The 72,089-nt window shown below is 47.3% G+C and overlaps 1 protein-coding gene across 1 annotated transcript; it reads left to right on the top strand.

Moving 5' to 3' along the window:
* Positions 1–26,997: 26,997 nt before the first annotated feature.
* Positions 26,998–53,855, top strand: LOC134928979 (zinc finger MYM-type protein 1-like). The gene is made up of 2 exons (XM_063924870.1): positions 26,998–27,148; positions 51,109–53,855. The coding sequence occupies exon 2, from the start codon at positions 51,165–51,167 to the stop codon at positions 53,709–53,711; it is 2,547 nt and encodes an 848-aa protein (XP_063780940.1). The 5' UTR covers positions 26,998–27,148; positions 51,109–51,164; the 3' UTR covers positions 53,712–53,855.
* Positions 53,856–72,089: the final 18,234 nt, after the last annotated feature.

Below are 72,089 nucleotides of genomic sequence, written 5' to 3'. Positions count from 1 at the left end.
CTTGTGCAGCGTCCAGGTCGCTCCCTGTCACTGAAGAGGGACCAGCACTGCAGCCAGAGGCTCCTGCGTCAGCCTAGTATCTCCTCCGGGAATGCTGGTTACGCCTAGGGTTGCCACCTCATGCATCATGGATTCCTGAAGATCCACCCCCCCCAATCCCAAATCCTCGCGGCACCAAGCAATGTTCATGTAAATAAAATGATGTACCATATTTATAAAATATTTTACATACAAACAATCAAAATGAAACAGTGTATCTATATAAATAGGAATATAATAGTCGCCACTTGGATAAATTACATTTGGTGCCTTAAAACTAGATTGTGTGAAAAAGGGAAGAACCATGGAAGTGTAAAGTGGGGTACTCACGGAGAGATCCATGCTTAAAATCTAAGCAATCTGACTAGATTGCTTTGATTTTAAGCACAGGTCACTCGTGTGTGCCCCCCACAGCGATAGGGGCTGCGCATCGCTATCGCCGGTGCTAGACTGCATGCAGGCCAATCTAGCACGTCGCTCATTTCACCCGCTGGGTGAATGAGCGGCCCCCCGTCCTTCCCCGCATCGCTCAGCACACATCTCTCCCGTGTATACCAGCCTTAAGTGTTGCGCACACCCTAATCAACATCAAGCTTCAACAGGTTAAACAAACGGGTGTGGTATGGTATGCCGGCGGCCGGGCTCCCGACGACCAGCATACCGGCGCCGGAAGGCCGACCGCCAGCATACCGACAGCGTGGCGAGCGCAAATTAGCCCCTTGCGGGCTGGCTGCGCTCGCCATGCTGCGGGCACAGTGGCGCGCGATTCTCCCTCCAGGGGGGTCATGGACCCCCACGAGGGAGAAAAACTGTCGGTATGCCGGCTGTCGGGATTCCGGCGCCGTTATACTGTGCGCCGGGATCCCGACAGTCGGCAACCTGAAGACCACCCAAACAAACAAATGCTCTACTAAAAGGTGTCTGTTAGTGTTTAAAAAATATACATATATCTATATATAATTGAGCCTCTATTTGTTCCATGCATGCTCATTATATTATAAATATATGTGTGACATGCCTGTCAGCTCTCGTTGCTCTTCTTACATGAGCCGGGCCGGTGTTACTTCACCACCGCAGCCCGAGGAAACGCTGAGGAAGATCTGCCTATGGTAGCCTATGGTAGCTTCGGCTCAGTCTGGGCTGAACACAGTCTCATGAGATTTGATGTCATCTCGCGAGACAGTCACTGTAGTTCACTGAGTTCCTCGGCTGCCAAGGAGCGCTGCTGGTGCTCCCAGAGACCCCTTATTCCTGGAGAATCCAGGAATCTGGGTTAAGGGAAAAGCCTCCTGGAGGGTTGCAACCAAATCCTGGAGAGTCCAGGAAATCAGGGAGAGGTGGCAACCCTAGTTACGCCCCCGTAGTGATGTAATAGGGGCTTCCCATCTCCCCCTCTCAATTTAGGCCACGCCCCAGACTGAAGTAAATGTGCTTCCCACAAGGTCAAACCCCCTTTACGGGGTAATTGAGTCACAAGCCCCGGTGCCGCCACTGTTCAAATTGCCTCCAGCTCTCACTGCACAGCTGCTAGACAGACATTCAGGATAATTATATAATAGACACATACATTATAAAATAAGCAGAAGGGCGTTGAATGATTGGGAGAAGGGGACAATTTAAAGTATGAACTTGTGTTTATGTGGAGTGGGCTTAATGGTTGCCCCCAGTACCATACCTCCCAACTGTCCAGATTTTCACAGAACAGTCCCGTTTTTCTGGGAAAAGTTTTCTGATAACAATTTCTCTTCAAGTCTTAAAAGCATCTGATCTGTTTCAACATGTGCAATGAGTTTGTATTTAATCACAAATGCCCAGGTGTATACAAATAAGCTCTGAGCCGATTGGCTGTAATACATTTAAATATCTTTCCACCTGTGGACTAAGTATCCATTCCTCCTGAAGAAACCGCCGTTCGGTGTGGCGGAGAAACGCGTAGAGGTCTCTAGTAGTGCGGGTCCATTGCTGGCAAAACACGCTCCCTTTGTGACCAGGCTGGTAATATCTTAAAACTTCAACTCTTCTCCCCCCGGCTGATTGCTTCGCAAACTACACTGACTGCTTCAAATATAGCAATTGTCGCTGTGCTAAAGGTAGCCTCGTTAGCAGAACGCATCCACACGGACTCTCTGCCTCTCCTATGACATCTTCTTTCGGAAGGGGCATACTAGCAGCTGTCCGTATCATCTGTCTGCATTGCAACTGACGAGAATCAGCGTCACTTCAAATACAAGTGTCATTCACTTCAGCATAACGGGGGTGAGCATAACCATTTCACCACATCTAATTACCATATCCTTGGGACTTTTAAAGTATACTAGTATACCATCTGTGGACACCACCAGCATACCAACCTTTTAAATGGACCGCTACCTAGATTTTTGAGTCTATATATACATAATTGACTTACTCATTGCTACCTATTTTTTATTGAGTATTGGGATATTGTATTTTTTTGTGCAATAACTGTACTTTATGTGTTTAATAAATATAATACATTTTAAGCGCTCCTTAATTGTTGAATGATATGCACAATTTCCTATATACTGTATATGGTACAAATAGGTATCCAGATTACCATTAGTAGCGGCTAAATGTATTAATTTTAAATGTGTGGTTTTAGATATAGGTGCTAAATATATCTACATACCTATTTTAATACTAGTAGCACCCAATACTATCAGGGCATATTATTCCCTGTAGCTTCTGCATTATTGTTTAACTGTTTAGACAATGGTAGCTAACCTAAATGTGTCCTAACCCACAGTAACTTAAAAAATTAATGACTTTAAGTAAAAGTGAGTAGTGTAACTTCATAGACTATCATGATTACTTTATCACTATATTGACAACAAGTGTCCTAGCTGCATTTACCTTACAGTGAGTGGAGTGGATGGCAAAAAAGGAGGGTGTATCATCCAGGGGTGCTAAGAGGGATGGGGGGTGGGGGGTGCTGGTACAGATTTCCTGTGCCACTGCAGGGGCCTACAGTTGGGTACACACCTATACAATTCATGGTCCAATCAACTGGTGAACTGACCAACGATTGTATAGGTATGTATGCAGGTCTGTTGCAGGAACATAACACTCCCCACCACCTCCCGGGCCCCCACAAAGTCTTGGCAGCCCTGGTTACACCACCAGATTGTGATTAGTTGGTACTTTATATCTCTCCCCTTTATCTCACTCCAAGGTTTGATACATCTCCCCCTATGTCTTTCTCCTCTTCTTTGGTTCTTCGGCCTACTCTTCATCCTAGCTCTGTACCATATAAGATGAGCCAAATTAACTTTTTGGTTCTATTTTGCTTATAAATAACAATAACTACAGATGTGTGGCTCAGTTCTCTAGAAATCCAAACCCACCCGAAATTTATGGATCCGAACCGAGCCAAAACCCAGTCAGGATCTCCTGATGAGATCCCACCCAAATCAAGTCCCAGTTCGGATCTTCTCATGATTCAGAATTTATATCTGAATTTCAGGTTTTATATTGCAAACATTGCATGATTTTAGCTGTTTTTGGGGTACATTTACTAAGCAGTGATAAGAGCGGAGAAGTGAGCCAGTGGAGATGTGCCCATCAACCAATCAGCACTGAAGTAACATCTATAATTTGCATACTATAAAATGATACAGAGCTGCTGATTGGTTGATGGGGAAATATCTCCACTGGCTCACTTCTCCGCTCTTATCACTGCTTAGTAAATGTACCCCTTAATCTGTTTTCAAGAAATCCAAAACCCAAGATTCAGATTTTAAATCCGAATTCTGAACCAAAGCACTCAAGGGTGGTTTTGCAAAACCAAAACAAGACGATGAAATTAGAACCAAAATCAAAACACGGATTCTTTAGTTGTTTGGCTAATTTCCATATGCTGTAGAACAGGCGTGTCAAACTCGTGGCCCTCCGGCTGTTGTGAAACTACAAGTCCCAGTATGCTTTACAAGCATACTTTCCACCGATCAGCTGGTGAAACATGCTGGGACTTGTAGTTTCACAACAGCTGGAGTGCCGCAAGTTTGACATGCCTGCTATAGAATATACATTTCCTTCCTGGCAGGATAGAAGCCTCAAATATCTGGGGATCCACATCACCCAGAAGTTGGACGAACTAATTTCCGCTAATTACCCTCCCTACTGCGCAAAGTTACAGCTCTGGTCTCGGACTGGATGATGCATCATGTCTCATGGTTAGGGCGAATAGCTGCTCTTAAGATGACGGTCCTCCCCAGGCTCATGTATTTATTTCGAGCCAACCCTCTCCTCCTACCCAACTACCTTTTGTCCTAATTTAATGCTGTTTTCAACTCTTATGTTTGGAAAGGCAAGAAACCGAGGTTAGCCAGGAAAACAATGATCCGACCCAAGCGAGAGGGGTGTCTGGCGTATCCGGATTTGCATTCCTACCAACTAGCTTGCCGACTAGCACAGATAGGGGCATGGTATTTACAGTCTCCATATAAATCATGGGTTCGACTCGAACAAGGACTGATTTCCCCGTTACCCTTGACTGATGTTTTGTTACTCCCGAAGTCGGAGGGCAATCTATTAACCAATAGATCTCTTTCTGTTCAATCCACGCGGAAGGCTTGGTTGGAGGTAGCACGGGGTGGAGGCGCCATTACCCTCCCTACCCAGGCTCTGTCCTTGACGGGCATAGCCTCCCTTATCCCAGACTTACGATTCGATTCACGGTTATTAAAGGGAATCCTGTCTTTACAGGATATAATGGTGAATGATACTCTTCTCTCTTTTGCCCAGATTCAGGAAAAATTCCTGTTGCCGCATGGGGAATTTTATAAATACTTGCAACTCAGACACTGGTTACATGGGGCCTCAACGCCCCCCCCACACCCTATCCTCCTTACCTAAACTGGTTCAGAAGTTCCTGGATACCGGGGACGGCAGGGGAGGCATTACTAAATGGTATACCTACATTGTTAATCCACAACCCCAACAGAAAGCCCTCTTTCAAGTGAAATGGGAGGCGGATCTCAGGTGCTCAGTCTCAGAGGAGGAATGGGAGATGGTATTTAGGTCCTCCTACACAGTCTCTAAATGTATATCACATGTAGAACTATCATATAAACTCTAGGGATGTGCACTTGAAATTTTTCGGGTTTTGTGTTTTGGTTTTGGGTTCGGTTCCGCGGCCGTGTTTTGGGTTCGACCGCGTTTTGGCAAAACCTCACCGAATTTTTTTTGTCGGATTCGGGTGTGTTTTGGATTCGGGTGTTTTTTTCAAAAAACCCTAAAAAACAGCTTAAATCATAGAATGTGGGGGTCATTTTGATCCCAAAGTATTATTAACCTCAAAAACCATAATTTCCACTCATTTTCAGTCTATTCTGAATACCTCACACCTCACAATATTATTTTTAGTCCTAAAATTTGCACCGAGGTCGCTGAATGACTAAGCTAAGCGACCCTAGTGGCCGACACAAACACCTGGCCCATCTAGGAGTGGCACTGCCGTGTCACGCAGGATGGCCCTTCCAAAAAATACTCCCCAAACAGCACATGACGCAAAGAAGAAAAAAAGAGGCGCAATGAGGTAGCTGTGTGAGTAAGCTAAGCGACCCTAGTGGCCGACACAAACACCTGGCCCATCTAGGAGTGGCACTGCAGTGTCACGCAGGATGGCCCTTCCAAAAAACACTCCCCAAATAGCACATGACGCAAAGAAGAAAAACAGAGGCGCAATGAGGTAGCTGTGTGAGTAAGATAAGCGACCCTAGTGGCCGACACAAACACCTGGCCCATCTAGGAGTGGCACTGCAGTGTCACGCAGGATGGCCCTTCCAAAAAACACTCCCCAAACAGCACATGACGCAAAGAAGAAAAAAAGAGGCGCAATGAGGTAGCTGTGTGAGTAAGCTAAGCGACCCTAGTGGCCGACACAAACACCTGGCCCATCTAGGAGTGGCACTGCAGTGTCACGCAGGATGGCCCTTCCAAAAAACACTCCCCAAACAGCACATGACGCAAAGAAAAATGAAAGAAAAAAGAGGTGCAAGATGGAATTGTCCTTGGGCCCTCCCACCCACCCTTATGTTGTATAAACAGGACATGCACACTTTAACCAACCCATCATTTCAGTGACAGGGTCTGCCACACGACTGTGACTAAAATGACGGGTTGGTTTGGACCCCCACCGAAAAAGAAGCAATTAATCTCTCCTTGCACAAACTGGCTCTACAGAGGCAAGATGTCCACCTCATCATCATCCTCCGATATATCACCGTGTACATCCCGCTCCTCACAGATTATCAATTCGTCCCCACTGGAATCCACCATCTCAGCTCCCTGTGTACTTTGTGGAGGCAATTGCTGCTGGTCAATGTCTCCACGGAGGAATTGATTATAATTCATTTTAATGAACATCATCTTCTCCACATTTTCTGGAAGTAACCTCGTACGCAGATTGCTGACAAGGTGAGCGGCGGCACTAAACACTCTTTCGGAGTACACACTTGTGGGAGGGCAACTTAGGTAGAATAAAGCCAGTTTGTGCAAGGGCCTCCAAATTGCCTCTTTTTCCTGCCAGTATAAGTACGGACTGTCTGACGTGCCTACTTGGATGCGGTCACTCATATAATCCTCCACCATTCTTTCAATGGTGAGAGAATCATATGCAGTGACAGTAGACGACATGTCCGTAATCGTTGTCAGGTCCTTCAGTCCGGACCAGATGTCAGCATCAGCAGTCGCTCCAGACTGCCCTGCATCACCGCCAGCGGGTGGGCTCGGAATTCTGAGCCTTTTCCTCGCACCCCCAGTTGCGGGAGAATGTGAAGGAGGAGATGTTGACAGGTCGCGTTCCGCTTGACTTGACAATTTTGTCACCAGCAGGTCTTTGAACCCCAGCAGACTTGTGTCTGCCGGAAAGAGAGATCCAAGGTAGGTTTTAAATCTAGGATCGAGCACGGTGGCCAAAATGTAGTGCTCTGATTTCAACAGATTGACCACCCGTGAATCCTTGTTAAGCGAATTAAGGGCTCCATCCACAAGTCCCACATGCCTAGCGGAATCGCTCCCTTTTAGCTCCTCCTTCAATGCCTCCAGCTTCTTCTGCAAAAGCCTGATGAGGGGAATGACCTGACTCAGGCTGGCAGTGTCTGAACTGACTTCACGTGTGGCAAGTTCAAAAGGTTACAGAACCTTGCACAACGTTGAAATCATTCTCCACTGCGCTTGAGACAGGTACATTCCACCTCCTATATCGTGCTCAATTGTATAGGCTTGAATGGCCTTTTGCTGCTCCTCCAACCTCTGAAGCATATAGAGGGTTGAATTCCACCTCGTTACCACTTCTTGCTTCAGATGATGGCAGGGCAGGTTCAGGCGTTTTTGGTGGTGCTCCAGTCTTCTGTACGTGGTGCCTGTACGCCGAAAGTGTCCCGCAATTATTCTGGCCACCGACAGCATCTCTTGCACGCCCCTGTCGTTTTTAAAAAAATTCTGCACCACCAAATTCAAGGTATGTGCAAAACATGGGACGTGCTGGAATTTGCCCATATTTAATGCACACACAATATTGCTGGCGTTGTCCGATGCCACAAATCCACAGGAGAGTCCAATTGGGGTAAGCCATTCCGCGATGATCTTCCTCAGTTGCCGTAAGAGGTTTTCAGCTGTGTGCGTATTCTGGAAACCGGTGATACAAAGCGTAGCCTGCCTAGGAAAGAGTTGGCGTTTGCGAGATGCTGCTACTGGTGCCGCCGCTGCTGTTCTTGCGGCGGGAGTCCATACATCTACCCAGTGGGCTGTCACAGTCATATAGTCCTGACCCTGCCCTGCTCCACTTGTCCACATGTCCGTGGTTAAGTGGACATTGGGTACAACTGCATTTTTAAGGACACTGGTGAGTCTTTTTCTGACGTCCGTGTACATTCTCGGTATCGCCTGCCTAGAGAAGTGGAACCTAGATGGTATTTGGTAACGGGGGCACACTACCTCAAGAAATTGTCTAGTTCCCTGTGAACTAACGGCGGATACCGGACGCACGTCTAACACCAAAATAGTTGTCAAGGCCTCAGTTATCCGCTTTGCAACAGGATGACTGCTGTGATATTTCATCTTCCTCGCAAAGGACTGTTTGACAGTCAATTGCTTGGTGGAAGTAGTAAAAGTGGGCTTACGAATTCCCCTCTGGGATGACCATCGACTCCCAGCAGCAACAACAGCAGCGCCAGCAGCAGTAGGCGTTACACGCAAGGATGCATCGGAGGAATCCCAGGCAGGAGAGGACTCGTCAGAATTGCCAGTGACATGGCCTGCAGGACTATTGGCATTCCTGGGGAAGGAGGAAATTGACACTGAGGGAGTTGGTGGGGTGGTTTGCGTGAGCTTGGTTACAAGAGGAAGGGATTTACTGGTCAGTGGACTGCTTCCGCTGTCGCCCAAAGTTTTTGAACTTGTCACTGACTTATTATGAATGCGCTGCAGGTGACGTATAAGGGAGGATGTTCCGAGGTGGTTAACGTCCTTACCCCTACTTATTACAGCTTGACAAAGGCAACACACGGCTTGACAAATGTTGTCCGCATTTCTGGTGAAATACTTCCACACCGAAGAGCTGATTTTTTTGGTATTTTCACCAGGCATGTCAACGGCCCTATTCCTCCCACGGACAACAGGAGTCTCCCCGGGTGCCTGACTTAAACAAACCACCTCACCATCAGAATCCTCCTTGTCAATTTCCTCCCCAGCGCCAGCAACACCCATATCCTCCTCATCCTGGTGTACTTCAACACTGACATCTTCAATCTGACTATCAGGAACTGGACTGCGGGTGCTCCTTCCAGCACTTGCAGGGGGCTTGCAAATGGTGGAAGGCGCATGCTCTTCACGTCCAGTGTTGGGAAGGTCAGGCATCGCAACCGACACAATTGGACTCTCCTTGTGGATTTGGGATTTCGAAGAACGCACAGTTCTTTGCGGTGCTTTTGCCAGCTTGAGTCTTTTCATTTTTCTAGCGAGAGGCTGAGTGCTTCCATCCTCATGTGAAGCTGAACCACTAGCCATGAACATAGGCCAGGGCCTCAGCCGTTCCTTGCCACTCCGTGTGGTAAATGGCATATTGGCAAGTTTACGCTTCTCCTCCGACAATTTTATTTTAGATTTTGGAGTCCTTTTTTTACTGATATTTTGTGTTTTGGATTTTACATGCTCTGTACTATGACATTTGGCAATCGGCCTTGGCAGACGACGTTGCTGGCATTTCATCGTCTCGGCCATGACTAGTGGCAGCAGCTTCAGCACGAGGTGGAAGTGGATCTTGATCTTTCCCTAATTTTGGAACCTCAACATTTTTGTTCTCCATATTTTAATAGGCACAACTAAAAGACACAGAGGTAGCTACAGCCGTGGACTACCGTACTGTGTCTGCTGCTAATATAGACTGGATGATAATGAGATGAAATCAATATATATATATATATATAATATCACTAGTACTGCAGCCGGACAGGTATATATATTTATTATGTAATGACTGATGACGGACCTGCTGGACACTGTCAGCTCAGCAGCACCGCAGACTGCTACAGTAAGCTACTATAGTAGTATGTATAAAGAAGAAAGAAAAAAAAAACCACGGGTAGGTGGTATACAATTATGGATGGACGAGCGACTGCCGACACAGAGGTAGCTACAGCCGTGGACTACCGTACTGTGTCTGCTGCTAATATAGACTGGATGATAATGAGATGAAATCAATATATATATATATATATATAATATCACTAGTACTGCAGCCGGACAGGTATATATATTTATTATGTAATGACTGATGACGGATCTGCTGGACACTGTCAGCTCAGCAGCACCGCAGACTGCTACAGTAAGCTTCTATAGTAGTATGTATAAAGAAGAAAGAAAAAAAAAAAACCACGGGTAGGTGGTATACAATTATGGATGGACGAGCGACTGCCGACACAGAGGTAGCTACAGCCGTGGACTACCGTACTGTGTCTGCTGCTAATATAGACTGGATGATAATGAGATGAAATCAATATATATATATATATATAATATCACACTAGTACTGCAGCCGGACAGGTAGATATATTTATTATGTAATGACTGATGACGGACCTGCTGGACACTGTCAGCTCAGCAGCACCGCAGACTGCTACAGTAAGCTACTATAGTAGTATGTATAAAGAAGAAAGAAAAAAAAAAAAACACGGTTAGGTGGTATACAATTATGGATGGACGAGCGACTGCCGACACAGAGGTAGCTACAGCCGTGGACTACCGTACTGTGTCTGCTGCTAATATAGACTGGATGATAATGAGATGAAATCAATATATATATATATATATAATATCACTAGTACTGCAGCCGGACAGGTATATATATTTATTATGTAATGACTGATGACGGACCTGCTGGACACTGTCAGCTCAGCAGCACCGCAGACTGCTACAGTAAGCTACTATAGTAGTATGTATAAAGAAGAAAGAAAAAAAAAAAAAACACGGTTAGGTGGTATACAATTCTGGATGGACGAGCGACTGCCGACACAGAGGTAGCTACAGCCGTGGACTACCGTACTGTGTCTGCTGCTAATATAGACTGGATGATAATGAGATGAAATCAATATATATATATATATAATATCACTAGTACTGCAGCCGGACAGGTATATATATTTATTATGTAATGACTGATGACGGACCTGCTGGACACTGTCAGCTCAGCAGCACCGCAGACTGCTACAGTAAGCTACTATAGTAGTATGTATAAAGAAGAAAGAAAAAAAAAAACCACGGGTAGGTGGTATACAATATTAGATATATATTATATACAATTATATATATATATATATTAAACTCACTGGTGGTGATTATTAAACTGGTGGTCAGGTCACTGGTCAGTGGTCACACTATCAGCAACTTGCAAGTAGTACTCCTAAGCAGACAATCACAATATATATTATACTGGTGGTCAGTGTGGTCACAATGGCAGTGTGGCACTCTGGCAGCAAAAGTGTGCACTGTACGTTATATGTACTCCTGAGTCCTGCTCTCAGACTCTAACTGCTCCCCACTGTCAGTGTCTCCCCCACAAGTCAGATAATACAGTCACACTATCTATCACTTCAGCAAGTAACTACTAGTACTCCTCCTAATGCTCCCCAAAATTACTACTGTGTCTCTCTCTACTGTCTCACTCTCTTCTCTATAAACGGAGAGGACGCTAGCCACGTCCTCTCCCTATGAATCTCAATGCACGTGTGAAAATGGCGGCGACGCGCGGCTCCTTATATAGAATCCGAGTCTCGCGATAGAATCCGAGCCTCGCGAGAATCCGACAGCGGGATGATGACGTTCGGGGGCGCTCGGGTTAACCGAGCAAGGCAGGAAGATCCGAGTCGCTCGGCCCCGTGTGAAAAAAACTGAAGTTCGGGCGGGTTCGGATTCCGAGGAACCGAACCTGCTCATCCCTAATAAACTCCTCCATCGCTTATACTTCACCCCATCCCGCTTACATGCGATGCGGTCCTCCACATCTAATATGTGTTGGCGTAACTGTGGTAAGGTCAGCACCTTAATGCATATTTTCTGGGACTGCCCAGTGCTTACCCCGCTGTGGACCTCTGTCTTTCACCTCCTAGAACTTGTGTTGGGCCTCTTGGTAATCCCTCACCCGCGTCTGGCTCTCCTTCAAATATATTATGGTAGTTTATCGCCAGGCGATCGATACGTCTTAGGACATATACTTATTTCAACCAAACTACTACTTGCTCGCCAATGGCGCTCCACAAGAGTTCCCCATATTTTAGCGATAGAAATGGCAGTACAGTCGCACTGCGAATTTGAGACAGCGGGAGTGGCCTGTACCACTAACCCATCATGCCAACTGCTCCGCTGGTATTCGTGGTCTAACTATTGGCATAATCGCTCACCTGACCCCACATCCCCCCACGACACTTAGGAATATTTGTTATCATTCTCAGATGTATTTACTACTGGTTGGATTTAGCCTCACGTTGTGTTTTCCTGTACAATGTTCTCCTTATTATCCTCTATGTAATTCAGTTTGATGTTTGCTGAACAATCTGTGTAACCCCCATTAACCCTTCCCTTCCCCCTCTCTCTTTTCTGTACCCCTCTCCCTTTTGCTTTGTTTACCCGCAAAATAAATAAGAATTTACTTACCGATAATTCTATTTCTCGGAGTCCGTAGTGGATGCTGGGGTTCCTGAAAGGACCATGGGGAATAGCGGCTCCGCAGGAGACAGGGCACAAAAAAGTAAACCTTTTACCAGATCAGGTGGTGTGCACTGGCTCCTCCCCCTATGACCCTCCTCCAGACTCCAGTTAGGTACTGTGCCCGGACGAGCGTACACAATAAGGGAGGCAATTTGAATCCCGGGTAAGACTCATACCAGCCACACCAATCACACCGTACAACTTGTGATCTAAACCCAGTTAACAGTATGATAACAGAAAGAGCCTCTTAAAGATGGCTCCTTAACAATATAACCCGAATTTGTTAACAATAACTATGTACAGTATTGCAGATAATCCGCACTTGGGATGGGCGCCCAGCATCCACTACGGACTCCGAGAAATAGAATTATCGGTAAGTAAATTCTTATTTTCTCTATCGTCCTAAGTGGATGCTGGGGTTCCTGAAAGGACCATGGGGATTATACCAAAGCTCCCAAACGGGCGGGAGAGTGCGGATGACTCTGCAGCACCGAATGAGAGAATTCCAAGTCCTCTTTTGCCAGGGTATCAAATTTGTAGAATTTTACAAACGTGTTTTCCCCCGACCACGTAGCTGCTCGGCAGAATTGTAATGCCGAGACCCCTCGGGCAGCCGCCCAAGATGAGCCCACCTTCCTTGTGGAATGGGCCTTAACAGATTTAGGCTGTGGCAGGCCTGCCACAGAATGAGCAAGTTGAATTGTGTTACAAATCCAACGAGCAATCGTCTGCTTAGAAGCAGGGGCACCCAACTTGTTGGGTGCATATAGTATCAACAGCGAGTCAGATTTTCTGACTTCAGCCGTCCTTGAAATGTATATTTTTAAGGCTCTGACAACGTCCAACAACTTGGAGTCCTCCAAGTCGCCAGTGGCCGCAGGCACCACAATAGGTTGGTTCAGATGAAACGCTGATACCACCTTAGGGAGAAAATGCGGACGAGTCCTCAGTTCTGCCCTATCCGAATGGAAGATTAGATAAGGGCTTTTATAAGATAAAGCCGCCAATTCAGATACTCTCCTGGCGGAAGCCAGGGCCAGTAACATAGTCACTTTCCATGTGAGATATTTAAAATCCACCTTTTTCAATGGTTCAAACCAATGGGATTTGAGGAAATCTAAAACTACATTTAGATCCCACGGTGCCACCGGAGGCAACACAGGAGGCTGTATATTGCAGTACTCCTTTAACAAAAGTCTGTACCTCAGGAACTGAGGCCAATTCTTTTTGGAAGAATATTGACAGGGCCGAAATTTGAACCTTAATAGATCTCAATTTGAGACCCATAGACAATCCTGATTGTAGGAAATGTAGGAAACGACCCAGTTGAAATTCCTCCGTCGGAACACTCCGATCCTCGCACCACGCGACATATTTTCGCCAAATGCGGTGATAATGTTTCGCGGTGACTTCCTTCCTTGCCTTAATCAAGGTAGGAATGACTTCTTCTGGAATGCCTTTCCCTTTTAGGATCTGGCGTTCAACCGCCATGCCGTCAAACGCAGCCGCGGTAAGTCTTGAAAGAGACAGGGACCCTGTTGTAGCAGGTCCCTTCTCAAAGTAGAGGGCACGGGTCGTCCGTGACCAACTCTTGAAGTTCCGGGTACCAAGTCCTTCTTGGCCAATCCGGAGCCACTAGTATTGTTCTTACTCCTCTTCACCGTATAATCTTCAATACCTTTGGTATGAGAGGCAGAGGAGGAAACACATATACTGATTTGTACACCCAAGGTGTTACCAGTGCGTCCACAGCTATTGCCTGTGGATCTCTTGACCTGGCGCAATACTTGTCCAGTTTCTTGTTGAGGCGAGACGCCATCATGTCTACCATTGGTCTTTCCCAACAGTTTATTAGCATGTGGAAGACTTCTGGATGAAGACCCCACTCTCCCGGGTGAATATCGTGTCTGCTGAGGAAGTCTGCTTCCCAGTTGTCCACGCCCGGGAAGAACACTGCTGACAGTGCTATTACGTGATTTTCCGCCCAGCGAAGAATCTTGGCAGCTTCTGCCATTGCACTCCTGCTTCTTGTGCCGCCCTGTCTGTTTACATGGGCGACCGCCGTGATGTTGTCCGACTGAATCAACACCGGTTTTCCTTGCAGGAGTGGTTCCGCCTGGCTTAGAGCATTTTAGATTGCTCTTAGTACCAGAATGTTTATGTGAAGAGACTTTTCCAGGTTCGTCCATACCCCCTGGAAGTTTCTTCCTTGTGTGACTGCTCCCCAGCCTCTCAGGCTGGCGTCCGTGGTCACCAGGATCAAATCCTGTATGCCGAATCTGCGGCCCTCCAATAGATGAGCCTTTTGCAACCACCACAGAAGATATACCCTTGTCCTTGGCGACAGGGTTATTCGCAGGTGCATCTGAGGATGCGACCCTGACCATTTGTCCAACAGATCCCTTTGGAAAATTCTTGCATGGAATCTGCCGAATGGAATTGCTTCGTAAAAAGCCACCATTTTTCCCAGGACTCTTGTGCATTGATGTACAGACACCTTTCCTGGTTTTAGGAGGTTCCTGACAGGTCGGATAACTCCTTGGCTTTTTCCTCGGGAAGAAAAACCTTTTTCTGAACCGTGTCCAGAATCATCCCTAGGAACAGCAGACGTATCGTCGGAAAACAGCTGCGATTCTTGGAATATTTAGAATCCAGTCGTGCCGTCGAAGAACTACTTTAGATAGTGCTCTTCCGACCTCCAACTGTTCTCTGGAACTTGCCCTTTTTAGGTCGTGCAAGTAAGGGATAATTTAGATGCCTTTTTTCTTTGAAGAAACATCTTTTCGGCCATTACCTTGGTAAAAAGGCCCGGGGTGCCGTGGATAATTCAAACGGCATCGTCTGAAACTGATATTGACAGTTCTGTACCACGAACCAGAGGTACCCTTGATGAGAAGGACAAAATTTGGACATGGAGGTAATCCTTGATGTCCAGGGACACCATATAGTCCCCTTTTTTCCGGTTCGCTATCACTGCTCTGAGTGACTTTATCTCGATTTGAACCTTTTATGTAAGTGTTCAAAACATTTTAGATTTAGACTATGTGTCACCAAGCCGTCTGGCTTCAGTACCACCATATAGTGTGGAAAAATAATACCCTTTTCCTTGTCGTAGGAGGGGTACTTTGATTATCACCTGCTGGATATACAGCTTGTGAATTGTTTCCAATGCTGCCTCCCTGTCGGAGGGAGCCGTTGGTAAAGCAGACTTCAGGAACCTGCGAGGAGAAGATGTCTCGACTCTCCAATCTTTACCCCTGGGATAATACTCGTACGATCTAGGGGTCAACTTGCGAGTGATCCCACTGCGCCCTGAGACTCTTGAGACTACCCCCCCACCTTGAGTCCGCTTGCACGGCCCCAGCGTCATGCTGAGGACTTGGCAGACGCGGTGGAGGGCTTCTTTTCCTGGGAAAGGGCTGCCTGCTGCAGTCTACTTCCCTTACCTCTATGTCTGGGCAGATATGACTGGCCTTTTGCCTGCATGCCCTCATGGGAAAGGAAAGATTGAGGCTGAAAAGACGGTGTCTTTTTTAGCTGAGATGTAACTTGGGGTAAAAAAGGTTGGATTTCCCAGCTGTTGCTGTGGTCCCCAGGTCCGATGGACCGACCCCCAAATAACTCCTTCCCTTTATACAGCAATACTTCCATCTGCCGTATGGGATCTGTATCACCTGACCACTGTCGTGTCCCTGACATCTTCTGGGAGATATGGACAACGCACTTATCTTGATGCCAGAGAGCAAATATCCCTCTGTGCATCTCACATACATATATATAGAATGCATCCTATTAAATGCTCTACATGAATAAAATATTTTCAGTCAGGGAATCCGACCAAGCCAACCCAGCACTGCATCTCCAGGCTGATGGCGATCGCTGGTCGCAGTATAACCACCGTATGTGTGTATATACTTTTTAGGATATTTTTCCAGCTTCCTATCAGCTGGCTCCTTGAGGGCGGCCGTATCTGGAGACGGTAACGCCACTTGATAAGCGTGTGAGCGCCTTATCACCCTAAGGGGTGTTTCCCAACGTACCCTAATTTCTGGCGGGAAAGGGTATAACGCCAATATTTGCTATCGGGGTAACCCTACGCATCCTCACACACTTCATTTTATTTTATCTGATTCAGGAAAAACTACAGGTAGTTTTTTCACTCCCACATAATACCCTTTCTTGTGGTACTTGTAGTATCAGAAACACGTAACACCTCCTTCATTGCCCTTAACGTGTGGCCCTAATGAGAAATACGTTTGTTTATTCACCGTCGACACTGTATTCAGTGTCCGTGTCTGTGTCTGTGTCGACCGACTGAGGTAAATGGGCGTTTTTAAAACCCCTGACGGTGTTTCTGAGACGCCTGGACCGGTCCTAATAGATTGTCGGCCGTCTCATGTCGTCAACCGACCTTGCAGCGTGTTGACATTCTCACGTAATTCTCTAAATAAGCCATCCATTCCGGTGTCGACTCCCTAGAGAGTGACATCACCATTACAGGCAATTTCTCCGCCTCCTCACCAACATCGTCCTCATACATGTCGACACACACGTACCGACACATAGCACACACACCGGGAATGCTCTGACAGAGGACAGGACCCACTAGCCCTTTGGGGAGACAGAGGGAGAGTCTGCCAGCACACACCAAAAACGCTATAATTATATAGGGACAACCTTATATAAGTGTTTCTCCCTTATAGCATCTTTTATATATATACAATATCGCCAAAATCAGTGCCCCCCCTCTCTGTTTTAACCCTGTTTCTGTAGTGCAGTGCAGGGGAGAGCCTGGGAGCCTTCTCTCCAGCTTTTCTGTGAGAGAAAATGGCGCTGTGTGCTGAGGAGATAGGCCCCGCCCCTTTTTCGGCGGGCTCGTCTCCCGCTATTTTTGAAGTTAGGCAGGGGTTAAATATCTCCATATAGCCTCTGTGGGCTATATGTGAGGTATTTTTTGCCTCTAATAAGGTTTTTATTTGCCTCTCAGAGCGCCCCCCCCAGCGCTCTGCACCCTCAGTGACTGTTGTGTGAAGTGTGCTGAGAGGAAAATGGCGCACAGCTGCAGTGCTGTGCGCTACCTTTATGAAGACTCAGGAGTCTTCAGCCGCCGATTTTGGACCTCTTCTCTCTTCAGCGTCTGCAAGGGGGCCGGCGGCGCGGCTCCGGTGACCATCCAGGCTGTACCTGTGATCGTCCCTCTGGAGCTAGTGTCCAGTAGCCAAGCAGCAAATCCACTCTGCACGCAGGTGAGTTCACTACTTCTCCCCTAAGTCCCTCGTTGCAGTGATCCTGTTGCCAGCAGGACTCACTGTAAAGTAAAAAACCTAAGCTAAACTTTCTCTAAGCAGCTCTTTAGGAGAGCCACCTAGATTGCACCCTTCTCGTTCGGGCACAAAATCTAACTGGAGTCTGGAGGAGGGTCATAGGGGGAGGAGCCAGTGCACACCACCTGATCTGGTAAAAGCTTTACTTTTTTGTGCCCTGTCTCCTGCGGAGCCGCTATTCCCCATGGTCCTTTCAGGAACCCCAGCATCCACTTAGGACGATAGAGAAATAAAAATTAATATTGAAAAGAATATACATTTCCTCTTCAAAATATAGCCATAGAACCTCGGTACACACAGCAGTGACTGCGGCGGGAGGAGGTCTGGAGAAATCATTACACAGTAGAACAGGCAGCAGATTGCCTGAGATTATCACAGCATCCTGGAACAGGCCTGCTGCAGTAATACCTTCATGTTGGCTGTCAAGGCTTGTCACCTCTGCTGACCAAGAGGGACTCCAAAGGCAACTCACGTTACTCAATCAACTTTAAGTGTTATAAATACTAAGGTCCATAAACATTCCCCATATAATGATAGCTTAAGCAAAGTCAATTTATCATCGCCTCAGCTCGCATATCATTCTCCCTCAGGGTGACCAACCAACCATCATTGAACTTAACCTGGGTCAGTTACAGATTTAATTTATTTTTCATCACTCCGACTTCTGTGTTCCCCTTTCTGAAACCAGGAAGAGCATCTTGTTATACAACAGAAGTAAAGCATTGCAAATCAATTTGTTCTAGATTTTTGCACAGCAACAGCCGTCGTTTTAGTTTTTATGTTAATATTTTTATATCTGAATCCAAATGTCAAATTATTTTGCGTTAAAAACCAGGGGACATAAGGGTCACTCATGAATTAGAGGGAATGCAAATGCACAGCAGGGAAACCAGTCATTCCCCTGTTGTGATGTCATGCATAGATATACTGTATGTATCTGAGAATGGGCCTGTATGGAACAGCACCCATATCAGAGCATTATGGTGCACAGTATATAGATAGTGGAGATCCTTGCTGAGTGTAAGCTAGATGCTGTACTGTACCCATGCCTTCCAAATTGTCCCGATTTCAGCAGGACAGTCCCGTTTTTCTGTGACTTTCCCCTTGTCCCAACCCCGGGCTGCAGTGGTGCAGAGGTTGGGGAGGACACTCTAATACCACTGCTTTGCATTTCAGAGAATGGATGACGGTTGCTTCAACATACTGTACACTGAGCCAGCTCTGGGAGAGGCTGGGGGCTGAGAGCTAGGTGAATGATGAAAATAGGGGTGTGGCTTGTGGGGTCGGCAACTCCCCACAAGGCCAAGCCTCCTTACCACTAAGCCACGCCCCCTAATTTGTCCCAGCTGCCGCTTCACAAAAGTTATGAGGTATGACTGTACCCATATGACAGATACTTATGTTGCTGGACAACACGGCGTATGGCATAATGCAAAATGGGTATTACGGTGTGTGGCATAATTCGAAATGGGCATTACAGTGTGTAGAATAATGTGAAATGGGCATTACAGTGTGTAGAATAATGTGAAATGGGCATTACAGTGTGCGGAAAAATGTGTAATGGGCATTACGGTGTGTGTCATATTGTGTAAGGGGTATTACTGTAAGGAGGAAAAATGGCAAATAATGTAAGGGCATGAATCAGGATTTTTTTTTTAACCCTGTGGGGACCAATGTCTGCGCATGCAGGCAGGGGCGGATCCAGGAAAAAATGACAGTGGGGGCACCACTTGCACGCCTTCGGCGTGCGGTCCCATGAAGGTGCGCATGGCCTCACAACAAGGGCATGACCTAGCAACAAGGGTCATGGCCTCAAAGGGAATGTCATATTCGTAAGACGGGAAGAGGGTGACACTTTGGAGAGGCAGAGAGTGACAGAAGAGAGAGGGTGATGGGTTTATAGTGACGCAGGGGAGAGGAAGAGGGTGAGGCAGTGGGTGAAGGAGACATAGTGGGAGACGGAGAGGCAGAGAGAGTGTGACAGTGAGAGGCAGTGTGGGTAACACCGGGGAAAGGGTGACGAGGAAAAAGTGGGTGATGCCAGGGGGAGGTGGCAGTGGGTAACAAGGAGAGGCGGACAAGGAGAGGCAGTGGGTACCTAAGGTCTCTGTAGGAGGGAGTAGTGAGACATTTGTAGTGAGGTTTACAGAGACATGAAGGGAAAGTATCGCTGGGGAAACAGACAGAAGAAAACATGGAAGCTTAACACAATAACTGAGAGGAGAGAGAACAAGAAAAGAGAGAGAGAGTGTGGGGGGTGGGGGAGTGTGGGGGGGAGGCAGGGGCTCCTGAACCCAGCAAACAGCCTAATATACCCTATCTAAAGGTGGGTACACACTGGCCGATATATTGGGCGTTCTCTTGAACGGCCGCTATATCGCGGGTCTGTCGGCCAGTGTGTACGGCCGATACGTCTGTGAACTCCGCCGTTCACAGACGTATAGCGTCGGCCCCGGAGCACAGCCGGCGGCCAATATATCTACCGATATATTGGCGCGTCGCTGTGTGTGTACGGGCGGTCGAACACATGCTGCGGCGGCCGGCGGTAATTGACAGCTGAAATGGGCGGGCATGTGTACACCCCCGCCCAACTCATGACGTCAGTCCCCGACGGATCGGGCAGTGTGTATGCACAGCACACTGCCCGATCCGTCCATAGATATATCTGCCGATCAATCGATCGACAGATATGTCTTCCAGTATGTAGTGTACCCACCTTTAGAATTAATAAAGCACAAGTGCATCCCAGCGCTGCAACTGAGTGCCCAGGTAAATATATATTTCTCTGACGTCCTAGTGGATGCTGGGGACTCCGTCAGGACCATGGGGATTAGCGGCTCCGCAGGAGACAGGGCACAAAAATAAAGCTTTAGGATCAGGTGGTGTGCACTGGCTCCTCCCCCCATGACCCTCCTCCAAGCCTCAGTTAGGTTTTTGTGCCCGTCCGAGCAGGGTGCAATCTAGGTGGCTCTCCTAAAGAGCTGCTTAGAAAAAGTTTTTAGGTTTTTTATTTTACAGTGAGTCCTGCTGGCAACAGGCTCACTGCAACGAGGGACTTAGGGGAGAAGAAGTGAACTCACCTGCGTGCAGGATGGATTGGCTTCTTAGGCTACTGGACACCATTAGCTCCAGAGGGATCGAACACAGGCCCAGCCATGGAGTCCGGTCCCGGAGCCGCGCCGCCGACCCCCTTGCAGATGCCGAAAAGTGAAGAGGTCCAGAAACCGGCGGCAGAAGACTTTTCAGTCTTCATGAGGTAGCGCACAGCACTGCAGCTGTGCGCCATTGTTGTCACACACTTCACACCGGCGGTCACTGAGGGTGCAGGGCGCTGTGGGGGGCGCCCTGGGCAGCAATGAAATACCTATACTGGCTAAAAGATACATCACATATAGCCCCTGGGGCTATATGGATGTATTTAACCCCTGCCAGGTCTCAGAAAAACGGGAGAAGAAGCCCGCCGAAAAGGGGGTGGGGCCTATTCTCCTCAGCACACAGCGCCATTTTCCCTCACAGAAATGCTGGTGGGAAGGCTCCCAGGCTCTCCCCTGCACTGCACTACAGAAACAGGGTTAAAACAGAGAGGGGGGGCACTTATTTGGCGATATGATTATATATATTAAGATGCTATAAGGGAAAAACACTTATATAAAGGTTGTCCTTGTATAATTATAGCGTTTTGGTGTGTGCTGGCAAACTCTCCCTCTGTCTCCAAAGGGCTAGTGGGGTCCTGTCCTCTATCAGAGCATTCCCTGTGTGTGTGCTGTGTGTCGGTACGTGTGTGTCGACATGTATGAGGACGATGTTGGTGAGGAGGCGGAGCAATTGCCTGTAATGGTGATGTCACTCTCTAGGGAGTCGACACCGGAATGGATGGCTTATTTAAGGAATTACGTGATAATGTCAACACGCTGCAAGGTCAGTTGACGACATGAGACGGCCGGCAAACCAATTAGTACCTGTCCAGGCGTCTCAAACACCGTCAGGGGCGTTAAAACGTCTTTTTACCTCAGTCGGTAGACACAGACACGGACACTGACTCCAGTGTCGACGGTGAAGAAACAAACGTATTTTTCTTTTAGGGCCACACGTTACTTGTTAAGGGCAATGAAGGAGGTGTTACATATTTCTGATACTACAAGTACCACAAAAAAGGGTATTTTGTGGAGTGTGAAAAAACTACTGTACCTGTAGTTTTTCCTGAATCAGATAAATTAAATGAAGTGTGTGATGATGCGTGGGTTTCCCCCGATAGAAAATTATTGGCGGTATACCTTTTCCCGCCAGAAGTTAGGGCGCGTTGGGAAACACCCCTTAGGGTGGATAAGGCGCTCACACGCTTATCAAAACAAGTGGCGGTACCGTCTCCAGATAGGGCCGCCCTCAAGGAGCCAGTTGATAGGAGGCTGGAAAATATCCTAAAAAGTATATACACACATACTGGTGTTATACTGCGACCAGCGATCGCCTCAGCCTGGATGTGCAGCGCTGGGGTGGCTTGGTCGGATTCCCTGACTGAAAATATTGATACCCTTGACAGGGACAGTATTTTATTGACTATAGAGCATTTAAAGGATGCATTTCTATATATGCGAGATGCACAGAGGGATATTTGCACTCTGGCATCAAGAGTAAGTGCGATGTCCATATCTGCCAGAAGCTGTTTATGGACACGACAGTGGTCAGGTGATGCAGATTCCAAACGGCACATGGAAGTATTGCCGTATAAAGGAGAAAAAGACAACGTCTTTTCAGCCTCAGTCCTTTCGTCCCCATAAGGGCAAGCGGGCAAAAGGCCAGTCATATCTGCCATGGGATAGATGAAAGGGAAGTAGACTGCAGCAGGCAGCCCATTCCCAGGAACAGAAGCCCTCCACCGCTTCTGCCAAGTCCTCAGCATGACGCTGGGCCATACAAGTGGACTCAGGTGCGGTGGGGGGTCGTCTCAAGAGTTTCAGCACGCAGTGGGCTCACTCGCAAGTGGACCCCTGGATCCTACAAGTAGTATCCCAGGGGTACAGATTGGAGATTCGAGACGTCTCCCCCTCGCAGGTTCCTGAAGTCTGCTTTACCAACGTCTCCCTCCGACAGGGAGGCAGTAGTGGAAACAATTCACAAGCTGTATTCCCAGCAGGTGATAATCAAAGTACCCCTCCTACAACAAGGAAAGGGGTATTATTCCACACTATATTGTGGTACTGAAGCCAGACGGCTCGGTGAGACCTATTCTAAATCTGAAATATTTGAACACTTACATACAAAGGTTCAAATCAAGATGGAGTCACTCAGAGCAGTGATAGCGAACCAGGAAAAAGGGGACTATATGGTGTCCCGGGACAGATGCTTACCTCCATGTCCCAATTTGCCCTTCTCACCAAGGGTACCTCAGGTTCGTGGTACAGAACTGTCACTATCAGTTTCAGACGCTGCCGGTTGGATTGTCCACGGCACCCCGGGTCCTTACCAAGGTAATGGCCGAAATGATGATTCTTCTTCAAAGAAAATGGACGATCTCCTGATAAGGGCAAGGTCCAGAGAACAGTTGGAGGTCGGAGTAGCACTATCTCAAGTAGTTCTACGACAGCACGGGTGGATTCTAAATATTCCAAAACCGCAGCTGTTTCCGACGACACGTCTGCTGTTCCTAGGGATGATTCTGGACACAGTCCAGAAAAAGGTGTTTCTCCCGGAGAAGAAAGCCAGGGAGTTATCCGAGCTAGTCAGGATCCTCCTAAAACCAGGAAAAGTGTCAGTGCATCATTGCACAAGGGTCCTGGGAAAAATGGTGGCTTCTTACGAAGCGATTCCATTCGGCAGATTTCACGCAAGAACTTTTCAGTGGGATCTGCTGGACAAATGGTCCGGATCGCATCTGCAGATGCATCAGCGGATAACCTTATCGCCACGGACAAGGGTGTCTCTTCTGTGGTGGTTGCAGAGTGCTCATCTGTTAGAGGGCCGCAGATTCGGCATACAGGACTGGGTCCTGGTGACCACGGATGCCAGTCTGAGAGGCTGGGGAGCGGTCACACAGGGAAGAAACTTCCAGGGAGTATGGTCAAGCCTGGAGATGTCTCTTCACATAAATATACTGGAGCTAAGAGCGATTTACAATGCTCTAAGCCTGGCAAAACCCCTGCTTCAGGGTCAGCCGGTGTTGATCCAGTCGGACAACATCACGGCAGTCGCCCACGTAAACAGACAGGGCGGCACAAGAAGCAGGAGAGCAATGGCAGAAGCTGCAAGGATTCTTCGCTGGGCGGAAGATCATGTGATAGCACTGTCAGCAGTGTTTCATTCCGGGAGTGGACAACTGGGAAGCAGACTTCCTCAGCAGACACGATCTACACCCGGGAGAGTGGGGACTTCATCCAGAAGTCTTCCACATGATTGTGAACCGTTGGGAAAAACCAAAGGTGGATATGATGGCGTCTCGCCTCAACAAAAAACTGGACAGGTATTGCGCCAGGTCAAGAGACCCTCAGGCAATAGCTGTGGACGCTCTGGTAACACCGTGGGTGTTCCAGTCAGTGTATGTGTTTCCTCCTCTGCCTCTCATACCAAAAGTACTGAGAATTATACGGCAAAGGGGAGTAAGAACGATACTCGTGGCTCCGGATTGGCCAAGAAGAACTTGGTACCCGGAACTTCAGGAGATGCTCACGGAAGATCCGTGGCCTCTACCTCTAAGACGGGACCTGCTTCAGCAGGGACCGTGTCTATTCCAAGACTTACCGCGGCTGCGTTTGACGGCATGGCGGTTGAACGCCAAATTCTAAGGGAAAAAGGCATTCCGGAAGAGGTCATTCCTACACTGGTAAAAGCCAGGAGGGAGGTGACTGCACAACATTATCACCGCATTTGGAGAAAATATGTTGCGTGGTGTGAGGCCAGGAAGGCCCCCATGGAGGAATATCAATTGGGTCGATTCCTACATTTCCTGCAAACAGGATTGTCTATGGGCCTCAAATTGGGGTCCATTAAGGTTCAAATTTCGGCCCTGTCGATTTTCTTCCAGAAAGAATTGGCTTCAGTTCCTGAAGTCCAGACTTTTGTAAAAGGAGTACTACATATACAGCCCCGGTTGTGCCCCAGTGGCTCCGTGGGACCTTAATGTAGTTTTGGATTTTCTCAAATCCCATTGGTTTGAGCCACTCAAATCGGTGGATTTGAAATATCTTACATGGAAAGTAACCATGCTACTGGCCCTGGCTTCAGCCAGGAGAGTGTCAGAATTGGCGGCTTTATCGTATAAAAGCCCATATCTGATTTTCCATTCGGACAGGGCAGAACTGCGGACGCGTCCTCAGTTTCTGCCTAAGGTGGTGTCAGCGTTTCACCTGAACCAGCCTATTGTGGTGCCTGCGGCTACTAGCGATTTGGAGGATTCCAAGTTGCTGGACGTTGTCAGGGCATTGAAAATATATATTTCAAGGACGGCTGGAGTCAGAAAATCTGACTCGCTGTTTATACTGTATGCACCCAACAAGCTGGGTGCTCCTGCTTCTAAGCAGACGATTGCTCGTTGGATTTGTAGCACAATTCAACTTGCACATTCTGTGGCAGGCCTGCCACAGCCTAAATCTGTCAAGGCCCATTCCACAAGGAAGGTGGGCTCATCCTGGGCGGCTGCCCGAGGGGTCTCGGCATTACAACTCTGCCGAGCAGCTACGTGGTCGGGGGAGAACACGTTTGTAAAATTCTACAAATTTGATACCCTGGCTAAAGAGGACCTGGAGTTCTCTCATTCGGTGCTGCAGAGTCATCCGCACTCTCCCGCCCGTTTGGGAGCTTTGGTATAATCCCCATGGTCCTGACGGAGTCCCCAGCATCCACTAAGACGTCAGAGAAAATAAGATTTTACTTACCGATAAATCTATTTCTCGTAGTCCGTAGTGGATGCTGGGCGCCCATCCCAAGTGCGGATTGTCTGCAATACTTGTACATAGTTATTGTTACAAAAAAATCGGGTTATTATTGTTGTGAGCCGTCTGTTCAGAGGCTCCTACGTTTGTTATACTGTTAACTGGGTTCAGATCACAAGTTGTACGGTGTGATTGGTGTGGCTGGTATGAGTCTTACCCGGGATTCAAAATCCTTCCTTATTGTGTACGCTCGTCCGGGCACAGTATCCTAACTGAGGCTTGGAGGAGGGTCATGGGGGGAGGAGCCAGTGCACACCACCTGATCCTAAAGCTTTATTTTTGTGCCCTGTCTCCTGCGGAGCCGCTAATCCCCATGGTCCTGACGGAGTCCCCAGCATCCACTACGGACTACGAGAAATAGATTTATCGGTAAGTAAAATCTTATTATATATATATATATATATATATATATATACACAAACAGTATGTGTGTAAATACAGTATATATATATATATATATATATATATATACACACATACATACATACATATATATACATATACAAACAGTATGTGTGTAAATACAGTGTATATATATATCTATATATATATATACACACACAAACAGCATGTGTATATATATATATATATATATATATATATACACACACATATACACAAATCTATATGGCTGCACCAGATTCCCTCTCATTAAATGCCCACTCACTGACCTTATGCCCATGGGGCATGCTGCTGCCCCACCAAGTCCAGGTGCTGGCGAGTTGCCTGCTTAATTCATGTGCAGGCCGAGCCAAGCACCAGCGGCTGCTGATCGTGGAGGAGGGGAGGAGAGAGAAGGGGAAAGCCTCCCCTCTCCTCCGAGTCTTCCGGCTTTGCTACAGCCGGCTGCAGCGTATTGTAATGAGTCTCTCTGACTCATTAATACTGCTGCCGCTGGGTCCTTCATCGCGGCGGGCGCCAGTGAACAGCGCCGCCGCTTCTTTTTTAAAGGGAAGGGACTGTTCGTTTTTTTTTTTTTGTAAGTGCCAAACATGACAGGGGGGGCACGGGCACGGGCACGGGCCCGCGTGCCCCCCCCCCCCCCCCCCCCTGGATCCGCCACTGCATGCAGGTTGCAAAACTGGGGTGTAAGTTAGTATTTTTCTGCAAGACTACACACCTCGAGTTAGGCCACGCCCCTTTGTGCACAAATCTGTATTCATGAAAAATTCTTCTTACAAAGGTACCCTGCCTACTGTAGCTCCGCCTACATTACCCACAGTGCCGCCAACCCCCAGGAGTTCCTGAACCTATTTTTTTACCACATATAGCACTGGGGAGTCGGGACACTTATGAATCACATAGGTTCTGGGGCTGGCTGACTGCAAGTCTCCATTTCACCTGGTTTTAATCAGCCACAGAACCTATGTAATTCATGAGTGTCCCGGTTTAAAGGAATAATATGGTAAGCCTACTTATGAGCAGAGCTTGCTGCTGGGACACACAATTAGGATGGGGGAGGAGGAGGAGGAACAGTTACAGAGGAGTGAAAGAGGTCAGGAAGTGCTAGGAACAGGAAGTGACTCTCTCTGTGTGTTACTTTGTTATGAGTTGGAGGAGTGAGCATGTGCTCCTGGGGCTGCTGCTGCTGCAAGGATTAGATCAGACTCTGCTGCTGCTGATCTTACTAACATCTAGGTAAGACATATTCACATAATAACACATTTATTGGATGGCCAGCTGCTTGTTATTAGACAGGCATGTCTCTGCAACTTCCAGCCACACGTCAGGGAGACAGTAGCATCTACCGGGAGACAGTGGAGCTTTTAGGTGGGTAAATGCTGCCTGGCTGCAGGAGGAGTGACCTGTGTAGTAGCTCAGCTATGAGTGCTGGTGTCAGCTGAGTTACAGACTGGTGGCCATGCTTAGGAAGCCCCCCTCCCCCTCTCTGCAAAAAAAAAAAAAAAAAAGTGCCCCCCCCTCCCCTATGTGTTCTGCACAAAAGACTGCAGCAACATATTTGAGGAGGAATGCTACCTACATATGTACAGTATACTGTATTTAAATATTTATATTGATGCTGTTGGAGAGAATAGTTTTCTTTTAGGTTTTCTGTTACAAAATAGATAAGATGTAACCACAACACTTTGCCAGGTATTGTACACATACCCTCCAACTGTACCATTTTGGCAGGTACAGTACTTTTTTTTTATGGTCTGTACCGATTTTTTACTCCACTGAAAGTATAGGAAAGGGGGTGTGACCACGCCCACTTTCCCTGTGGTCATGCCCACTTTCCCTGTGGGCACGCCCACTTCCCTGATTTGTACCTGTTTTTATGTGTAAAATGTTGGAGGGTATGTTGTACATTATGCAGACAGATCATCAAATCCCAATACATACCTCCCAACTGTCCCGATTTCAGCGGGACAGTTCCGCTATTCGGTCACTGTCCCGCTGTCCCACCCACGGTTTGCAGTGTCCCGGGGGCAGCTGGTGGAGGCTTTGATCACCCGCTGCTCTGCAAAGCAGTGAGTGATCTCTGAATACATGCTGCGCGCACGGTATGTATTCAGTGCTAGGAGGGGAGAAGGGGGCTGCCCAGCTGCTCGGGGAGCGCTGGGCACCCCCCCAAAGTGAAGAAAAGCAGGTCGGCGCCGGGTGACCACGCCCACCAATCGGAAACCATGCGCGCGCGGCTCTTGATTTCCAACCCCGAAAAGTTGGGAGGTATGCTAATATGGGTATCCGGACTCCAGGTCGACAACAAAAAGGTCGACACACCTTAGGTCGCCGCCAATTGGTCGACACACCTTAGGTCGACATGGACAAAAGGTCGACATGGACAAAAGGTCGACATGAACAAGGTCGACATGGAAAAAGGTCGACATGAGTTTTTCACATTTTTTTCTCTTTTTTGGAACCTTTTCATACTTAACGATCCACGTGGACTACGATTGGAACGGTAATCTGTGCCGAGCGGAGCGAAGGCACCATGCCCGAAGCATGGCGAGCGAAGCGGTGCACTAATTGGGGTTCCCGGTCACTCTACGAAAAAAACGACACCAAAAAAACATAAAAAACTCATGTCGACCTTTTGTCCATGTCGACCTGTTGTCCATGTCGACCTAAGGTGTGTCGACCAATTGGCGTCGACCTTTTTGTTGTCGACCTGGAGTCCCAGACCCGCTAATATGTGAGCCAGGCTCTGGTTGATAAGGCTTCCAGTTGTACTGTTACTAATAATAACCTAGCAGTCAGTATTTACTACTGCTAAAATAGAGGCTGCTTTAGTTGTCCATTCTTCTGGCAGGGCATTCAGAGGAGGGTATCTAGCCGGTTTCACATTAAATTATTGCATTTGCGATAACTCTGTATCCAATTAGCTGCGAAAAGTTATCGGCAATAAGTCTCTGAGCTGGCGATAAGTAGTGCAAAATCCTTATTTTAAGTAAAAAATGTTGGGATTTGGTTGTGATCCCCTGGGCCACCCCCTGAATGACTAAACGCATACCCTACAAATGTACCTTTTTTTTAAAGTCTTTACCGATTTTTGGCTCTCCAAACTTCCATTGAAAGTATAAGAAAAGGGGCGTGGTCTTTTACCCGTAACCACGCCCCCTTTTCGGATTTGTACCGATTTTTATGTGAAAAATGTTGGAGGGTATGTAATTAGGCATTTAGATGTTTTTCATCATTTTTAATTGGGCACTAAAGACGTCATTTTTGGGGTCAAAAAATGCAAAGTGATGGAAATTGGGGGACAGGTATATTGGGGTGGGACAAGTGTTTTTTTTTTTCACGTGCAGGTTGTAATAATTGGGCAGTTTCCACTTTTTTTTTTTTTTTATGTACCCCAAATTTAATGAGCACACATTCTGCTTAGAAAAATGCATATAACAGCCATTTCACTACATTTAATTATGCCAAATATCTTTTTTTTATTGCCATTAATATACTTCTATAATGTTTTCCTATATTATTTTGGCTTGTTGGGGGGTACAGGCAGATTTCCCCATTTTCTCCTATACTTATCTATGCTTTTGCTGGCTAGAATTATTGCACGACTCCTGTTTTCCCCACTTTGGAAAAGGATGGGTACGAAAAACGGAAGTGTGCAGGCTGCGATAAGCTGAGTTTTCAGGAGATAGGTACGATAAGTTTTGTCGCAATCATGGATCGCGTTATCGCGGCTAATTGGATACCCCGGTGAGAGTTATACTGCCATAAGAGATAATGGCATTCTAATTGGGCGCTGCAGAACCCTTGTGGCGCCATATACAGGATAATAATAATAATAAGGCCCAAATGTATTCAGCCTTAAAATGTGATAAAGTGGAGACTGATAAAGTACCAACAATTCAGCTTCTGACATTTTTCAAACACATCCTGGAACATAACAGTTAGGCAGCTGATTGGCTGGAACTTTATCACTTTTTAAGGCTTAATACATTTGGGCATAGGTGCTGCTGGGGTGTTGGTGGTAAAAGCACATGGGAAAGAGAGAGAGGGGGCATGGTCATCTGTCTTGCCTCCAGGTGCCTTGTATGAACTTATTCCCCTGCCCTTTACAGCACGCTAACTTATTCCTCTAGAACCCCCGATAGCACAGTCACTGACCCATCCACAGTCACTGCAAGCTTGGTGGACAGAGAATAGCTCATTTGTAGGATTCTCAGCAGAGGTCAGTAATGGTGTATCTGCTAGGTCAGGGGTGGCCAACCAGTCATAGGCAAAGAGCCAGAAAAGATCTTTAGTCAAGGGCAAGAGCCAGTATGTGCAAAAATGGGTCGTGGCCTACTTTTCACAAAGCCACACCCCATTTTTGTGCGCACACCTTTCGGTATGACGTTTGTAGGAGTATGACCTTGTGTCATAACTCCATTTTCTCTAACGTCCTAGTGGATGCTGGGACTCCGTCAGGACCATGGGGAATAGCGGGCTCCGCAGGAGACAGGGCACATCTAAAAAAGCTTTTAGGTCACATGGTGCGTACTGGCTCCTCCCCCTATGACCCTCCTCCAAGCCTCAGTTAGGTTTTTGTGCCCGTCCGAGAGGGTGCAATCTAGGTGGCTCTCCTAAAGAGCTGTTTAGAAGCTGGTGAGGAAGGCTCCCAGGTCTCTCCCCTGCACTGCACTACAGAAACAGGGTAACAAAGAGAAGGGGGGCATAAATTGGCGATATTTATATATTAAGAGCGCATATATAGTAAACAACACCTTCTAGGGTTGTTTATATACATTTATAGCGCTTTTGGTGTGTGCTGGCAAACTCTCCCTCTGTCTCCCCAAAGGGCTAGGGGGTCCTGTCTTCGATTAGAGCATTCCCTGTGTGGCTGCTGTGTGTCGGTACGTGTGTGTCGACATGTATGAGGACGATGTTGGTGTGGAGGCAGAGCAATTGCCGATGATGGTAATGTCACCCCCTAGGGAGTCGGAATGGATGGCTTTAGTTATGGAATTACGTGATAATGTCAACACATTTCAAAAGTCAGTTGACGAAATAAGACGCCCGGCAAACCAGTTAGTACCGGTTCAGGCGTCTCAGACACCGTCAGGGGCTGTAAAACGTCCTTTACCTCAGTCAGTCGACACGGGTACCGTCACAGATGAATCTAGTGTCGACGGTGAAGAAACAAACGTATTTTCCAATAGGGCCACACGTTATATGATCACGGCAATGAAGGAGGCTTTGCAGATCTCTGATACTGCTGGTACCTCAAAAAGGGGTATTATGTGGGGGGTGAAAAAACTACCTGTATTTTTTCCAGAATCAGAGGAATTGAATGACGTGTGTGATGAAGCGTGGGTTAACCCCGATAGAAAACTGCTAATTTCCAAGAAGTTATTGGCATTATACCCTTTCCCACCAGAGGTTAGGGCGCGCTGGGAAACACCCCCTAGGGTGGATAAGGCGCTCACACGTTTATCAAAGCAAGTGGCGTTGCCGTCTCCTGATACGGCCGCCCTCAAGGATCCAGCAGATAGGAGGCTGGAAACTACACTGAAGAGTATATACACACATACTGGTGTTATACTGCGACCGGCAATAGCCTCAGCCTGGATGTGCAGTGCTGGGGTAGTGTGGTTGGATTCTCTGACTGAAAATATTGATACCCTGGATAGGGACAGTATTTTATTGACTCTAGAGCAATTAAAGGATGCTTTCCTTTATATGCGAGATGCTCAGAGGGATGTTTGTACTCTAGCATCAAGAGTAAGCGCGATGTCCATATCTGCCAGAAGAAGTTTATGGACGCGACAGTGGTCAGGTGATGCGGATTCCAAGAGGCATATGGAAGTATTGCCATATAAAGGAGAGGAATTGTTTGGGGTCGGTCTTTCGGACCTGGTGGCCACGGCAACTGCCGGCAAATCCACTTTTTTACCTCAGACCCCCTCCCAACAGAAAAAGACACCGTCTTTTCAGCCGCAGTCCTTTCGCTCCTATAAAAAGCGACCAAAAGGACAGTCTTATCTGCCGCGAGGCAGAGGAAAGGGTAAGAAAGGGCAGCAAGCAGCCCCTGCCCAGGAACAGAAGCCCGCCCCGGCTTCTACAAAGCCATCAGCATGACGCTGGGGCTTTACAAGCGGACTCAGGAACGGTGGGGGGTCGACTCAAGATTTTCAGCAATCAATGGGTTCACTCACAAGTGGACCCGTGGGTCCTGCAGATAGTATCTCAGGGTTACATGCTGGAGTTCGAAAGGTCTCCCCCTCGCCGGTTCCTAAAGTCTGCTTTACCAACGTCTCCCTCAGAAAGGACGTCGGTTTTGGAAGCCATTCACAAGCTGTATTCTCAGCAGGTGATAGTCAAAGTACCCCTCCTACAACAGGGAAAGGGGTATTATTCCACACTATTTGTGGTACCGAAACCGGACGGTTCGGTAAGGCCTATTCTAAATCTGAAATCCTTGAACCTGTACATAAAGAAATTCAAGTTCAAGATGGAGTCACTCAGAGCAGTGATAGCGAATCTGGAAGAAGGAGACTTCATGGTGTCCTTGGACATAAAAGATGCTTATCTACATGTCCCGATTTACCCCTCACACCAAGGGTATCTCAGGTTCGTGATACAAGACTGTCATTATCAGTTTCAAACGCTGCCGTTTGGGTTGTCCACGGCCCCTCGGGTCTTTACCAAGGTAATGACCGAAATGATGGTTCTTCTACGAAGAAAAGGCGTATTAATTATCCCTTACTTGGACGATCTCCTGATAAGGGCAAAGTCCAGAGAACAGCTGGAAGTCGGTGTAGCGCTAACACAAGTAGTGCTTCAGCAACACGGGTGGATTCTAAATCTTCCAAAATCTCAATTGACCCCGACAACACATCTGCTGTTCCTGGGCATGATTCTGGACACGGTTCAGAAAAAGGTATTTCTCCCGGAAGAGAAAGCAAGGGAGTTATCCGAACTTGTCAAGAACCTCCTAAAACCAGGAACTGTGTCAGTACATCAATGCACAAGAGTCCTGGGAAAGATGGTGGCTTCGTACGAAGCGATTCCATTCGGCAGATTCCATGCACGAACATTTCAGTGGGATCTGCTGGACAAATGGTCCGGATCGCATCTGCACATGCATCAGCGGATAACACTGTCACCGAGAACAAGGTTGTCTCTCCTGTGGTGGTTGCAGACTGCCCATCTGTTAGTGGGCCGCAGATTCGGCATACAGGACTGGGTCCTGGTGACTACGGATGCCAGCCTACGAGGTTGGGGAGCAGTCACAAAGGGAAGAAACTTCCAGGGCGTGTGGTCAAACCTGGAGACGTCTCTTCACATAAATATACTGGAGCTAAGAGCGATCTACAATGCTCTAAGCCTGGCAAAATCGCTGCTTCAGGGTCAGCCGGTGTTGATCCAGTCCGACAACATCACGGCAGTCGCCCACGTAAACCGACAAGGCGGCACGAGAAGCAGGAGTGCAATGGCAGAAGCTGCAAGGATTCTGCGCTGGGCGGAGAATCATGTCGTAGCACTGTCAGCAGTGTTCATCCCGGGAGTGGACAACTGGGAAGCAGATTTCCTCAGCAGACACGACCTTCACCCGGGAGAGTGGGGACTTCATCCAGAAGTTTTCCACATGATTGTGAACCGTTGGGAAAAACCAAAGGTGGACATGATGGCGTCTCGCCTCAACAAAAAATTGGACAGGTATTGCGCCAGGTCAAGAGACCCTCAGGCAATAGCTGTGGACGCTCTGGTAACACCGTGGGTGTACCAGTCAGTGTATGTGTTCCCTCCTCTGCCTCTCATACCAAAGGTACTGAGAATTATACGGAAAAGAGGAGTAAGAACAATACTGGTAGCTCCGGACTGGCCAAGAAGAACTTGGTATCCGGAACTTCAAGAGATGCTCACGGAGGATCCGTGGCCTCTACCTCTAAGAAGGGATCTGCTTCAGCAGGGACCTTGTATGTTCCAAGACTTACCGCGGCTGCGTTTGACGGCATGGCGGTTGAACGCCGGATTCTAAAAGAGAAGGGCATTCCTGAGGAAGTTATTCCTACTTTAATTAAAGCCAGGAAAGAAGTGACCGCACAACATTATCACCGCATTTGGAGAAAATATGTTGCGTGGTGTGAGGCCAAGAAGGCTCCAACGGAAGAATTTCAATTGGGTCGATTCTTACATTTCCTGCAAGCAGGATTGTCTATGGGCCTCAAATCGGGGTCCATTAAAGTTCAAATTTCGGCCTTATCAATTTTCTTCCAGAAGGAATTGGCGTCAGTGCCTGAAGTACAAACTTTTGTCAAAGGTGTACTACATATACAACCCCCAATAGTGCCTCCAGTGGCACCGTGGGATTTGAAAGTGGTTCTAAATTTTCTCAAATCTCATTGGTTTGAGCCTTTAAATTCGGTAGATTTAAAATACCTTACATGGAAGGTAACCATGCTGTTGGCCCTGGCTTCAGCCAGGAGAGTTTCGGAGTTGGCAGCTTTGTCATACAAAAGCCCATATCTGATATTCCATTCGGACAGGGCAGAATTGAGGACACGTCCTCAATTTCTCCCTAAGGTGGTTTCGGCATTTCACTTGAACCAGCCTATTGTGGTGCCTGCGGCTACTAGCGACTTGGAGGACTCCAAGTTACTGGACGTTGTCAGAGCATTAAAAATATATATTTCAAGGACAGCTGGAGTCAGAAAATCTGACTCGTTGTTTACATTGTATGCACCCAACAAGTTGGGTGCTCCTGCGTCTAAACAGACGATTGCACGTTGGATATGTAGTACAATCCAACTTGCACATTCTGTGGCAGGCCTGCCACAGCCTAAATCTGTAAAGGCCCATTCCACAAGGAAAGTGGGATCATCCTGGGCGGCTGCCCGAGGAGTCTCGGCATTACAACTTTGCCGAGCAGCTACGTGGTCAGGGGAGAACACGTTTGTAAAATTTTACAAATTTGATACTCTGGCTAAAGAGGACCTGGAGTTCTCTCATTCGGTGCTGCAGAGTCATCCGCACTCTCCCGCCCGTTTGGGAGCTTTGGTATAATCCCCATGGTCCTGACGGAGTCCCAGCATCCACTAGGACGTTAGAGAAAATAAGAATTTACTTACCGATAATTCTATTTCTCATAGTCCGTAGTGGATGCTGGGCGCCCATCCCAAGTGCGGATTGTCTGCAATGCTTGTACATAGTTATTGTTACAAAAATCGGGTTATTACTGTTGTTGTGAGCCATCTGTTCAGAGGCTACTTCGTTTGTGTTATCATACTGTTAACTGGGTTCAGATCACAAGTTGTACGGTGTGATTGGTGTGGCTGGTATGAGTCTTACCCGGGATTCAAGATCCTTCCTTATTGTGTACGCTCGTCCGGGCACAGTACCTAACTGAGGCTTGGAGGAGGGTCATAGGGGGAGGAGCCAGTACGCACCATGTGACCTAAAAGCTTTTTTAGATGTGCCCTGTCTCCTGCGAAGCCCGCTATTCCCCATGGTCCTGACGGAGTCCCAGCATCCACTACGGACTATGAGAAATAGAATTATCGGTAAGTAAATTCTTATTTTTAGTCATGTTGTACAGTGCCACATACATATAATGCCCCAGTACAGTGCCACGTACATATAAAAATGCCAATAAATGGGTGCCTCCACAGTGCCAGGTACACATATGTCCCCACAGTGCCAGGTACACATATGTCCCCACAGTGCCAAGTACACATATGTCCCCACAGTGCCAGGTACACACATGTCCCCACAGTGCCAGGTACACATATGTCCCCACAGTGCCAGCTATGCCCCCAGTGCCAGATATATATGTCCCCACAGTGCCAGCTATGCCTCCCAGTGCCAGATATATATGTCCTAACAGTGCCAGATATACATGTCCCCACAGTGCCAGCTATACCCCCGGTGCTAGCTATGCCCCCAATGCCAGGTATACATGTCCCCACAGTGCCAGCAATGTCCCCAGTGCCAGATATACATGCCCCCCCCCCCCCTTCCCCCGTGCTGCTCACCGCGCTGCTGCTGTCTGTGAGGGGAGGAGAGCGCAGCGTACGCCTCTCCTGCCCCTCACTCTCCGGCGGTGGTGTCTCTCTTCAATTAGGCGCCGGTCCGTGGGCCAATCAAACCTCGCGGTGGCTGCTGGTCCGCGAGCTCTGATTGGCTCACGGACCGGCGCTGAATTGAAGAGTGACACCGCGGCCCTAGTCAAGTGTATGTGCCGGGCAGCAGTGGCCAGGAGCCGGCCAAACCAAATGCGGCGGATGAAAGAGCCGCGAGTTGGCCACCGTTGTGCTAGGTGATGGTCTGCAGTGGACAGTCACTCACCAATGTTGCCTACATTGCAGATAAAGGTTGAATTTATCCCTGGCAGGCTGAGATCCGGATGGAATTCAGCATTGAATATACAAAGTACCGACTTCCCCACTTTCCTATGATGCAATAGAACAATCTAGTACTGTATATCTATTACTGGACCTAAAGTATAATAACTTTTGTCACATATCTGTACACTATTGAGACATAGACCCTGCTGGAACTGTGCACTGTGTGTCACGGTTTATAGTTTGTTGATGCATAAATGCACTGAGCAAGTGAGAACCCGCATCCTGAAGCAACCTTGGGGGACACTTTTTAACCACTTGCCTGGTATGGTCGCATCAGATGTGACCATGCCTGCAAGTGCTTTATCTGACCTGGTCACACAGGATGCGACCTGTCAGATAAGCAGCGTTAGCAGTGGCAGGGAAGGGAAACTTTCCTCCGCTGCTACTCTCAGAGCCTTCCTCACCCAGCCCCCAGTGTTGCCGTGCTGCCGATCATTGCTGATCGGTCAGTACGGCAGGATCCCCCACAAGAACATCAGCATGGTTAGCCTCCCTGCTCAGTGGTGTAACTACCATTTTGTGCAAGGGATGCGGCTTCCATGGGGCCCGGACTGCCACAGGGGCCCGCCACTCCCCTGGGTAAATCAAGGTGGGGCTAATTTTGTACTTATTTTGCACATCTAAATATTAGTAGGTTGTAGAAGATTTTTTATAAAAAGAGTATATTAGGTTTCCAGGAGCAGTTGCTGAAAATATGAAAATGTTTACATGGACTTATCACCTACACATAGTATAGGATGTTGTTTTGTAGGCTGAACCAAAATTAGATCCATTCACTGAGAACAAATGATCTTAATGAATCTATTATGAAATTATGTACCTCATGTATCGCAAGTACAACAGGCACTCCGTAAAATAAGATTTTACTCACCGGTAAATCTATTTCTCGTAGTCCGTAGTGGATGCTGGGAACTCCGAAAGGACCATGGGGAATAGTGGCTCCGCAGGAGACTGGGCACAACTAAAGAAAGCTTTTAGGTCACCTGGTGTGCACTGGCTCCTCCCACTATGACCCTCCTCCAAGCCTCAGTTAGGACACTGTGCCCGGACGAGCTGACATAATAAGGAAGGATTTTGAATCCCGGGTAAGACTCCTACCAGCCACACCAATCACACCGTATAACTCGTGATACTATACCCAGTTTAACAGTATGAAAACAACTGAGCCTCTCAACAGATGGCTCAACAATAACCCTTTAGTTAACAATAACTATGTACAAGTATTGCAGACAATCTGCACTTGGGATGGGCGCCCAGCATCCACTACGGACTACGAGAAATAGATTTACCGGTGAGTAAAATCTTATTTTCTCTGACGTCCTAGTGGATGCTGGGAACTCCGAAAGGACCATGGGGATTATACCAAAGCTCCCAAACGGGCGGGAGAGTGCGGATGACTCTGCAGCACCGAATGAGAGAACTCAAGGTCCTCCTCAGCCAGGGTATCAAATTTGTAGAATTTTGCAAACGTATTTGCCCCTGACCAAGTAGCAGCTCGGCAAAGTTGTAAAGCCGAGACCCCTCGGGCAGCCGCCCAAGATGAGCCCACCTTCCTTGTGGAATGGGCTTTTACTGATTTAGGATGCGGCAGTCCAGCTACAAATCCAGCGAGCAATAGTCTGCTTAGAAGCAGGAGCACCCAGTTTGTTGGGTGCATACAGGATAAATAGCGAGTCAGTTTTCCTGACTCTAGCCGTCCTGGAAACATAAATTTTCAAGGCCCTGACTACGTCCAGTAACTTGGAATCCTCCAAGTCCCTAGTAGCCGCAGGCACCACAATAGGTTGGTTCAAGTGAAAAGCTGATACCACCTTAGGGAGAAACTGGGGACGAGTCCTCAATTCCGCCCTATCCATATGGAAAATCAGATAAGGGCTTTTACATGACAAAGCTGCCAATTCTGACACACGCCTGGCTGAAGCCAAGGCCAATAACATGACCACTTTCCACGTGAGATATTTTAGATCCACGGTTTTAAGTGGCTCAAACCAATGTGATTTTAAGAAACTCAACACCACGTTGAGATCCCAAGGTGCCACTGGAGGCACAAACGGGGGCTGAATATGCAGCACTCCTTTCACAAACGTCTGAACTTCAGGTAGTGAAGCTAGTTCTTTCTGGAAGAAAATCGACAGAGCCGAGATCTGTACCTTAATGGAGCCTAATTTCAGGCCCATAGTCACTCCTGCTTGTAGGAAATGCAGAAATCGACCTAGTTGAAATTCCTCTGTTGGGGCCTTTTTGGCCTCACACCAAGCAACATATTTCCGCCATATGCGGTGATAATCCTTTGCAGTTACATCTTTCCTGGCTTTAATCAGCGTAGAAATGATTTCCTCCGGAATGCCCTTTTCCTTCAGGATCCGGCGTTCAACCGCCATGCCGTCAAACGCAGCCACGGTAAGTCTTGGAACAGACAGGGCCCCTGCTGCAGCAGGTCCTGTCTGAGCGGCAGAGGCCATGGGTCCTCTGAGATCATCTCTTGAAGTTCCGGGTACCACACTCGTCTTGGCCAATCCGGAACCACGAGTATTGTTCTTACTCCTCGTTTTCTTATTATTCTCAGTACCCTTGGTATGAGAGGCAGAGGAGGGAACACATAAACTGACTGGTACACCCACGGTGTCACTAGAGCGTCCACAGCTATCGCCTGAGGGTCCCTTGACCTGGCGCAATATCTCCCTAGTTTTTTGTTTAGGCGGGATGCCATCATGTCCACCTGTGGCCGTTCCCATCGATTTACAATCAGCGTGAAGACTTCTGGATGAAGTCCCCACTTTCCCGGGTGGAGGTCGTGCCTGCTGAGAAAGTCTGCTTCCCAGTTGTCCACTCCCGGAATGAACACTGCTGACAGTGCTAGTACGTGATTTTCCGCCCATCGGAGAATCCTTGTGGCTTCTGCCATTGCCATCCTGCTTCTTGTGCCGCCCTGTCGATTTACATGGGCGACTGCCGTGATGTTGTCTGACTGGATCAGTACCGGCTGGTGTAGAAGCAGGGATTTTGCCTGACTTAGGGCATTGTAAATGGCCCTTAGTTCCCGAATATTTGTGTAGGGAAGTCTCCTGACTCGACCATAGTCCTTGGAAGTTTCTTCCCTGTGTGACTGCCCCCCAGCCTCGAAGGCTGGCATCCGTGGTCACCAGGACCCAGTCCTGTATGCCGAATCTGCGGCCCTCTAGAAGATAAGCACTATGCAGCCACCACAGCAGAGACACCCTGGTTCTTGGAGACAGGGTTATTAGGCGATGCATCTGAAGATGCGATCCGGACCATTGGTCCAACAGGTCCCACTGAAAGATTCTGGCATGGAACCTGCCGAAAGGAATTGCTTCGTAAGAAGCCACCATCTTTCCCAAGACCCGCGTGCAGTGATGCACCGATACCTGTTTTGGTTTCAGGAGGTCTCTGACTAGAGATGACAGCTCCTTGGCTTTCTCCTCCAGGAGAAACACTTTTTTCTGGACTGTATCCAGAATCATACCCAGGAACAGTAGACGTGTCGTCGGAACCAGCTGTGATTTTGGAATATTCAGAATCCAACCGTGCTGGTGTAGCACCTCCTGAGATAGTGCTACTCCCACCAACAACTGCTCCTTGGACCTCGCCTTTATTAGGAGATCGTCAAAGTACGGGATAATTAAAACTCCCTTTCTTCGAAGGAGTATCGTCATTTCCGCCATTACCTTGGTATACACCCTCGGTGCCGTGGAGAGTCCAAACGGCAGCGTCTGGAATTGGTAATGGCAATCCTGTACCACAAATCTGAGGTACTCCTGGTGAGGATAGTAAATGGGGACATGCAGGTAAGCATCCTTGATGTCCAGGGATACCATGTAATCCCCCTCGTCCAGGCTTGCAATAACCGCCCTGAGCGATTCCATCTTGAACTTTAATTTTTTTATGTATGTGTTCAAGGATTTCAAATTTAAAATGGGTCTCACCGAACCGTCCGGTTTCGGTACCACAAACAGTGTGGAATAGTAACCCCGTCCTTGTTGAAGTAGGGGCACCTTGATTATCACCTGCTGGGAATACAGCTTGTGAATTGCCGCTAGCACAGCCTCCCTGTCTGAAGGAGTAATCGGCAAGGCAGATTTTAGGAACCGGTGGGGTGGAGACGCCTCGAATTCCAGTTTGTACCCTTGAGATACTATTTGCAGGATCCAGGGATCCACCTGTGAGCGAGCCCACTGATCGCTGAAATTTTTGAGGCGGCCCCCCACCGTACCTGGCTCCGCCTGTGGAGCCCCACCGTCATGCGGCGGACTTGGAAGAAGCGGGGGAGGACTTTTGCTCCTGGGAACCTGCTGTTTGTTGCAGCCTTTTTCCTCTGCCTCTGGACAGAAAGGACCCGCCTTTTCCACGCCTGTTTTTCTGAGTCCGAAAGGACTGTACCTGATAAAACGGCGCCTTTTTAGGCTGTGAGGGAACATGGGGTAAAAATGCTGACTTCCCAGCAGTTGCTGTGGAAACTAGGTCCGAGAGACCATCCCCAAATAACTCCTCACCCTTATAAGGCAAAACTTCCATGTGCCTTTTTGAATCTGCATCCCCTGTCCACTGGCGAGTCCATAAGCCTCTCCTAGCAGAAATGGACAATGCACTTATTTTAGATGCCAGCCGGCAGATCTCCCTCTGTGCATCTCTCATGTATAAAGACTGAGTCTTTTATATGCTCTATGGTTAGCAGAATAGTGTCCCTGTCTAGGGTGTCAATATTTTCTGACAGGGAATCTGACCACGCAGCGGCAGCACTGCACATCCATGCTGACGCAATAGCTGGACTAAGTATAATGCCTGAGTGTGTATATACAGACTTCAGGATCGCCTCCTGCTTTCTATCAGCAGGTTCCTTGAGGGCGGCCGTATCCGGAGACGGTAGTGCCACCTTTTTAGACAAACGTGTGAGCGCTTTATCCACCCTAGGGGGTGTCTCCCAACGTGACCTATCCTCTGGCGGGAAAGGGAACGCCATTAGTAACTTCTTAGAGATTACCAATCTTTTATCAGGGAAAGCCCACGCTTCTTCACACACTTCATTTAATTCTTCTGATGGGGGAAAAACTACGGGTAGTTTTTTCTCCCCAAACATAATACCCTTTTTAGTGGTACCTGGGTTTATATCAGAAATTTGTAACACCTCTTTCATTGCTTCAATCATGCAACGAATGGCCTTAGTGGACATTAGACTAGACTCATCGTCGTCGACACTGGTGTCAGTATCCGTGTCGACATCCGCGTCTGCCATCTGGGGTAGCGGGCGTTTTAGAGCCCCCGATGGCCTTTGAGACGCCTGGACAGGCACGAGCTGAGAAGCCGGCTGTCCCGCATTTGGCATGTCGTCAAATTTTTTGTGTAAGGAGTCGACACGTGCACGCAATTCCTTCCATAAGTCCATCCACTCAGGTGTCTGCCCCGCAGGGGGTGACATCCCTTCTATAGGCATCTGCTCCGCCTCCACATCATTATCCTCATCAAACATGTCGACACAGCCGTACCGACACACCGCACACACACAGGGAATGCTCTAACAGAGGACAGGACCCACAAAAGCCCTTTGGGGAGACAGAGTGAGAGTATGCCAGCACACACCAGAGCGCTATATAATGCAGGGACTAACTGAATTATGTCCCCTATAGCTGCTGTTATATATACTGCGCCTAAATTTAGTGCCCCCCCTCTCTTTTTTACCCTTTTCTGTAGTGTAGACTGCAAGGGAGAGCCAGGGAGCTTCCTTCCAGCGGAGCTGTGAGGGAGAAATGGCGCCAGTGTGCTGAAGGAGATAGCTCCGCCCCTTTTTCGCGGACTTTTCTCCCGCTTTTTTATGGATTCTGGCAGGGGTAATTATCACATATATAGCCTCTGGGGCTATATATTGTGGTATTTTTGCCAGCCAAGGTGTTTTTATTGCTGCTCAGGGCGCCCCCCTTAGCGCCCTGCACCCTCAGTGACCGGAGTGTGAAGTGTGTATGAGGAGCAATGGCGCACAGCTGCAGTGCTGTGCGCTACCTTGGTGAAGACTGATGTCTTCTGCCGCCGATTTTCCGGACCTCTTCTTGCTTCTGGCTCTGTAAGGGGGACGGCGGCGCGGCTCCGGGACCGAACACCAAGGCCAGTTCCATGCGGTCGATCCCTCTGGCGCTAATGGTGTCCAGTAGCCTAAGAAGCCCAAGCTAGCTGCAAGCAGGTAGGTTCGCTTCTTCTCCCCTTAGTCCCTCGCTGCAGTGAGCCTGTTGCCAGCAGGTCTCACTGTAAAATAAAAAACCTAATTATATACTTTCTTTTTAGAAGCTCAGGAGAGCCCCTAGTGTGCATCCAACCTCGGCCGGGCACAAAATCTAACTGGAGGAGGGTCATAGTGGGAGGAGCCAGTGCACACCAGGTGACCTAAAAGCTTTCTTTAGTTGTGCCCAGTCTCCTGCGGAGCCGCTATTCCCCATGGTCCTTTCGGAGTTCCCAGCATCCACTAGGACGTCAGAGAAAGTTAATTTATGAAATAAAAAAATCTGCATGAGTATAATACATTTCTATTTACACTAATGCATTAATTGCCAATATGGCACATCCACATCTCACCGGGATACTGTCATTAGGTCGATCACTATTGGTTGACATGGTCACTAGGTCGACATGGGAAATGGTAAACATGCATTTCTCTTACGTCCTAGAGGATGCTGGGCTCCACATTAGTACCATGGGGTATAGACGGGTCCACCAGGAGCCATTGGCACTTTAAGAGTTTGAGAGTGTGGGCTGGCTCCTCCCTCTATGCCCCTCCTACCAGACTCTGTTTAGAAAATGTGCCCGGAGGAGCCGGTCACAGCTAGGGGAGCTCCATGGGAATTTCTCTGGTTTTATTATTTTATTAGAGCAGGGGTGGGGAACCTTTTTTTCTACCGAGGGCCATTTGGATATTTATAAAATCCTTCGGGGGCCATACAAAAGTTTTCAACTTAAAAAATGACCCTGCCCCCCAGTAGGTCTGCCCCTTAGAGGTACTGTGTGTGCGCGCCGGAGGCGCGCAGGCGCCCAAAAAAATGGGTGTGGCCAGTTAAAATGGGACGTGATACACATATGCCCCCAATAGTGCGGTGCCAGATCCACAATTGCCCCCACAGTGCCAGGTATACAGATGCCCCCACAGTGCCAGGTATACAAATGCCCCTCACAGTGCTAGGTATACAGATGTCCCCACAGTGCCAGGTATACTGATGCCCCCACAGTGCCAGGTATACAGATGCCCCCACAGTGCCAGGTATACAGATGCCCCCACAGTGCCAGGTATACAAATGCCCCTCACAGTGCCAGGTATACAAATGCCCCTCACAGTGCCAGGTATACAGATGCCCCCACAGTGCCAGGTATACAGATGCCCCCGCAGTGCCAGGTATACAGATGCCCCTCACAGTGCCAGGTATACAGATGCCCCTCATAGTGCCAGGTATACAGATGCCCCCCACAGTGCCAGGTATACAGATGCCCCCCACAGTGCCAGGTATACAGATGCCCCCCACAGTGCCAGGTATACAGATGCCCCCCACAGTGCCAGGTATACAGATGCCCCCCACAGTGCCAGGTATACAGATGCCCCTCACAGTGCCAGGTATACAGATGCCCCTCATAGTGCCAGGTATACAGATGCCCCTCACAGTGCCAGGTATACAGATGCCCCTCACAGTGCCAGGTATACAGATGCCCCTCACAGTGACAGGTATACAGATGCCCCTCACAGTGCCAGGTATACAAATGCCCCTCACAGTGCCAGTTATACAGATGCCCCCACAGTGCCAGGTATACCGATGCCCTCCCCCCTCCCCTCTCCCCTCCGTGCTGCTTACCGTGCTCCTTTCGGCGGGACACGGAGGAGAGCGCGGCTGTCTGGTGGGAGCGGCGGCGTGTAGTACTTCAAACCAGCCGCCGGTTCGAGAGCCAATCAGAGCTCACGGACCGGCAGCCGCGGCTCCTGATTGGCTGCCGGTCAGCGAGCTCTGATTGGCTCATGGACCGGCGGCTGGTTTGAAGTACTACACGCCGCCGCTCCCACCCGCCAGCCGCGCTCTCCTCCCTGTTCTGACAGCTGAGACACGCTGCCGCCGGACTGAACGGCAGCGTGTCTCACTGACACAAGCTGGTGACCCGGACCAAACGGCTTCGCGGGCCGTATATGGCCCGCGGGCCGGAGGTTCCCCACCCCTGTATTAGAGTATAGGCACAGGAAGTCTGCTGGCAACAGGGGGGGGGGGGGGGGAAAGAGTGTCCACCCTGAGGGGTCTGAGCCACTATCTCCGCTGACAGGACACTGAGCTCCTGAGTGGAATGATCGTTCACCGCCACAAGTAATCGCTCACCCCCACAGCATGCCGCCACCCTCTTACAGAGCCAGAAGATTCAAGTGGCGAGTGAGTCACCGGCCCCCCTAGCAAGCGGGGAGCCAGGGTGAAGATGGCGGCAACAGGGTGGGGGTGCAGTACTAACTGCGCTCCGGAGGCTCAGCGGTACTTAGTGCGGCGCCGTGAGAGGCGTCCTGAGCCAGCGCCGTACCCTACACTGGTATTGAAGTCTGTCAGGGGCCCCGGTTCTTATGCCAGCAAAATCCTCAGGGCAGTATAAACGAACAGTGGAGTGGGAAGCAGCGCCATGAAAGGGGGCAGAGCTTCTCGTCAGAGCGGACCCAGCAGCGTTCAGCGCCGTTTTTCCTGCCTGCAGATCAATGTGGAGATGCTGACAGGGAGAGCTATCCCTCCAAATCAACTCCAGCTATCCTGTATGGTACCAGGGGGTTGTATTAAGGTGCTCAGTAATCGCTGGGTAGTGGCTTCCCTCAATCTAAAAAAGCGCTGTGTGTGGGTTGGCTCCAATCTCTGTGGCTCTCTTGGCATTCTTAGGGGAAACTGTATCTGTCTTTTCCGTGTGTGTGTGTGGATTGTTTTCTGTCTCCAAAAGCCATGTCTAGGGACTCTGTGTCATATGCTGCAGAGGATAATTCCTCTCAGGATGATCCCATTCCATGTAATCAGGATTGTACTGTTTTATCACAGATCCCTGCAAGGGAGCCTGAGTGGTTAGCCTCTCTTAAGGGTATGATTTCTCAGATTTCTACTAGGGTAGCACAGACTGAGACTGCAACTCAGGTTTTACAGAATTCTATGGCGCTTTGGTCCGGTTCTGTTCCTTCTCGGTTCCCTAGCGTACACCCTCAAAAACGTGCTCTTGCCCAGATTATGCAAGATGACACGGATACCAATTCTGACACGGCAGACGGTGATGGGGATGTGCTGCGGGGGGCGACATCTCTTGCAAAAGGAGTGCAGTTGATGATTGAGGCCATTAGAGATGTGTTGAATAGTGCTGACACAACACCCGAGCAGGTTGAGGAGGCTTACTTCACGGATAATAAGACAGCCTCGCTAACCTTCCCAGCGTCTAAAGAATTAAACACTATATTTGAAAAATCCTGGGAAAACTCAGAGAAAAAATTCCAGATTCCAAGAAAGGTTCTGATTGCCTTTCCCTTCCCTGAGGAGGATAGAAAGAAATGGGAAAACCCACCCATAGTTGACGCATCTGTTTCCAGACTGTCAAAGAAGGTGGTTTTACCTGTCCAGGGATCTACCGCGTTAAAAGAACCGGCAGATCGCAAAATTGACACTATGCTCAAATCCGTATACGCGGCTTCAGGGGCAATACTGCGACCTACTATTGTCTGTGCATGGATTTCTAAAGCTATTGTAAAGTGGTCAGGCGCGTTGCTTGAGGACTTGGATACAATGGATAAAAGTGACGTTTAATTATTTTTACGTAACATACAGGATTCTGCAGGATTTATGGTGGAATCCATGAAAGACCTGGGTCCGATGGCTGCAGGGATATCTTCCATGTCTGTCTCGGCTCGCAGGGGACTCTGGCTATGCCAGTGGTCTGCCGACGTGGAATCCAGGAGAGGTGTGGAGAACCTACCCTACACAGGTCAGGCTCTATTTGGGGAGGCGTTGGATGCATGGATTTCCACGGCAACCGCGGGTAAGTCACCTTTTTTTTCCCCAGCTACGAAGAAACCTTTTTATTCATCTATATCGCAGTACTTTCGGACAGCTAAAACAAAGAGGACCAAGCCTTCTAACACCTTCTTTAGAGGAGGTCGGCTAAAATCTAAAAAACCTGCAGGTTCCCAAGAACAGAAGCCTGCTTCTGGTACATCAAAAGCCTCAGCATGACGGTGGACCACACAGCCTGGAGGAGGGGCCGGTGGGGGGGGGGGGGGGAAGTTACAGACGTTTCAGTCACGTCTGGGTGTCGTCCGGTCTGGATCCCTGGGTACAGGATATTGTGTCCCAGGGGTACAGACTGGAGTCTCAAGAACTCCCGCCTCACCGTTTCTTCAAGTCAGGCTTGCCAGCTTTATTGGCAGACAGGGCTGTCCTACAGGAAGCCATCCAAAAATTTTAAAAGTCACAGGTCATTGTCCCAGTTCCACCTCATATGCAAAACTAAAGGTTATTATTCGAACCTTTTCGTTGTACCGAAAAAGGACGGTTCGGTCAGGCCAATTTTGAACTTGAAATCGCTAAACCCCTTTCTGAGGAAGTTCAAATTCAAAATGGAGTTTCTGAGAGTGGTGATCTCAGGTCTGGAGGAGGGGGGGTTCCTGGTATCCCTGGATATCAAGGATGCGTACCTCCACATTGTGATTTGGCCGCTGCATCAGGCTTCTCTCCGATTCACACTGTTGGACAGTCACTTTCAGTTCCAGGCACTACCATTCGGCCTCTTCACAGCACCGAGGGTGTTCACCAAGGTGAGGGCAGAGATGATGGTTCTCCTCCACAGGCAGGGGGTGAACCTAATCCCATATCTGGACGATCTGCTGATAAAGGCATCGTCCAAGGAGATGTTGTTGCAGTCCATTGTTCTCATGACTCATCTGCTCAGGGAACACGGTTGGATCCTGAACCTTCCAAAATCACATTTGGAGCAGACAAGGAGATTGTCTTTTCTGGGAATGATCCTCGACACAGAAGTACAGAGGGTGGTTCTACCAGAGGTGAAAGCATTGGTGATTCAAACAATGGTCCGGGACGTCCTGGAGCCCACCAGGGTATCGGTTCATCAGTGAATTCGCCTTCTGGGGAATATGGTTGCCTCTTACGAGGCTCTACAGTACGGAAGGTTTCATGCTCGGTCCTTCCAACTGGATCTCCTGGACAAGTGGTCGGGTTCTCATCTCCACATGCACCAGAGAATACGTCTGTCGCCGAAAGCAAGGACTTCACTCCTATGGTGGCTGCAATTACCTCACCTTCTGGAGGGCCGCAGGTTCGGGATTCAGGATTGGATCCTCCTAACTGCGGATGCAAGTCTCAGGGGCTGGGGCTCTGTCACTCAGGTGGTAATCTTCCAAGGAAGGTGGTCAAGCCTGGAATCCAGTCTTCCGATAAACGTTCTGGAACTAAGAGCCGTCTACAACGGTCTTCTCCAAGCTCCTCATCTTCTGCGAGATCGAGCCATTCAAGTACAGTCAGACAATGTAACGACGGTGGCATACATAAACCGACAGGGCGGAACGAAGAGCAGAGCTGCAATGTCAGAGGTAACAAGAATCCTATGGGCAGAAAAACAAGCGTTGGCGTTGTCAGCAATCTTTATTCTGGGTGTAGACAACTGGGAAGCGGACTTCCTCAGCAGACATGATCTCCATCCTGGAGAGTGGGGCCTCCATCCGGAGGTGTTCACGGAGGTGACGGATCTTTGGGGTATACCTCAAATAGACATGATGGCCTCCCGTCTCAACAAGAAGCTTTGCAGGTATTGTTCCAGGTCAAGGGACCCGCAAGCCGTGGCAGTGGACGCCCTGGTGTCTCCATGGGTGTTCTAGTTGGTGTACGTGTTTCCTCCACTTCCACTCATTCCTAGAGTTCTAAAACTCATAAGGAAAACAAGAGTTCAGGCAATCCTCATTGCTCCGGACTGGCCAAGAACGGCATGGTACGCGGATCTTCTGGGTCTTCTGCTGGAAGATCCGAGGCCTCTTTGGGAGGACCTACTGCAATAGGGGTCGTTCGCTTATCAAGACTTACCACGGCATGGAGGTTGAACACCAGATATTAGCTCGGAAAGGCATTCCGAACAAGGTTATTCGTACCCTGATACAGGCTAGGAAAGAAGTAACGTCTAAACATTACCATCGCATTTGGATAAAGTATCTATCTTGGTGTGAGTCCAAGAAGTTTCCTACGGTGGAGTTTCAACTGGGACGGTTTCTCCTGGATATGGGCCTGAGGTTGGGATCCTTTAAGGTCCAGATGTCGGCCCTATCCATTTTTTCCAGAAACGGCTAGCTTCCCTCCCTGAGGTTCAGATTTTCTTGAAAGGGGTCATGCACATCCAGCCTCCCTTTGTGCCACCTGCTGCACCCTGGGATCTTAACGTGGTGTTGCAGTTCCTCCAATCTGCTTGGTTCAAGCCTCTACAGGAGGTTGAGGTCAAGTTTCTCATGTAGAAGGCTGTCACTTTGTTGGCCTTAGCTTCTGCTAGACATGTGTTGGAGTTGGGGGCTTTATCGTGTAAGAGCCCCTACTTGATCTTCCATGAAGATAGAGCTGAGCTCAGGATGCGTCAGCAGTTTCTTCCAAAGGTTGTGTTGGCTTTTCATATCAACCAACCTATTGTGGTGCCAGTGGCTACTGACTCCTCAATTACATCTAAGTCCTTGGATGTTGTGAGGGCTTTGAAAATCTATGTTAAGAGGACTGCTCGTCACAGAAAATCATACTCTGTTTGTCCTGTATAATCCCAAGAAACTTGGGGGTCCTGCTTCGAAGCAGACTATTTTTCGTTGGATCAGGTTCACTATCCAGCATGCGTATTCTACGGCAGGATTGTCGTATCCAAAATCTGTTAAGGCTCACTCTAGGGTGGGTTCTTCCTGGGCAGCTGCCTGGGGTGTCTCGGCTTTACAACTTTGCTGAGCGGTTACTTGGTCAGGGGTGAACACGCTTGTTAAGTTCTACAAGTTCGATACTTTGACCAAACTTTAGGTCCTCAGAGGCCAATCAGTTCTGCAGGAGCCGCGCTCTCCCTCCCGTTCTGGGAGCTTTGGTACATCCCCATGGTACTAATGTGGACCCCAGCATCCTCTAGGACGTAAGAGAAAATAGGATTTTAATTACCTACCGGTAAATCCTTTTCTCATAGTCTGTAGAGGATGCTGGGCGCCTGCCCAGCGCTTCGTTATCCTGCAGTGTTTACTTGATTCAGTACGACTTTGTTTTTAGTTTCGTATTGCTTTGTTACTTGGTTAAGTAATGTTTTGCAGCTGAGTTTCAAGCTAGTTAGCTTGGTTTGCCTTGTTGTTTGAGCTGGTGTGAATCTCGCCACTATCTGTGTAATATCCTTCTCTCGAAGATATCCGTCTCCTCGGGCACAGTTTCTAGACTGAGTCTGGTAGGAGGGGCATAGAGGGAGGAGCCAGCCCACACTCTCAAACTCTTAAAGTGCCAATGGCTCCTGGTGGACCCGTCTATACCCCATGGTACTAATGTGGACCCCAGCATCCTCTACGGACTACGAGAAAAGGATTTGCCGGTAGGTAATTAAAATCCTATTTTCTCAGATTTTTTTTTTTTCATTTGTTGCACTTTTTCATACTTTACGATCCACATGGACTACGATTCGGAATAGTAACCTGAAGCATGGCGAGGGGGACACGGTGCACTAATTGGGGTACCCTGTCACTTTACGAAGAAAATTACACCAAAAAAAGTAAAAAAAAAACTCATGTCAACCTAATGACCATGTTGACTTAGTGACCATATCGACCTAATGCATGTTGACCAACAGTGGTCGACCTAATGACCCATACCCATCTCACCTACCATAATGTTTTTAGAGTTGCTGCCATAAAAGGCCTCTGCACAAACTTTTAAGGGTTTGCAAGTGTGGATGAGTATGGGCACGGTGTACGCGGTGGTCACTACAAAGTCACTTTATGAGCACTGGTCATGTTTTTGCAAGTATGAGCTTTCAGCCGACATGCGGATATACGCCCCGAATACAGCCATAACACTACTGTGTATTTTCAACCACTCACCATTAACACCTCCAAACAATCATTTCTCCATGAAATCCTCATTGAAAGCGAAATCGAAGCGGAACCTTGATGCATGCGCACTGCGTTTGCATCACATGCGCAGTCTGCCGATAATCGCTCCACTGCACGAACATCGGCTATTGCGTGCCAAAGTAAATAAGGTCCTATGTGTCTAGCTGCTATTTTCAAGTCTCTTTTAGGTCAGGCAGATAGTGTTACAGTGTGTGAAACTATTTAAGGTTTGGGTTTGGTGCACTGCCTCTGATGATGGCAGTACAGAGGTATAAGATACAGTGCTACCATTGGGAGGTACTGGGCCATCCTCCCCGCAGCCCTGACCTGGCTCGGAGTATGTAGTGAAATGCGGTTTGCAACCAGCGGTGCAGTTCAGCAGGCTGTCATGTCCTGGCTTCAGGCGCTTAACAATGATTTCTTCTGTGCCGGGATAGATGTCTGGGTGTATCCTTGGAACAGATACTCTTACAAGTATGGGAACTATGTGGAAAAATTATCTGTAGCAAGGCCATACTATTTATTATACGTATATGTACAAGTTGAATAAATGTATGCAATGACAGGTCTTGCTACCTTATTCAATGAACCACCCTTTACTCCCCAGTAAATCCTGCATTTGCCCCTGTACGTGTACAGTATAGAATCTGCATGAAAATATAGTGTGTGGTATACTTTTGATAATAGAGTTAATATTGCCCTTTCTTATTGTGTAGGAAAACTACAACATGCTGTAATAAGGGAGATTGCTTTGGATTCTCCATCAACCAGGATGTATAAGTACTCATCTGGGTGTGCTAAACGAAAGAAGAAAGAGATGGAAAAGGAAACACTGAAACAACAAAAACCGATGCAGTCTTTCATAACCCCAAAGATTCCTACAGTGTCCTCTAAGGATCCTGAACCTGAATTTGAAGCACCAGGAACTTCTCAGAGCAGTATCCCTGCAGACATCAATACTTGCCCTACCAGCTCAGAAGAAATCTCCAATACCACAAGCGTTCAGTCAGGACCATCCCATGAGATAGAAGCAGCAGATGTACAACAGACGTCTTCTGCTTTTGTTGAAGAAATTGCAGATCTTCAGACCGAGAACATTCAGACAGTGTCTACCTCCTTGTCAAGATCACAAGATACATCCAGAAAATCTATAGCGGAGGATATCACTGTAAGTTATTCTCATGATCCTGCCGACTGGGGACTGGGTAGTAACATTACAGAATCCATGAGAGAATATTTTTCCCTCAATCCATTAAAAAATACTTTGTCAGATTTTTCAGCATCCAGGAGAATCTATTCTGATGGCACACAACTTCTGACTCCAGATTTGTTTTGGAGAAAAATGATTAATGGAGAAAGGGTTTACCGTGATTGGCTTATATACTCAAAATCAAAAGGCACTGTATTTTGTGTCCCTTGCAAACTGTACAGCAGTACATCACATGCCCTTGCAACAGTAGGATTTAATGATTGGAGAAATGCTGTATCAAAGTTTAAGGATCATGAAACATCAAGTGATCATTATTGCTGTGTAATAAAATTTGCACAACGAGCCATACAAAGTTGCCGGATAGACCATGCCCATGCATTACAAATGGATAATGAACAAAAATACTGGAGAGAAGTCTTAAAAAGAGTTGTTGCCGTTATCAAGTTCCTAGGGGAACGTGGTTTACCCTTTCATGGAAATGATGAGTTATTTGGTTCTACACAGAATGGATGTTTCCTTGGATGTCTAGAACTTATTGCCCAATTTGATCCATTTCTTGAAAATTATATCGAGCAACATGGAGGAGCAGGAAGTGGAGACAGCAATTACATGTCCTCGACCACAGTTGAAGAATTTATTAGCCTTATGGGAGCTAAAATTTTAGATACAATAGTCCATGAACTCAAAATGGCCAAATATTATTCTCTTATTGTGGACTCCACTCCGGATCTCAGTCTTGTTGATCGACTAGCAGTAGTTGTGAGATATGTGAACAAAGATGGACCAGTAGAACGATTTTTAAGATTTGTCCCAATACATTCCCATACTGGAGAGCATCTTGAAAACACTTTACTATCGGTGCTTTCTGAAGAAAATATTGACCTATGCAACTGTCGAGGACAAAGCTATGACAATGCCAGCAATATGTCTGCCAAATACAATGGCTTGCAAGCAAGAATTTGTGCAATCAATCCTTTAGCACTGTATGTACCTTGTTCGGCGCACTCGCTCAATCTAATGGGAGCATGTGCTGCTGATTCTTGTGTAACAGCTGCATCGTTCTTTCATTTTTTTGAGCGCCTTTGCACCTTTTTTTCTTCATCAACTAATCGATGGGAAATACTCACTAAACATCTCGGCAAAGCATCTGAAGACCTTTTCCTAAAAAGAAGGTCAAGCACAAGATGGTCAGCTCGTGCTGATGCCACAAAGGCGTTAAGAAGAGGCTACAAGTATGTTGGTGATGCACTTAATGAATTGAAGAACTCAGAACAACAACCTGCCACTGCTCGATCACAAGCAAAAGCTCTGGAAGAGCAACTTAAAGCCTTTGAAACTGCTATCTTGCTTGTTGTATGGGGAAACATTCTTGAGAAGTTGGATGCATCAAGTAAGACTTTGCAAAAAACAAATGTTTGTATCGATGAAGTTGTGAGTCTCCACAGTTCACTGGAGGAATATGTCCAAAAAATGAGAGATTCTTTTGACACATTTGACATTGAAGCTAAACACATGACATCCAACCATTTTTATCCAGGTGAAGAGACCGATGATGACCTGTGGTTTTCAGCAAGACAAAAAATCATTTTCAATACCTTCAACAGCATAATAGATTGTCTTCTTGTGGAGCTGAAGAAACGACACAAGTCCTATGAAAACATCAATAGGCGATTTGCAATTCTTAATACATCATCTGGAATACCCATAAATGAGGTCCGTCGTTTGGCAGATAATCTGCAAAAAAATTATCCAGATGATCTTGATGAGAGTTTTACTGAAGAATTTATCCAATTTTCTTCGATGTTATCTCAGGAGGAGAACCCATTGGCAATGAGGCAGTATATAATGGACCATGATCTCGTGGATACATTCCCCAATACAGAAACCATGCTACGTATTTTTTTATGTATTCCTATTGCTAATTTAAGTAAAGATAAGTCCTTTTCCTGTCTTAAACGGATTAAAAATGAAAGAAAAACCACCATGGGTCAAGATCGTTTCTTAGCACTATCTTTGCTGGCTGTGGAATCAGATCTTGTTAGACAACTGGACTTCAGTGACCTAGTGGATGATTTTGCAAAACAAATAGCTCAAAGAGTAAAACTGTAACAATGATTCTAAAGTTAAAGGCATACTGTATTTGTGAAAAGAAATTGATCAAAACTGTATAGTGATTAGGGATTTTTTTGTATGACACTTATGCTGGGCATACACTATACAATTATCTCCCAGATAATCTGCAAGATCTTGCTGGTTGGAAAGAAAATCTGGTAATGGATGAGAGCAAATAACAATCAAACATTTGCTCAAAAACACTGAAAAATAGAAAAAAAAATCTGTTGTTCAGACAAATTGGATAAATCCTGGATTTAACCAATTTGTATAAACAACTGTGTTTGTCCATTTTCCAGTGTTTGGGAGCAAATGGTCAATTGTCATTTGTTCTCATCCATTGCCAGAGTTTCTTTCCAACCAGCGAGATCTGGCAGATTATCGGTCAGATAATTGTATAGTGTATGCCCAGCATTACACTTTGATTTCAGGTGTTAAAAGCTAATGTAACTTTGTCGACGATTGAATTGTGTTTTATATCAAACCTTAGATATTACAAAAAAAGTTTGTCAACATTGTTTGAGCTTTGACTGATATAAAGCATGGAAAGCTAAGAAGTTATTTTTTAAAAACAGTTGCACTGTGTTTTAGTCAGTGTTAAATGTTCATATACATTGTTTCTCTATCGTCCTAAGTGGATGCTGGGGTTCCTGAAAGGACCATGGGGATAGCGGCTCCGCAGGAGACAGGGCACAAAAAAGTAAAGCTTTTACCAGATCAGGTGGTGTGCACTGGCTCCTCCCCCTATGACCCTCCTCCAGACTCCAGTTAGATTTTGTGCCCGAACGAGAAGGGTGCAATCTAGGTGGCTCTCCTAAAGAGCTGCTTAGAGAAAGTTTAGCTTAGGTTTTTTACTTTACAGTGAGTCCTGCTGGCAACAGGATCACTGCAACGAGGGACTTAGGGGAGAAGTAGTGAACTCACCTGCGTGCAGAGTGGATTTGCTGCTTGGCTACTGGACACTAGCTCCAGAGGGACGATCACAGGTACAGCCTGGATGGTCACCGGAGCCGCGCCGCCGGCCCCCTTGCAGACGCTGAAGAGAGAAGAGGTCCAAAATCGGCGGCTGAAGACTCCTGAGTCTTCATAAAGGTAGCGCACAGCACTGCAGCTGTGCGCCATTTTCCTCTCAGCACACTTCACACAACAGTCACTGAGGGTGCAGAGCGCTGGGGGGGGCGCTCTGAGAGGCAAATAAAAACCTTATTAGAGGCAAAAAATACCTCACATATAGCCCACAGAGGCTATATGGAGATATTTAACCCCTGCCTAACTTCAAAAATAGCGGGAGACGAGCCCGCCGTAAAAGGGGCGGGGCCTATCTCCTCAGCACACAGCGCCATTTTCTCTCACAGAAAAGCTGGAGAGAAGGCTCCCAGGCTCTCCCCTGCACTGCACTACAGAAACAGGGTTAAAACAGAGAGGGGGGGCACTGATTTTGGCGATATTGTATATATATAAAAGATGCTATAAGGGAGAAACACTTATATAAGGTTGTCCCTATATAATTATAGCGTTTTTGGTGTGTGCTGGCAGACTCTCCCTCTGTCTCCCCAAAGGGCTAGTGGGTCCTGTCCTCTGTCAGAGCATTCCCGGTGTGTGTGCTGTGTGTCGGCACGTGTGTGTCGACATGTATGAGGACGATGTTGGTGAGGAGGCGGAGAAATTGCCTGTAATGGTGATGTCACTCTCTAGGGAGTCGACACCGGAATGGATGGCTTATTTAGAGAATTACGTGAGAATGTCAACACGCTGCAAGGTCGGTTGACGACATGAGACGGCCGACAATCTATTAGGACCGGTCCAGGCGGCTCAGAAACACCGTCAGGGGTTTTTAAAAACGCCCATTTACCTCAGTCGGTCGACACAGACACAGACACGGACACTGAATACAGTGTCGACGGTGAATAAACAAACGTATTTCTCATTAGGGCCACACGTTAAGGGCAATGAAGGAGGTGTTACGTGTTTCTGATACTACAAGTACCACAAGAAAGGGTATTATGTGGGAGTGGAAAAAACTACCTGTAGTTTTTCCTGAATCAGATAAAATAAAATGAAGTGTGTGATGATGCGTAGGGTTACCCCGATAGCAAATATTGGCGTTATACCCTTTCCCGCCAGAAATTAGGGTACGTTGGGAAACACCCCTTAGGGTGATAAGGCGCTCACACGCTTATCAAGTGGCGTTACCGTCTCCAGATACGGCCGCCCTCAAGGAGCCAGCTGATAGGAAGCTGGAAAAATATCCTAAAAAGTATATACACACATACGGTGGTTATACTGCGACCAGCGATCGCCATCAGCCTGGAGATGCAGTGCTGGGTTGGCTTGGTCGGATTCCCTGACTGAAAATATTTTATTCATGTAGAGCATTTAATAGGATGCATTCTATATATATGTATGTGAGATGCACAGAGGGATATTTGCTCTCTGGCATCAAGATAAGTGCGTTGTCCATATCTCCCAGAAGATGTCAGGGACACGACAGTGGTCAGGTGATACAGATCCCATACGGCAGATGGAAGTATTGCTGTATAAAGGGAAGGAGTTATTTGGGGGTCGGTCCATCGGACCTGGGGACCACAGCAACAGCTGGGAAATCCAACCTTTTTTACCCCAAGTTACATCTCAGCTAAAAAAGACACCGTCTTTTCAGCCTCAATCTTTCCTTTCCCATGAGGGCATGCAGGCAAAAGGCCAGTCATATCTGCCCAGACATAGAGGTAAGGGAAGTAGACTGCAGCAGGCAGCCCTTTCCCAGGAAAAGAAGCCCTCCACCGCGTCTGCCAAGTCCTCAGCATGACGCTGGGGCCGTGCAAGCGGACTCAAGGTGGGGGGGTAGTCTCAAGAGTCTCAGGGCGCAGTGGGATCACTCGCAAGTTGACCCCTAGATCGTACGAGTATTATCCCAGGGGTAAAGATTGGAGAGTCGAGACATCTTCTCCTCGCAGGTTCCTGAAGTCTGCTTTACCAACGGCTCCCTCCGACAGGGAGGCAGCATTGGAAACAATTCACAAGCGGTATATCCAGCAGGTGATAATCAAAGTACCCCTCCTACGACAAGGAAAAGGGTATTATTTTTCCACACTATATTGTGGTACTGAAGCCAGACGGCTTGGTGACACATAGTCTAAATCTAAAATGTTTTGAACACTTACATAAAAGGTTCAAATCGAGATAAAGTCACTCAGAGCAGTGATAGCGAACCGGAAAAAAGGGGACTATATGGTGTCCCTGGACATCAAGGATTACCTCCATGTCCAAATTTTGTCCTTCTCATCAAGGGTACCTCTGGTTCGTGGTACAGAACTGTCAATATCAGTTTCAGACGATGCCGTTTGAATTATCCACGGCACCCCGGGCCTTTTTACCAAGGTAATGGCCGAAAAGATGTTTCTTCAAAGAAAAAAGGCATCTAAATTATCCCTTACTTGCACGACCTAAAAAGGGCAAGTTCCAGAGAACAGTTGGAGGTCGGAAGAGCACTATCTAAAGTAGTTCTTCGACGGCACGACTGGATTCTAAATATTCCAAGAATCGCAGCTGTTTTCCGACGATACGTCTGCTGTTCCTAGGGATGATTCTGGACACGGTTCAGAAAAAGGTTTTTCTTCCCGAGGAAAAAGCCAAGGAGTTATCCGACCTGTCAGGAACCTCCTAAAACCAGGAAAGGTGTCTGTACATCAATGCACAAGAGTCCTGGGAAAAATGGTGGCTTTTTACGAAGCAATTCCATTCGGCAGATTCCATGCAAGAATTTTCCAAAGGGATCTGTTGGACAAATGGTCAGGGTCGCATCCTCAGATGCACCTGCGAATAACCCTGTCGCCAAGGACAAGGGTATATCTTCTGTGGTGGTTGCAAAAGGCTCATCTATTGGAGGGCCGCAGATTCGGCATACAGGATTTGATCCTGGTGACCACGGACGCCAGCCTGAGAGGTTGGGGAGCAGTCACACAAGGAAGAAACTTCCAGGGGGTATGGACGAACCTGGAAAAGTCTCTTCACATAAACATTCTGGTACTAAGAGCAATCTAAAATGCTCTAAGCCAGGCGGAACCACTCCTGCAAGGAAAACCGGTGTTGATTCAGTCGGACAACATCACGGCGGTCGCCCATGTAAACAGACAGGGCGGCACAAGAAGCAGGAGTGCAATGGCAGAAGCTGCCAAGATTCTTCGCTGGGCGGAGAATCACGTAATAGCACTGTCAGCAGTGTTCTTCCCGGGCGTGGACAACTGGGAAGCAGACTTCCTCAGCAGACACGATATTCACCCGGGAGAGGGGGGTCTTCATCCAGAAGTCTTCCACATGCTAATAAACTGTTGGGAAAGACCAATGGTAGACATGATGGCGTCTCGCCTCAACAAGAAACTGGACAAGTATTGCGCCAGGTCAAGAGATCCACAGGCAATAGCTGTGGACGCACTGGTAACACCTTGGGTGTACAAATCAGTATATGTGTTTCCTCCTCTGCCTCTCATACCAAAGGTATTGAAGATTATACGGTGAGGAGGAGTAAGAACAATACTAGTGGCTCCGGATTGGCCAAGAAGGACTTGGTACCCGGAACTTCAAGAGTTGGTCACGGACGACCCGTGCCCTCTACTTCTGAGAAGGGACCTGCTACAACAGGGTCCCTGTCTCTTTCAAGACTTACCGCGGCTGCGTTTGACGGCATGGCGGTTGAACGCCAGATCCTAAAAGGGAAAGGCATTCCAGAAGAAGTCATTCCTACCTTGATTAAGGCAAGGAAGGAAGTCACCGCGAAACATTATCACCGCATTTGGCGAAAATATGTCGCGTGGTGCGAGGATCGGAGTGTTCCGACGGAGGAATTTCAACTGGGTCGTTTCCTACATTTCCTACAATCAGGATTGTCTATGGGTCTCAAATTGAGATCTATTAAGGTTCAAATTTCGGCCCTGTCAATATTCTTCCAAAAAGAATTGGCCTCAGTTCCTGAGGTACAGACTTTTGTTAAAGGAGTACTGCATATACAGCCTCCTGTGGTGCCTCCGGTGGCACCGTGGGATCTAAATGTAGTTTTAGATTTCCTCAAATCCCATTGGTTTGAACCATTGAAAAAGGTGGATTTTAAATATCTCACATGGAAAGTGACTATGTTACTGGCCCTGGCTTCCGCCAGGAGAGTATCTAAATTGGCGGCTTTATCTTATAAAAGCCCTTATCTAATCTTCCATTCGGATAGGGCAGAACTGAGGACTCGTCCGCATTTTCTCCCTAAGGTGGTATCAGCGTTTCACCTGAACCAACCTATTGTGGTGCCTGCGGCCACTGGCGACTTGGAGGACTCCAAGTTGTTGGACGTTGTCAGAGCCTTAAAAATATACATTTCAAGGACGGCTGAAGTCAGAAAATCTGACTCGCTGTTGATACTATATGCACCCAACAAGTTGGGTGCCCCTGCTTCTAAGCAGACGATTGCTCGTTGGATTTGTAACACAATTCAACTTGCTCATTCTGTGGCAGGCCTGCCACAGCCTAAATCTGTTAAGGCCCATTCCACAAGGAAGGTGGGCTCATCTTGGGCGGCTGCCCGAGGGGTCTCGGCATTACAATTCTGTCGAGCAGCTACGTGGTCGGGGGAAAACACGTTTGTAAAATTCTACAAATTTGATACCCTGGCAAAAGAGGACTTGGAATTCTCTCATTCGGTGCTGCAGAGTCATCCGCACTCTCCCGCCCGTTTGGGAGCTTTGGTATAATCCCCATGGTCCTTTCAGGAACCCCAGCATCCACTTAGGACGATAGAGAAAATAAGAATTTACTTACCGATAATTCTATTTCTCGGAGTCCGTAGTGGATGCTGGGCGCCCATCCCAAGTGCGGATTATCTGCAATACTGTACATAGTTATTGTTAACAAATTCGGGTTATATTGTTAAGGAGCCATCTTTAAGAGGCTCTTTCTGTTATCATACTGTTAACTGGGTTTAGATCACAAGTTGTACGGTGTGATTGGTGTGGCTGGTATGAGTCTTACCCGGGATTCAAATTGCCTCCCTTATTGTGTACGCTCGTCCGGGCACAGTACCTAACTGGAGTCTGGAGGAGGGTCATAGGGGGAGGAGCCAGTGCACACCACCTGATCTGGTAAAAGCTTTACTTTTTTGTGCCCTGTCTCCTGCGGAGCCGCTATCCCCATGGTCCTTTCAGGAACCCCAGCATCCACTACGGACTCCGAGAAATAGAATTATCGGTAAGTAAATTCTTATTTTTGTATTACATAGTTTGTATTTTCTCTGATATCTGGTGTTCAAAGTTAATATACTGTAGATTATTTTGTTCTACATTGTTTGCACTTTCAGGCATTAAAAGTTTTAATTATTTAGTATTATATATGCACTGTATTTTTATGTTTATTTTTCCTGTTTGTAATGTCAGTAATGTTTGGAGTTTTTTAAAAAGTTGAATATAAGGAGAAAAAGGAGACTGTAGAAAGTGGTTCACTCGGCTTGTAAAACAAGCCGATGGATGGGGGCGGCCAACGATGATGTGGGAGCGCGCGTGACTACTCATTACCCATAAACATTAGGAGATTTTGAGCTCAAAATGCCAAATGTGATTTACTTTGACCTCAAAATCGCCCAATGTATATGGGCCTTAAGGGTAATAAATCGGGAACGAAAATCGAATGATATGGATTGGTTGAGGAAGATTGGGCCCCAAATCAGTGTCTTGCTTAGGGCCTCATGAGGTGGAAATATGCTTCTGGGTAGCAGAATATTATTTCTTCCCCCAGCTGCAATGAAACTAGCATCCATCTCCTTTGTAAAACTCATTGGTGTGTAGCCAGTTGCTCTTATCAGTTGTAGAAGACTATGGTCAGGTCACATAAAGGATTTATATAAACTGTGTGCGTGACTACAGGTTCCTGCAGAGCCTGGCTGCCAGAGGCATGTTGGTGCTTGATGTTATACAGTCAGGCCACCAGTATGTACTGGAAACCACTGTCAGGAGCCAGTAAGAGCCTCAGTGATATTGAAAATGAGGCTCTATGGCCCTTGGGAGGAGTCGACCTTTCCTGTGGGCCTGAATCCTATAGGTATTACTAATTTGTGCTGATTGGCTGCTGCACATTATGACATACAGTAGGGACTCCGTGCTCTATTATGACCAACTCAGCTTGGGATAACCAGTGCTAAATACTGCTCTTACAGGGGACCCCAAGTTATTTGCCCCAGCGCAGTTTTCTTATTTATTTATTTATTTTTCATTATTAAGGGTCAGCATTTACTGCAGTGTAGTAAGGGGCACGATCATAGACGGGTCTGTATTTGTGGACAGACACCGTGCCCAGTGTAGCAGAATAACAGGGCATCAAACTTCTTGTTTTATTGTCTTAAAACATGTTTAATCCTTATGTGCACACTGAGCTGTACTAATGCCTGAGGGGGAGTCCATGTGCAGCCCTCCGCTACCTACTGTAGTCTGTGGCACCATCTTCTGTCTGATATTTTCAGCAGATTGTGCAGAATAAAACACAGGCTGTGGCACAGTACCAGAGTCTTTACTATCACCTGCACTGACACCATCTTTCTGAATATATTTCACAGGTCCTGTGTGTACTGCACACCTTCCAGTCATTATGGGGATTGATTCAGAGATGTGCACAAACCCAATAGTTTACCTACATCTCTTGATGGTTTTTGAACTGCGCATGTGCAGGACCCATACATTGTCATACGCAGTACACAGTACGGTCGCAGACGTTAGGTGAGTGACAGTTGTCAGCCATTTGGGGGGAGGCGACAAGGAGCGTTTTATGAAATGGAGGGGGTGTCAGCCCCATTTTGTAGGCGTGCTGAGGCCAGGGTCTGCATCTTCCGAGGGTTAATCAGATGACCGATGTTTATGCAGATGATCCAATGCTGTATGTTCAGATGCTGCAGCAGGTCAAAAACCATAAGGGAGGGTCTGTCTACTACAGACACCTGCTGCTGCTTTTACATATTGCAGCACAGCCACTAACATGTACTGTGGGTAAATGTCAGCACAGAAATCCATGAGCAGCCTTCACTTTGGGAAAAAAAGATCAATTCTATTCTTTAAGGATTGGAAATTTTGTATAAATCACAATACTGTCTGGACGGACAAAAAAACAAAATACAGGTCTGACCATAGCTAGAGATGTGCGGTTCATTTATGTTGAAATTCTTAAACACGTGAACATAGGGGTTGAGAGTCAAATAGTCCCAGTTCGGAATCACTTTGGGGGTTGGGTATGCGTGATACTGCACAACAAGCCCCTTGCGAGCTCGCTCTGCTCGCCACAGGTTCTATTCCCACTCTATGGGTGTCGTGGACACCCACGAGTGGGAGTAGTCCCTGCTGGTCAGCCTGCTGACTGTCGGGATTCTAAGAAGGCGGGATGTAGTGGGAGGGATTCCGTCGGTCACATAACTACATCCCCACTTTGGGGTTCTGAGTTTAATAGAGTCCCGGCTTGGGTCTGTTGTCCGTTCAGTACTCGGATTTAAAAACTGGACTCTGGTTTTGTATTGCAACAGGTCCAATTTACATGATTTTAGCTGTTCTAACGATTTGTATTGATTTTTTTTCTTCTTCTTTCTTTTCCCCAGTGTTCATAAGTTTTTTTATTTATTTTTATTGATTTTAAAGGAACCAAATACCAACTCCAATCCAAAAGACTTGAAGGTGATTTTGCCGAAACCAAAACACAATGATAAATTTGAACAATAAACCAAAACTAAAACACATCTCTAACCATAGCATCTTATTATGTGTGGTTTTCATTTGTAAAATACTGCAATTTGAAAGCCCAACACACATTTCTAGATATTGGTGTTATATAACTGATGGAAAAATGTGAAGGCTCAATGTTTTGTTTAGTTTTTTTCCAAAAAAAATCACATAATTGTATATTGTGAATATGCTGTCAGATTGTATATTTGTCGTACACACAAGAATGGGGATCGGATCACACCTGTAGCGAATAACGCTAGGTACTTGATTGCAGTTTTATACATCAGATTTATTCACAGCAATGGACACTTGAAATAACATGGTTGAAGTTTGAAAAGTCTTGTAACAGGTTAATACAAAAGCACAAGAATGTTCTGTAACACAGATAATACACAAGGCACTGGGGTGTGAGTTAGTAATGTCCCGTAACACAAAAGCATAAAATTACTAATGAAAATAGTTTCAGGTACTCACTGGAGGAGTACGGGTAGAGGAGGGGTGGATTAGGGGTAGTATTGGGGTAGGGAGAAAACAATTACCGGGTGTCACTAAACTGGCCCTAGATGCTGGTGCACTCAGGGATTCGTCCGATGTTCGTGACGGGGAACTGAGGCTATTTCGGAACAAAGAGGGTAGGATATAAGTCCTCCTCATTCAGCTACTCTGACGTAGGTGTGGTGGTGTTCACCATGGTGATTGAGGTCTTGGAATTAGTCTACTGGTGGGTGACCACGTCGGGTACTGTTATATAACTGGCTGAGTATAAATGACCCGGACTGATTTAGAATATAACTGGTAGCGTGACAGTGATCTGGGCTGGTACCAGGTATATATGTATGTCGGGTTTGCAACAATAATCGGGGCTGGTACCGGATATAACGGGTTTGCAGCAACGATCTGGGCTGGTACCGGATATAACGGGTTTGCAACGATCTGTGCTGGTACCGGATATAATGGGTTTGCAGCAACGATCTGGGCTGGTCCCGGATATAACTGGTTTGCAGCAACGATCCGGGCTGGTATCCAACTGATTCAGAATATGACTGGTAGCGTAACTGTGATCCAGGTTGGTACCGGGTATATATGTATGTCTGGTTCACAACAATGATCCGGGCTGGTACCGTATATAACAGGTTTTCAGCAATGATCCAGGCTGGTACCGGATATAACGAGTTTGCAGCAACGATCCGGGCTGGTACCCAACTGATTCAGAATATAACTGGTAGCGTGACTGTGATGCGGGCTGGTACCGGGTATATGTATATATGTATATATATATATATATATATATATATATATATATATATGTCGGGTTCACAACAATGATCCGGGCTGGTACCGGATATAACGGGTTTTCAGCAATGATCCAGGCTGGTACCGGATATAACAGGTTTACAGCAACGATCCGAGCTGGTACTGGATATATCGGGTTTGCAGCAATGATCCGGCCTGGTACCAGATATAACGGGTTTGCAGCAATGATCCAGGCTGGTACCGGATATAACGGGTTTGCAGACTGGTGTTGGTAACACTGAAACTGGAAACGGAGAACTGAACTGATTCTGGTCTCCGTTCACACTGCAGGGATCTGGAAAGTATCCAAAGGCAAAGGACTCCAGGAATCAGCAGGAGTAGCGCTTCCTTTTGTATCTTCTGCTCCCATTGGCCGCTGGGGTCATGTTATGGCCGGGGACCACCATTGGCCTATTCCCAGCATGTGACCACCGGGAGCAATGGCGGCGCCCGCGGACAGCAGGGACTCCGTTCCCTGCACTCCGCATTCAGCGTCTCCCGGTGTGGTCAGGAAGCAGCCTGGAGGAGAGCGGCGTGTGATAGCTGCGGGGAGAAGGAGCCGGTGGTAAGTGCGGCGGCCGCTGCTCCCAGATGTTGAAACCGGGATATGTCGTTCTCTTGACTTATTCTGACTGCTGAGATTTCATACCCAACCCGTATGGAGTTGTAATGGACTGCAGAGCTGGTGTAGATTGCAGACTGTGGCCCTGGTTCCGAGTTCATCGCTCGCTAGCTATTTTTTGCAGAGCAGCGATCAGATAGTCGCCGACTCTAGGGGAGTGTGTTTTCGCTTTACAAGTGTGCGAACGCTTGGGCAGCCGAGCGGGACGAAAATGTTTTTTGCAGTTTCTGAGTAGCTCTGGACTTGCTCAGCACTTGCGATCACTTCAGCCTGTCCGGTCCCGGAATTGACGTCAGACACCCGCCCTGCAAATGCCTGGACACACCTGCATTTTCCCTACCACTCCCAGAAACCGGTCAGTTGACGCCCATAAACGCCCTCTTCCTGTCAATCTCCTTTCGTTCAGCTGAGCGAATGGATTCTTCGCTAGAAGCATTGCACAGCAACGATGCTGTTTGTACCCGTACGACGCGTGTGCACATTGAGGTGCATGCGCAGTAGCAACCTGATTGCTGCGCTGCGAAAAACGGCAGCGAGCGATCAACTCAAAATGAGGGCCTGTATCTGGTAGTATAGCAGGAGCAGACAGCACCCTGGTGTAGTAGATGAGCGCTTCATTGCAGTAGGTAGATCCTGCTGCTGAAGAATCCCTACTTGTCACTGGATTGATTTACAAAATTGTGTTTAATAGGAACAATTATAACGTAGAAAATGGGGACAAGCTGAACTGGCAAAGCACAGGTTCCTGGTAATGGTTTTTCTGCAGCGGGGTACACTGGTATTCCACGGGAATAACATCGAGGTGTAGAGTTGGATCTTGATCCGAGGCACCAACAGGCTAAAGCTTTGACTGTTCCCAGGATGCACTGCACCGCCTCCTTTATCGCCCCGTCTCCAGGCACTGGAGCTCAGTTTGTAAGTTGGTGCCTGCAGTGCAGGTCACTAACGGGCGGCTGCGCTAGGCAGCCCTGAAAATAGCTTTTTAGAAGACTTCAAGGGCTGCAGCACTTTCTATGTCTTTATGACATGCTGTGCAGTGGCTCCATCACCTCCCTCAGCGGTGCTGCATACTCCCGCGGCCTGGTTCCCGGGTACTTGCAGCAGAGGCACACCACCATTGTCATTCTCCAGGATCGCGTGGATGCACTAAAGGGAGGAGGTAAGAGGGTCCCCCAGGTGCAACCCGCCGGTAAATCGCGTTCCGATAGAAGTCCCAGGAGACGGACCGCGCCGCTGGAGTGAACACTGTCGCACAGGGACCCCACTACGGGGGTCATTCCGAGTTGATCACTTGCTAGCTGTTTTTAGCAGCCATGCAAATGCATAGTCGCCACCCACAGGGGGGTGTATTTTTGCTTTGCAAGTGTGCGAACGCCTGTGCAGTCGCGCTCTGCAAAAACATTTTGTGCAGTTTCTGAGTAGGTCTGAACTTACTCAGCCCTTGCAATCACTTCAGCCTGTCTGGTCCCGGAATTGACATCCGACACGCCCTGCAAACGCTTGGACACTCCTGCGTTTTTCCAAACACTCCCAGGAAACGGTCAGTCGACACCCATAAATGCCTTCTTCCTGTCAATCTCCTTGCGATCGGCTGTGCGAATGGATTCTTCGTTAAATCCATCGTCCAGCAACGATCCGCTTTGTACCCCTACGACGCGCCTGTGCATTACGGTGCATGCGCAGTAGTGACCTGATTGCTGCGCTGCAAAAAATGGCGGCGTGCGATCAGGTCGGAATGACCCCCTATATCCACCAGGGCAAGGAGCACAGGTCGGATTTCTTAAAATCCGTTTGTAAAAGGCTCCACAGTACCCGGTGGTGAAGTCCAGCAGAGGGGATAAGGCGCTGACCTGTTGCCCCTCCCCCAGCTCCGGGCGCCATCTACTGCTGGTGTTCCCGCCCTGGAGCTGCATCTCTCTCTCCCTCACTCCCTGAAGAGATTTTGGCACCATTACATAGCTGGGCTGATCTCCGGGACTGCTGGGCACTGTCTTCTCTGTAAATCTGCCTGTATCATCAGCGCTGTGCATTTACAGACACCGAAGTATTCTACATGTCATTTTAGACAGTGTTCGTTAAGAACAAGTGTATTGCTATCTGAATATTTAGTACAAGTATTCTGTGATATACATCCAGTGTTTACTGTGCATTGTTATATCTGTATACACATACATGCCTATATGTAACTACTAGACCAGTGCAGTTTTATTGTTTATCTGCTGTGTGGATTCCATTCTTGTGTATCACACGTTTGCTATCACTATATTCTGTACCCTGGGAAACTAGGTGCATCAGGGTCTCATAATATATAGTGCTACACAGGGTATACTGTTTGTATTTCTCACTGTGTTTTTCAGTCACCCCACACCACTTAAATCCTCTGTTTGTGCTCTGTATTTACTGCCACAAAACACAGTTTGTATGGCTATATTGTACTGTTACGTCCTAAGACTACATCCCATACAATGTCTGCTACACATGGCGGGACATCAGCGGACGCTCGTGCATCATGCAGTGCTGTCGTCACGGATTCACCAGTGGGGGAAGCGTTAGCTGCTGGTTCAGGTGCTGGGGGTCATACATCTTCCAGTCCGTCTGTGGCAACTCAGGACCCACCTTGGGCAGCTTTTTCAAATATGCGCATCTCACCCCCCCTGTGGGGCCTCCTGTGCCATTACAGCCACATATTTTTCCCTGTAGTTAATCTGCCATGGGCGGATACTTTGTCTACCCAGTTACAGCAATTAAATCAGACTTTGGTTAAACAAAAGTCCACACCACGTCCCTCTGGGGCCAAGTGGTCATCTAAGCGGGCCATTTATTCCTCGCAATCCACTAATATTTCAGATAATTCTTCAGATTAAGATGGGGAATATACTGATCCGTCAGACACTGATACAGTTGCTTCTGGTGAAGAATCTACAACCCAGGTTGATGTTCCTGACCTTGTGGAGGCTATCAAGCTGATTCTCCAAATTGATGATGACATTGATCCTCCTGTTACATCTAAGAATCCTGACGAGTCAGAAGGTTGCTAAAGTAGTTTTAACACATTCTGACCTTTTAATTGACATACTGATCATCTCCAGGAAAGAAGTTTCCCCTGTCTAAAAAGATGCAAGCTTGTTATCCTATCCCTGCGGAGTTGAGTAACAAGTGGGAAACTCCACCGCCGGTGGACTCTCATGTCGCCCGTCTTGTGGTGTCATCTACTCTGCCTGTCACCACTGCCACCTCACTGAAGGAACCGACAGATAAGCGTGTGGAGGGATGCCTGAAGTCTATTTACACTCTTACCGGTGCTGTACATAGACTCACTGTGGCTGCCTCTTGGGCAGCAAAAGGAATTGAAGCATGGGTTCAGGCAATTGAGGATGAGCTACATCAGGATTTTTCTGACAATGCCATACAATATCTGTCGTATTTTATCACAGTCTCTTACTATATTCAGGAGGCGGCTGTGGTGCAAGTAGAAAAAAGTCTTACAAGTACTGCGCTGCGGAACCCTTGTGGCGCCATATAAATAAAGGATAATAATACTGTGTGCGTGCGCCAAGAAAATGGGTGTGGCCAAATGCCACATGGGGCGTGGTCAATTAAAATGGGGGTGTGATACACATATGGGGGGGCAGATACACATATGACCCCAATAGTGCCAGATATACATTGCCCTCACAGTGCCAGATATACATTGCCCCACTGTGCCAGATACACAAATGCCCCCACAGTGCCAGATATATATTGCTCCACAGTGCCAGATACACATTGCCCCACAGTGCCAGATACACATTGCCCCCAGTGCCAGATACAGAGATGCCCCACAGTGCCAGATACAGAGATGCCCCACAGTGCCAGATACAGAAATGCCCCCACAGTGCCATATATGCCCCCTGTTGAAGTAAAAAAAAATTACATAAAGAGAACATACAAACTACACATGTGTGGGTGTATTGTTTTCTCTTATGGGATGCAGTGTTTTGCGATGTATAGCACACATTCATGGGATATGGTAATAAGAGATGCAGGTATTTACAATATATATTAGAGCAGGCATTTTAAATATTTGTGAGAAATCAATTTGGCATTCTTAGATGGGGGCTCGTCCGGGATATCAGGGTCTTAGTGATGCACTGTACATTACAAACGCGGCTGTAATTGACCGGCTCCGATGGACGCATTGCGAAGCTGATGAAAATAACATCCACGTTAATGTATTGTTGTGTTATCAGTAAGCCAATGATATGAAATTTCAAGGGACAATGCGTTTCTCATAATATTTAAGATGCTAAAATGTATTTTTATTGTTGCAAAACAAAGTTCAAATAAGTCATATTGTGTTTGATTCAGATTGGATTGCTTATCTGTTAAGTAGGGTTAAAAGTACATTTAAAAGTTGCTGCATAGCCTTGATATAGTTTTTTCTTTTTAAATCGGGCCTAAAATAACTTCTGGTGCTTGTATGGTGCGTGATTTCTTTGTGACAAAGGAAGCCGCATGGTCTGTCCTCCATTTTGGACTAACCACATGGCCTCTCCACCATTTTGTGTAACCCTCATGGATGTGGAAGGGGGAGGAGCAGCGGCCATTTTGGGAAGGTCATTTTCTAAATGGCTGATTTTCACTGCTCAGAATAATCAGCTTTCCTTGGTCACATCAAACACCATTTATGAGTTACCAATGCATTTATTTAACCCATGCCATAGTCAATTACAAATAGTTTCAGCTGGGCCTAGCAAGAGTAGAATGTGAGAGGAAAAAAAACAAAAAAAAGTCTGTATTGTTGACGCACTGAGGAGATATGGATTTATTCTAAAATATAACCTTTATTCGATATGCATTAAAATAAGATTGGATATTGTCCTGAACTACAGTGAAACATCAGAGTTAAAATCACAATACTAACAAATAAGTGAAAAGAATGGAAAAAATGTGAATAAAGAGTTAAAAACGTGTCCACATGTGTTTCTCGTCTGATTCTTAGGAGTTGCTGTAATGACTTATATATTAATAGTCTTTGTCCAGTATCGAAAGGGCGGTCACAATTTATAATATTGGAACCCGCTATACTGCATTAATAATCTAAACAGTCAATCTTCATGTGTGTATATCCTTCACTCCATAAAGGTTACCATCTACAAGGTACTCCCCAATGTGGAGACTATAAATTCAAATAAATGCGCATATATCACCTGATTTCAAATAGAAGATCGTCTTTAGTTATATATGGTCGCTTTAATCATAATTTCCCTATAACTATAGTCACAAATCTCTACTGGAATACGAATCTCCATATATCAGGAGTCCTTTACACTGTCTATACCGTCGAGAGGTCTATTGTGTGTGTGTGTTAGGTTGCTTTGGAGGTTATAATAATCCCCACTTTTATGGGAGACAACCTGCGTGTATATTAATACACATTGGCTCTATTTTGCATGATTACATCAGGGGTATGGCTGAAATTGCTTATATTAGGGGTATAGCAGCCCCAATTTTCCTAGGAAGCAATCTGCCTGTAGACGCAACTTATTTCCTATGCGTCTATAGTTTTACAGCTGAAAATTATTATGTATATCTTCAATTGATTGTAATATATTTCTCATTTACATAATTTCCAGAGTAAACTCCCATTTATCAGTATAGTTCACTGTTATGCCATTAAAGGAATAAACCTTATTAGATTGGTTAACAGTAACAGTAGGATTGGTAGTGGGGTATAGCAGTCCAAGTCTTAATGTAAAATAACCCACATACACATTAGTTGTGGTAGCTTTAAGGAATGATTCCTATTTTTTGGCTACCAATATGAATAGAGTGGTGGTTGGGGGGTATAGTACTTTTAATCCTTGTATAGTGTGATTCATATGTGTAATTGCTCTTAGATTGTTTGGCTTCAGATATAGGGAAATTTATTTTTTGTTTGTGTTGAATTTATTACATCTATCCAAAAATCTTAATTTATAAGGAAACCACTATATGGGGAGACCTTTATATTTTAGATCAGGGGTGGGGAACCTTTTTTCTACCGAGGGCCATTTGGATATTTATAAAATCCTTCGGGGGCCATACAAAAATTCTCAACTTAAAAAATTACCCTGCCCCCCAGTAGGTCTGCCCCTTAGAGGTACTGTGTGTGTGCGCGCCAAAGGCACCCACGTGCCAAAAAATTGGGTGTGGCCAGTTAAAATGGGACGTGATACACATATGCCCCCAATAGTGCGGTGCCAGATCCACAATTGCCCCCACAGTGCCAGGTATACAAATGCCCCTCACAGTGCCAGGTATACAAATGTCCCCACAGTGCCAGGTATACAGATGCCCCCACAGTGCCAGGTATACAGATGCCCCCACAGTGCCAGGTATACAGATGCCCCCACAGTGCCAGGTATACAGATGCCCCCCTCCCCCCCGTGCTGCTTACCTTGCTCCTTTCGGCGGGAAACGGAGGAGAGCGTGGATATGTTGGGCGGCGGCGTGTAGGACTTGAAACCAGCCGCCGGTTCGAGAGCCAATCAGAGCTCGCGGACCGGCAGCCGCGGCTCCTGATTGGCTGCCGGTCCGCGAGCTCTGATTGGCTCACGGACCGGCGGCTGGTTTGAAGTACTACACGCCGCCGCTTCCACCCGACAGCCGCGCTCTCCTCCCTGTTCTGACAGCTGAAACACGCTGCCGCCGGACTGAGCGGCAGCGTGTCTCACTGACACAAGCTGGTGGGCCAGACCAAACGGCTTCGCGGGCCGTGTACGGCCCACGGGCCGGAGGTTCCCCACCCCTGTTTTAGATCAATGATTATCATAAGATGAAATTATGTATCCAGATTGCGGATATCTCAAAGAGTATGTGTCATGATGTCGTATATTCTGGCTATCAGTTATACCACAGTCACATAATTATAACTTTATAAGGTTTATAGTTTTAACATAAACTCTCTTGCTAGTAGCTACTTCAATGATCTCTTAGGACATGTAGCTGTCCTCTGGCTCCTGTATGTTGCCAGTTAAATTGCTACAGTGTGTTGTATTCAGTATATTAAATTAGAGCATGCAGCTGCTTCTGGCTTCTCAATGTTGCCAATTTGTTTCTATGTAACAGTGTTATGTTTATTCCTATCTCAGCCACTTGATTGTCTGAATATGTTACAATTATACACAGTTGCAACAGTGTTCTATTGCAAAACTACTGGTATCTGTAGCTACTAGCACAGTGTCAGGGATTTATAACACACCACCAGCTGTCACCCCTTTTCCACCTACGTACCGTGTCCGATCCGGGATGTTTGACACGGCTACAACCCGTGTCAGCTCCCCCATTTCCACTACACTTCGACACGGGTTATTCCCGTGTCTGATCTGTTTCCACCTAACCCGGGTAAGCTCTGTAAAAGCCTATTGCTGTCATTACAAATGGACTTTTCTCTGACGTCCTAAGTGGATGCTGGGGACTCCGTCAGGACCATGGGGAATAGCGGCTCCGCAGGAGACAGGGCACAAAAGTAAAAGCTTTAGGATCAGGTGGTGTGCACTGGCTCCTCCCCCTATGACCCTCCTCCAAGCCTCAGTTAGATTTTTGTGCCCGGCCGAGAAGGGTGCAATCTAGGTGGCTCTCCTAAAGAGCTGCTTAGAGTAAAAGTTTTGTTAGGTTTTTTTATTTTCAGTGAGTCCTGCTGGCAACAGGCTCACTGCATCGAGGGACTTAGGGGAGAGAAGTGAACTCACCTGCGTGCAGGATGGA

The sequence above is a fragment of the Pseudophryne corroboree genome, chromosome 1 (assembly GCF_028390025.1).
Source record: "Pseudophryne corroboree isolate aPseCor3 chromosome 1, aPseCor3.hap2, whole genome shotgun sequence".
NCBI lineage: Eukaryota > Metazoa > Chordata > Amphibia > Anura > Myobatrachidae > Pseudophryne > Pseudophryne corroboree.
This window is presented reverse-complemented; position numbering and strand designations above follow the sequence as displayed.

What these genes read in the sequence shown, in the direction of transcription:
- LOC134928979 (XM_063924870.1), top strand. Translation starts at nt 51,165, where the DNA reads ATGTATAAGTACTCATCTGGGTGTGCTAAACGAAAGAAGAAAGAGATG.